At 27.8% G+C, this 65500-nt stretch overlaps 1 protein-coding gene across 3 annotated transcripts; it reads left to right on the forward strand.

The window, feature by feature from the left end:
• The first annotated feature begins 32138 nt into the window (after window positions 1–32138).
• On the forward strand, window positions 32139–60274 carry LOC145833909 (uncharacterized). 3 transcript variants are annotated; one of them, XM_082941166.1, is made up of 23 exons: window positions 32139–32258; window positions 33128–33253; window positions 33987–34115; window positions 34276–34455; window positions 34628–34762; window positions 34896–34958; window positions 36377–36556; window positions 36803–45001; window positions 45661–45837; window positions 46171–46371; window positions 51059–51235; window positions 52250–52426; window positions 52591–52767; window positions 53218–53403; window positions 53494–53697; window positions 53891–54154; window positions 54397–54636; window positions 54881–55057; window positions 55204–55395; window positions 55518–55706; window positions 58201–58374; window positions 58963–59172; window positions 59889–60274. In XM_082941166.1, the coding sequence occupies exons 1-23, from the start codon at window positions 32192–32194 to the stop codon at window positions 59894–59896; spliced, it is 11832 nt and encodes a 3943-aa protein (XP_082797292.1). In that variant the 5' UTR covers window positions 32139–32191; the 3' UTR covers window positions 59897–60274. The 3 variants fall into 3 exon arrangements, with proteins under 3 accessions (XP_082797292.1, XP_082797293.1, XP_082797294.1); XM_082941167.1 differs by having other exon boundaries at window positions 53497–53697; XM_082941168.1 differs by lacking the exons at window positions 51059–51235; window positions 52250–52426; window positions 52591–52767; ... (8 more) ...; window positions 58963–59172; window positions 59889–60274 and adding an exon at window positions 48199–48632.
• The last annotated feature ends 5226 nt before the right edge of the window (window positions 60275–65500 follow it).

The raw sequence follows: 65500 nt of genomic DNA on the forward strand, positions 1-65500 counted from the left end.
AATGGTGGATGGTAAGCTACACAGTTTTCTCACTGGTCTAGGAGGTGCCTTCTGTTGCCTTTGTAGTTATAGCAAGGAACAATGTAATACTTTAGATTATGTTAAAGCAGGATTTCCTGTTGATCGTTCTCTTGAACAAACAAAACAAATATGTGAAGGGAAATGGCACTTGCTTGAAAATCGAAAACCAGATGACTATAAGGTTAGACAGGGAGTAACTAAGGAACCAATTACAAATGAAGAGCACTTGACTTTACATCCGCTTCACAGTTACCTCAGAGTTTTCGGATGGATCTATAAAATATGCTATCATGCTGTGGCTGGACATTTTAATTGGTCAGAATCGAAGTTTGAAGGAATATCTAAAAGCCAAGGTGTAAATAATTTAATTGAGTCAAAAAGAAACATTCAGAAATGTGTAGAAGAAGAAATTAATGTTGCTCTTGAAAAACCGGATCCCACAGGCCATGGTGGAACTTCTACAACAGGTAACGTAGTCAAAACTTTGCTAAACACCAATAATAGGACTCTGCTGACGAAGCATATTTCTGATGTTAGTTTAAAAGAAAACATTGCCAAAGTTATTTTGTATGTTTCCATTATTTTATGCCTCAAAAATTCTAACAGAAAGATTAATATAGAGAAATACTCAGTTTTATGTCAAAAAAGGTCATGTCGGTTAAATGGATTCGCTTTACACCAACTGCGTATACTGTTCTTGCACATAGTGCTGAACTAATTGACCGAAACAACGGTAGAGGTTTGCTAAATTACACCGAAAGTGGATTGGAAGCTAACAACAAGTTTCTAAGACAGTACAGAATGAACTTTACAAGAAAAACTTCTCAGTATGAAAATTTAGCAGATTGTTTAAATCGATTATGGGACAAGAGTGACTACGATGTTAACAACACTTTAGACAGACTGAATTGCACTTATTGTAAAGAAGTTGGACATACTGCGCGAAGTTGTTTGCAGCTAGATGAAAAAATTTCATCATGTAGTTCAGAATGGGGAACGTTGTTACATATGCTTTGTGCTACTGAATAGAGTTTTTTATTTATTTTAGAAACTTAATTTCAAAGAAGTTTTAAGAACTTACTGTTTGACTTATATTTTCTAGTAAATTTAAAGTACTTTTTTTAATCACAGGCTAAATTATTTTGTTTTCTGCACTGTTTTGCAACTAATAAAAGTTTTTATTGTTCAAAATGTTTACGGTTTTTTTTTTCTTTTGATAAACTAGTACAAATGTAACGTTATTAATAATACAAACTTTGATATACACAGAACAGCCTTAAATTAAAAATAAACTGTATTTAGAGTATAGTTTTACCCGGCTTGATATTGAAAATTCATTCAAATTTAAATTAAAATAGGAGTAAATGTGACTCTCTTGAGGGAGCCAACTATTATTTTCTTTTTTCTTAAGTTTCTTTCTTTAAAGTTTTATTAGAAATTAAAATTTTAACTATTTTTTAATTAAAAACAAACATTATTCATATTGTAACACTAAGTGTAACTTTAAATTGTATTATACTGCTTTTTATGACAGTTTTATGTCAATGACCGCTTGATCCCCGTTTTCAGCCCACTGTGTAATACACTAAAACAGACTTTAACTAACTTTTTTTTAATAATACTTACCGATAAAAACTTCCAAAAAGATTTCTAAAGCTTTTCAAGCAATGCTAAACTTTTGTTATATAGATTATAATGATTATTGCAATATAAACCTGTCAGTGGGTTATTTCAAGTTAAACAGCATATTTTCTTTTTATTGTTTAACTAATGTTACAATTGAAATTTAAGTTAGCTACATGTATAAAGTAATTGTTAATCTTAATGAAGAGTTAAAAACTGATAAGACAAATTAGTGGGAACACATTTATAAAATTTTTACAACTTGTAAAAGACTAAAAAAAAAATATTTTAAAACTCTATTTTCAAATTCAAATTAATTTTATTACTACTGGTAACTAAACAATACATAAAGAAAATTAGAACTTACTAACTTTCTTGTTTAAATATAATGCTTAGTGTTAGATATTTTAAAACTTCCTGTTTTAAACGTCAAAGGTTACATGATTATTTGAACTTTATCCAACAACGTACCCTTAAAAATGTTGTCTATATTTTCAGTGTTTAGGCTACTTACATTATAAAATAACTAATAAAAGATGATTTTACGCTTTTATATTGACATAATGGCCTATTAAGCATAAATAAGCGTATAACTACAATTTAATTTTTTTTTCAATTCACGCAGCATTTCAACCTCTTCTTACTTTTGACTAAAGATTTCATGAACAACTTTTTTTTTACTTTTGTAGCATATAATTAGACCTTGTTAATCAAAAATTAAAAAAAAAAAACAATTAAAAAAGATATTACATTTTTTTTAAACAAAATACTTAAATAATCCACACTGACAAAAGATTTTTAAACTGCAGCAAAAACAAACACTTTTTTGTTATTGCAAAACCATGTTTCAACGATTAACTACATTCTTTTAAAGTGAATATTCTACAGTAGACTTAAGCAATATCAAATTACTGTAAACTTATATGTATTCAGACAGTAGTATAGATACAAACTGTAATAGGCTTTAAAGGATAATTGAAAGGTAAATGCCTGTTGAAATTACGTAACTGTAGTGCTTTAAGTATTAACTTTTTATTTTGCAAATCTACGAAACATTAGGTTTAAGTTGTTTTTATTTTATTGGTGGTAAGTAGCTATCACTATTTTTCCACTTTACACTGCTAAAATAAACTACAGTATTGATTATACTTTTTTTAAAAACATTAAGACTTCTATATATTTTTCAATGATTGTTGGTTAGTTAACAGTTTAAATAATCGGGTTATACTTTACGTTACGCCAATTTACTCGTAAATAAATTGTTGTACTTTACATATGTTTTCGTTTGTAAGATAAGTAGTTTTTGAATAAATGACATTTTTATTAAGTATCAAAAATTTGTAAAGAACAAGTTTTAACAAAAAACGTACCCCTATAAACTTTGAGTCTCTACTTGCAGTTTTTAGGCTATTTACATTAAAAATCAATATATAAATCTAGATAAGATTATTTTACACTTTTATATTGACATAATGGCTTATTAATCATAAAGAAGCGTATAACTATAATTTAAAAAAATATCAATTTATGTAACACTTCAACGTCTTCTTACTTTTAAATAAATTATTCTGATGTAAATATTTTTTAATTTTTTTAGCATTTTACTTGAGCTTGTCAATTAACAATTGAAACAATAAGTACAAAGGTATTAAATATTTTTTAGATAAAATACTTAAATTTACCACACTGACGAAAGACTTTTAAATTGCAGCAATAGTAAACCTTTTTTTTTTTGTTATTGCAAAGCCATGTTTCAACGAGAAACTAAATTACTTTTCAGTAAAGAATCTATAATAGGCCTAAGTGATACAAAATTACTGTACAAGTATATCTATTCAGACAGTAGTATAGATACAAACTTTAGATAGATAGACTTTAAAGGATAATTGAAAAGATAAAACGTGTGCTGAAATTATGTAAATGTAGTGCTTTTAGTATTTACATTTTTTACAAATATACTAACAAATAGGTTAAAGTTGTTTTTATTTTGGTGGTGGTAAGTAGCTATCACTTTTTTGCCACTTTACACTAATAAAAAAAAAAGATATTATATATATTTCTTTCTAACATTGAGAATTTCTACATATTTTAAAATGAATATTGGTTAATTAACAGTTTAAGTAATTGGATGATACTTTCAGTGTATAAACATTTTAAAAACAAGGTTAAAATTAAACTAATAAATATGATTTACACCAATTTACTTGTAAATAAATTGTTATTTTTTGTTATTATACTTTTTTTTTGTATGTAAGACAATAAATTTTTAAGTAAAAAGACATTTTCATTAATATTTAAAGTTTGTTAATAACCGAAGTAGTTTATATTTGAGAAGAAGAAAACAGAGAAATATATAACGCATATTTTATTGTTACAACTTAATAAAAAATTAACGATTGATCTACGTCTATATTTTCTTTGATATGTTTTACAAAACGTAGAATGACTTTCCACATTATTATTTAACCAACTAATAAAACAAACTTTAAAAATTATGCAATTTTAAGGTAATTTTTTCAGTCTGCAACTGCGTCACGTAAGCCAAATTTGGTCCGCGAAGAAATAATTTTTAGTCCGTAATGAGCTAACAAAATAAATAATACTTTAAAAGCAAGTTCAAGCTTTTTTCTGATAAAAGTTTGCTCGTGTGACTTTTTTTATTGTGAGTAAACCGCTGATTTTTGCTTATTTCAATACTGCTTTTATATACAAATATACTCTTTTAATGTAAACTTCTAACAACAATACTGTGGTTGTAAATAGAAACAAAATCTAGCCAATAAATAACTAATCATTATAAGATTATTTTCTTAGTATACAAATAAGATCAATACTATATGAAAATACTTTCTACATAAAATCTTATTAGACTATTGTCTTAGTACATTCATGAAGACAATTTTTTTACATATAATAAAATAACTTTATGTATGGAGCCTGCGTTTACTAAAATGAAAAAAAAAGCATAATTAGATATTAATAAATAAATTTTAATACCTATTTTAATAACTAATACTTATCAAAGTGTTTTAAAAAATACTTACTTTTAATAAATCAAGCTCATCTATTTTCATACTTTAGGTTGGTTTTAGTTAAAAGTAATGGATCCGGAATAAGAAAAATCTTATAAATAAGTTCATAATTTGATTATTAATGCACAACAAATCTTACTTGAATATTTATTCATTGCAATTTTACTTTGAAATAATTCTTTTAAACTTATTCAGTAATGTTTTTTAAAATTATGCTGTTTATTAAAATTATTTTTTTAAGCATGACCCACAAAACACTTTTTCTGGTAGACTGGCCCGCTGACAAGAAAAGTTGCCCATCCGTAGCTTAACAAGACAATTGACTACTTTGTCTCGATGTTTTTATCATACGTATAAAGTTTTAAAGCAATTTAAAGTAGTACTTCGCAATTCAGTTAGTGTTTATGTAAAAATGTTTCAAAACTAAAAACTTTCAAATTTAAGACTTATAACTTTTTTATTTTAACTCGTACTTATATCATAGAACTGCTAAACATTGTTTTTAAATGTTTATTTTGTAAATAAAATATAAACTAAAGTAACAAAAAATCTAAATGTTTATGAATAAAATAAAAACTTAAAAAAACTTAAAATACTGAACTTGAATCCTCGGACTTCAAATTAACAGAACTTAAACTGACAGAATTTTAGTTTTCGAGTTTAAATTTTCGGATATGAAGTGGTAGAATTTGAATTGTCGAAACTCAATTGTCGGAATTTGATTTTTCTTGTTCCTGAGCAAAGTTATTTACTCACCTGTTTTAAGGACAAAATTGTATTGAGCAAGTGAATGGTTTAAGTTTTTAGAGGAATGTTAGTCTTTTTAATTTTTTTTGATAGTTTAATACACCTCTAAATATTAACTTCTCCATTTAAAACACTATTTTTTTTTAAAAAATACAATATTTTTTTTCAACAAATTGCTTATTTTATACAAGAATAAATTGAATTTATTTTTTATAAACAAGACGACATAACTCACATAGGTAAACTTATTGGTACGCTATTTAATTCAAGGTCTTTTTTTGCTTCAACAATTTTAAATTTTAAGTTTGTTCTTTGCTTTTTTTAAAAACAGTCTATAAAAAATTGTGCACAAAGTTTAAGTTTATCAATTAACAAAAAGCTTGTTAATAAAAAAAAAATTCAAAAGTTATTAAGAACTTTATTAAAAAACTAGTTAAAACTAAATTAAACAAATTTTGTAAATTTTCGATAAAAAAAAGTTCTGTTGCTTAGAAGAAGTTTATTTTTAAATAAAATGAAGTCGAGACGAAAATTTTTGTTTGAATGGCTGTAGTATGTAGATTAACTGTTTACTAAATTTTTTTATTCCTAGATTTTTTAATTATGTTAGTTTTACACAAATTTAAGTTAATTGTCATAAAAAATAGTTAAATGTGTTGATAATTTAAAATATTAAAAGTAATGGTTGGTTTAGATTGGTAAAAAAGGCTAAATTGTTGGTGGGAAAGTTTACTAATACGTAGATAAAGTAAAATACAATTCTTTATGGATATGTTTCAAATTTACACGAGCAGACAAAATTGCACGAGGGGACTAAATTGCACGAAGATACTTTTGCATGAGGTGACTAAATTGCACGAAGACAAAATTACACGAAGACACTTTTGCACAAGGGGATATTTTTTCACGAGCAGACAATTTTGTACGGAGATATTTTTGCACGGGTTTAATTTTTATTTTTTTTTATTAATGTTTTGTTATTATTAATTTAGTATTTTATTTATTTTTATATTACTATCACTGTAATCCCTAACCCTTACCCTCGGTTAGTAAGTTATTTTTTATTTCATTTTCTTTTATTAATTAATTGTTATTATTTTTTTCTATTATTTTTTTTATATAGTTTTTACTAACACTGTTACACCTAACCCTTATCCTCGGTCAGTAGTTTTTTTTCTTTTTGATTAATTTTTTTTTATTTGTTCGTTTATTTTCGTTGTTTTAAATAATAACTTTTATTAATTTTTTTTTGCTATCACTGTTATCCCTAACCCTTACCCTCGGTCAGTAACTTTTTTCTGTTTTTTTTTTTACTCTTGTGCAAAAGTTACCCTCCGTGCAAAATTGACCCTTGGTGTAAAATTGTCTTCATGCAATTTTGTCCCCTCATGCAAATTTGGCTTCGTGCAAAGTTGAACATTTCCCATTAATTATAGTATAGTTAAGCTAGGTAACGATAAAGGCCTAAAAAAAAAATTCATGAACAATTCATCACGCTATAAGTAATTCTAAAAGTATTTAGATATTGCTAAACGTCAAAGAGAAACTTTTTGGGTTGTAAAATAGAATGGGAAAATACTTAAATAAATTTGCTTAATTGAAGTACTTATAACTAGTTTGAAAAATAAAACTAGTCTTGATTACAAATTTTGACGAACGGATTAGAATTTATTCGTGTGCCAGATAAGTCAGATTTTATCAGATGGCAAATAAACAGATTAAAGTTAATTTGTTTTTGAAGAACTTTTTTTAGGTAGGAATTGGTTCGGTCGGGAAATGATAGCGGATTGAAACTGAGCGTTACCTAATAAAAACAAACTAAAACTACTACAGTTTATTGAGCGACAAAAAAAGCGTCAAAATATTTAGTCCTAGGACCTGGTGCACCTTTCGGTTATCGAATACTAAACTTCATACGATATATTATATTTTATACGAATTACTAAACTATACACGATACCACATTTTCTGTAAACAGCAAAACTAATTTTGTGCACACTGTTTTGAAAAGTATAGACTTTTTATCAAAAAAATCTATTGAGAAAAAAAGGCTATACAGATCTTTAAAAAACAGTTTTAATATTTAAAAAACTACAAATATATTAGTTTTAATTTTTTTTAATAATAAAAGATTTTCAACAGCGTAATTATAGTGTTTTATTTATTTTAAAAGTATAGAAGTTTAATGGGTCTATTTTTTACAACAGCTCTACTACTTATTCAACTTCTGTTTTTTAAAACTAACATTTTTTGTTTATAGCAGCATCTTTTATAAGATACAAAACTTAACTATCTTATAGAAGATTAAAAATAATTAATAAGAACTGCATTGTTTCAAAAGTATTTTACATTACGTCTTTAAATAAACATAACAAATTATGATTCATAAATTTGATAAAAAAATTAAAAATCCTAAACTAGATTATTATTTGAAAAATTAGTTTGGTCCTTATGCAAGAAATTAACTTAATATTTCAGTTAGAATTATAATTAGAATAGTTTTGTTAGAATTGAAATAGTTATATTAATTCCATTTTTTTAACATTTAACTTAGACAGGTTACAAAAAAAAATCTTAAAAAAATTAAATATAAAATAACTATTAGTTCTTCACTTTTTAAAATTATGCAATGATTATTAAAACTGATGCTTTGTGAATCTGCATAAAAGATGTTTTTACTTTATTGATAATTTTGTAATATAATATAAATTAATGCGTGCATGAAAGATAATCGTTGAAATAAAATGTCTTGCAAAATCATATACTTTTCACATACATCATATTACACACTCTTAAAAACCTTATCTAAAAAAAAATAAACAAGACATAAATTCAAAGAGCTTATTGTTTTATAACCTAAATGCTATTTCGTAGTTTAACTTCAGGTTTACAAACTTATTGTATACTGAAAACGTTTACTAAATTTGATGTAAAACAGTTATTGGTACAAATTAATTTTGTTTGTTTAGTGTTTACACCACCTACCGTTATACTAAGTAATAAAAATAAACGAATTTAGTAAACTATATATAAAAGTTACAATAAAAACATGTCATTACAAGCTTTTTTCAATTGACAAACAGCAACACAGTATAGGTTGGGTAAACATAATCAATTTTGTTCATCAGCAACACTCTATGGACTGCTGAAAGTTGCATTACAACGGAAACCAAACTAATGATTAAAATTTAAACATGTTTTAACCTTTGCTAACATAAGAATCGAATATATTTCATTTTATAAAATATAGTCTAGCTTTTAAACCAAGTAAGCCTATTTTTTTAACAGATCTAGTAATTTCTTTTAAAACTTTAGTGTTTTTGCAAAAAAAAATATATTTTAGATCTATTAAAAGGTAATATACAAGTTTTTGTAGTATGTTTTTTGAATTTATTAGTTCTTTGTTTTTTTTAATTTACAAAAATTCGCAAAACATTATGTTTTACTTATACTTCTGCTAGTAAATTTTTTTGAAGAAAAAAGCTTTAGGTTGGTTATTGGTGTACTAACTATGTTTAAATTTTTTTTTCAAGAATAGTTTGTTAGTGTAAAAAGTAATTTAGAATATATCAATTTATTAAAAAAAATTTTTTGTAAATTATTGTATTAGCTAATTAGGAATTAAAGTTTTAACAAACGTTACAAAAATACACTTACATAAACTATTCTAGCATATAAACTACTAGCATATAAACTAGAATAAATATTAAAAACGTTTTCATACAAAACTATATTCAATAGAGTTTACATAAGATAAACAGGAACTTTTTTATTTATTTATTTATAAACAGTAGATTAGTATTCATTTTTCATCTGAGTAGGTTTTTATATTTTATTAAGTATATTAATTGGGTTTTTACAGCATTAGTCCAGTCTAGTTTGTAGAAAGTTGTAATGATTTTTTTTTTCTGTTTGTAGTTTGTTAGTGTATTAGTAAACAATTTCATTTAATAGTCTACATTTCATCTGTGTAAATAAAATTATTAATCTCTAAATATACTTTTGCCAGAAAACAAAGAAAGTTAAATATTTAAATCATAAGCTGAAATCACTGATAAAATTTAAAACTAGTGATAGATGACTTATTTTTATATTTATTTTTTTTTTTTTTAATTTAATTTTTTCGAATAAAAAACTTATTTACTATTTTTAGTGGTTTTTGTGGTTGTTTACAATATCTTTTTGGTTTAGTTCAACTCCTTTATTTAGAAATTTGTTCAAATTTGTAAAAAACTGATAGTTTTAGTTAAAAGGATATATTTATTTTATACTTTTTATTTAGTTTAAGCAAACTTTTTTTTCGTTTATTTTTTATTAGATACAGCTTTATATTACTATTTTTTTTGATTATTGCAGCTTTATTTTATTTAATTATAATTTTTTATATTATAGATTTATTCTATTATTACTTCTTTTTTTTTGTAAATTAAAAAAAGTTGATAGTAGAGTCTTAATTCTTAAAAAAACTTTAAACTTATTTTTATTTTTTATTTTTTTATCTCTTTTTTTCAAAATCATTTAAAACGTTAAATTATTTGCTAAATATATTGATAAACTTTAAAAATAAACACATTTAAGATTGAAATTTTACTTTGTAACGTAGATTTCGATACATATTTTATGTGTGTATAGTGTTAGATACTGTTATATAGTTTTTATTATTTTGGATAATTTTTTAGAAAGATATTTAATGTTGTAAAGTTTAATAGTTTCATTTTTCATAGAGTTTTTCGTTTTGGAATTTGAATTTTGAATGTAAAGCTTTTTTTCTTCTTTTTTAGCTCATTGTAATTTTGATTAAGTTGGGTATGCAACTCGATAAACAAGAGGTCTTTTTGCGTATCCAGGTCCTTGAACCAAAAAAGCTTGAGCAATTTTTCGTTTTTGTTCAATAATCACTTACTGTAACCTTATAGCGTATCATTCTTAGATCAGGTTCTTAGACCAAATTTTTTGAGTACTTTTCTTATATCGTGCAATAAACAATTTTTTCTAAAACTATTAAATGTAAGAATTTTTAATTATCTTCTTAAGAATCGTGGCTATTAGTATACTTATTGGTCTCTAAAAATTTCAAACAAAAGTGTTTCAAATCGTCATAATACTGTATATAAAATACTAAAATGATTATAACGGATCACCAGGATGTATTTATAATTTATATTTATAAGTTTAATAATGATGCACAAGTTTATAAAAAAAAAAAAACTAATGTAGAGCAGGGGTCGGCAGACTTTTATAACTCGCGCGCCACTTTTCGTAGAAAAAGTTGTTGCGGGCCGCAATATGTAAAAAAATAGTAATTGCGGACCGTAGTTAATCTACGATTATTGAATAATATATAAAAGTACTATCCTAAACTAAAACTACTATAAAGAACAGTAGTAAAAATATCATCAATCTAAGAGCCTAACTATAAGTTTTCACAAAAGAAAAACTTTTCAATTTATTGTGTTTAAAAAGTACGTTTTTAGCTAAAACATACCTCGCAAGCCGCATATTCTGGCTTTAAGGGGTAAATTTAGCCGGCAGGTCGCAGTTTGCCGACCCCTGATACAGAGCATGGATTGAATTTTGTACTTTTAAGTGCTTGAAAGTTCTTGGTTAAATATTTTAAACTATAGTTCATTACGACTTGCAACAAATAAAAAGTATTTGTTAAAATAATTTTTTTTAGAACAATCGTTTCCCAGTCTTGTATTCTACTTTAATAGAAATGTGTTTTCGAAAGAACAGTAACGTAGGTTGTAATTAAGGTCTCCTGAGACATAAGCAGATTATTATTAAGTTTTTCCGCATAGGAAAATCAGCAGATAACACCTGCCTGTAAAAAGATTATTTAACCAAGATATTTAATAGCTGTTAGATACAAATAATTTATATATTCATTGCGGAACACTTTCATCAAAAATAATAAAAACCGATTATTAAAAAAATAAATCTTTAATGGCGATGACAAAGTAAGATTTTTTTTTAATTACAGGTACAAAAATCTAATAAAAAGGTAGCTGCCTGTTTGCAAAAGTAAATAAAATTAAAAGTGCTTCGGATTTACAATATTTTTTTATTTCCTGTGCACTCTTTTTAAACACTAGACGCTAAAGTTGAAAATTTTTAACTGTATTTTTTGAATAAATTTGTATATTATCATAAACTAAGTTTATTTAGCCTTCCAAAATTAGTATATCAAACAACTTCTAGCTTAATTCCTTAAAAGAAATAGAAATGCGAATGTTTTCATAATACTATGTAGAAAAACTAATCAAAACTAATCCAAAAAAAGGCACAGTTTAGAAAATAAAGTTTATAGAAATGTTTAATAAAAAACTTAACTTCGAATTCGTAATAAATATTTTACTACTAATAATTTTATCAATATTTTTAGCTAAATCAAAATTTAAAAATCTAATTCAAGCTTTAAAAAAACTATCTATTAAAAAACAATCAGTTATATTTAAGAACTTTATTCTTATTTAACAGTTTAAGTAGGATGTAAAATTTATTTCAACAGTAATGATTCATATCAGCAACACTAACATTTTAGCTTCCCACAAAACAACGAAAGTAAAGTTGATTACTCGCCCTACCTTTTTTGATATATTGACTTGGTAATAGTTTATTAGTTCTATACAAATTTCATTAGACATTGGTTTCCTATCGATAGCTGTTTGTATGTTATTAATGAAAAAATTCTGATGGATAACCCTTCGTAATTAAGTACATTTAAATAAAATTAATTTAAAAGTTTAATAGATTTAAATAGGATTACAAACCTAGCTTAAACCAAAAAGAGTTACAATTTTTATTCAATATTAAATTTCAATTGATTTCCTTCGTATCAAACGGACCTCAAAACTCGGTACATATATGTGGTGTAACTATAAAACTTATTTACATATTGCAGTAGTGACCAAAGGGCAAATCAATATACAACAGCTTCAATGAAAAAACCAAAGTTAAATAGTATAAAACAAATATAAAACTATTACAATTAAGCTTGTCATTTAAAAATTACTATCTATTTTTTTACTGCTTTTTTTTACCACACCCAAAAAAAGGTTACAGAAACATAATTTTGTTTCAGTAATTACAAGTGAATATACAGTTTAGAATATAGAAAATACAAACTTCTTTTTTTACAGACAAAAATTTTTGTACTAAGTCATTTTTACCATCAAAATATTGGTTTACAAAAGTTAATGGAGATTTAATTTCATTTATGTTTCATTTCTATGAAAATGTCGTTACAAAAATATTTATTTGTGTTTTTATTGAAACTAAGTTTATAACTATTTAGATTATTGCTGTATTTTGTAACAAAAAAAGTCGCAAAGTATTTTTAGCTTGAAGAAAACTTTATTAGAAACAAATTTAAGATTTAAAATTAAAAAATGTGATTCTAATTCAATGCAAAATAAATATAAGCGTTTGTCTTATTACTTATTAAACTTTATTTTAAGATTTTTATTTTTATTTTAAAAATACGGCGACATGCAAAAATTTTTCTCCAAAATGTTTGGCCCGAAAGACTTTAATAAACCTGGCACGCGACTTATAAAAATATTTAGCCAAAGTTTTAAACTGTTCAAGTCCTTGTTAGTATGTACTTACTTATTAGTGTAAGTTTAAGTTTATATCTACAAGAACCGGGTGCACGACTGTTCAAATTCGGACAATTCAAATTCCGACAATTTAAATTTTTATGAAAAAATTGAAAGGGCCACAACTATTCAAATATAAAAAATACATCTGTAGATCTTATTAGTATCTACGAACCATTTTTTTCTTTTTGCAAATCATTAAATATTTTTTGAGAAATGGCTTGAATAAAGTAAAAAAACATAGTCATTTTTAGCAATTTAAAAAAAGCTTGAGAAATATTTAAGATTTAGCAAAAAAGAAAAAATTTTTATTAAGAATTTGAATTGTCGGAATTTGAGTTGTACGAATTTGAATTGTCATGTAACCCAAGAACCTATACTTCTAATTTTTTGTACACTTTTACGTGGAAAAGTTTGTGAAATTAACTGTTTCATTGTTCTTTATATGTTATTTTACTTTAGTGGTATTTGAAATTATTTGCACCACTAAATCTTTATTCATACTTTTATTTCTCAAAAGAAAAGTCATAAACTTCTTGATATATAACAAATATTCTATTCAAATATTTAAAACAAATATTTAAAACAAGTCTGAAACTAAATTATGAGAATACAATATTTACATTGAATTATTTCAGCTATGTTTAGTTTCGGAGAACTAACATTTCTTTTATTATCATTTGTTTTTATTTTTAACACAGCTACTGAGTATAATTACGCACAATTTGAATAATGTTTCTACTAATTGTTTTATATTTTTACTAAAAGTGCCAAAAATGAGCAATTAAAATTAAATGTCGAAAAATTCTTAACTACCATTCTTAGTCTTTTTTAATAAAAGTTTTTGATTAGAGGCAATATATAGAAAGTATAGTCTAAATATCTTCTTTGTGTTTTCATAGCTTCTAGTGTTCCTAAATAAAAACTCGTAAACTTATTTATAGATTTATTTTTAAAAAAATGAAAATACCACCTAAAAAACTTAAAAACTCCACCTACAAAATAAAAAGATCTAGTAGCACAAGTTTATTAAAAATCTCTCCCAAATTTTTCAAAACAAGATAGCGATTTTTATACAACTATAGTTTTTAATATAATTTCAACACATTTGTAAATATATCCTTTAAAAAACGTTTGTTAAAAAAGTTTGTTTTGATACATAATTGTAAATGCTTTTTTTACAAACTCCAAAAATTAACAAATTTTTTTAATTGCCAATAATAAAGAAAACATAAACTTTTAAGCCAAGGGTCGTCAGCTTTTTATAAATCAACTTTCCTAAAAAAATTGCTCACGGGCCGCGAAATTAATAAACATTAATAAACCGTGAGCAATTATTTTCTTAAATGAAAAGCTTACATAATTTGTTTTCACAAATTTTTTTTAGTTTTTAAAATTTGACTTTAGCTACAAAGTCAATCGCGAACAGTAGATTTTTTTTTGCGGGCCGCAGCTTGTCGACCCTTGATTCAAGCTAATGATTTTGTTACACAGAACTCCTTTTTTTGTTTTTGTTTATAAACTAAAAAAACTAAAGACTTTTAAGTTAACAAAGTAGTCATATTATAAAAAAAGTTTCAAAAGTACTTTAACACGTGAAAAATAATTTAAAACATACTAATACCAACTATAAGCAAAAGACAATTACTCAAATGATTATGAATACATGTATAAAATTAAAAGACGATTTTTTTTTAGGATTAAAAAGAATGCGCAAATAAAAATAAACATTTATAATCAAACAATTATATAAATATAAAACAAAATTGTTTAGGTTATTTAGAGCATACTTAAATCAAAAGTTTTTATAATTTTTTCTCAGCATGAATTTAGAAAATAACTTAAAACCTTTTTAAAGGTTTTTTTTTACATATTTTTGTTTTAAACAAGTATCTAAGTTTTTTATTAATTTTAAAATTACAATATTTTCTTTATCAAACATATATAACTATAAAATTATAAAAACTTTGTACTCAATGTGAAAGACTACCATAATACAACTCTTCTCATGTCATATTACTTTGGCAAGTTTCTTGTGATTTCGGCCGATAAAATATTTTCATCTTCTCCTTAAATTTCTTAAAAAGTTTTATATAACTATAAGAAAAATTTGTACTTCATGGTCTTATTACGTTTTTATTTAGCTGAGGATAAGAAGTTATTTTAAATCTAGATTGTATAATCTTTGTTTAGTTTGTAAATAGTCAGTTTTGAGTTGAGTTCTATCCGAATTTCTATCAAAAAAATTACGCATGACAGTAAAAAATGAAAACTTAGGTTATAAGTATAGAATTTCAAAACATACGTATTTGGTAGAGCTAAACGGTTATTTTTAAAATAACTGTTTAAGTACAACAAAAGAATATTGCTTATCGGTTAAATTATATTCTTTTTTTAATTAGGTACTTGTATGATTAAAATCCCTCATATACAAACTTTATTAAGAATATTCAAATTTATTACAAATTTAGAAAAAAAAAACATAAAGCGGAATACTAACCATACTCAAATTAATTAGAAGTGAAAAGTCTTTATTTTATCAACATATAGCAAAGTTATAAAAGTAATTTAATTTAATTAAAAAACTTATAAATAAGTAAGGTAAATGACTTTATTGCCATTTTTATTTGATAAACAAGCTAATTTTATACAAGCTGCCTTAAAAAAAATACGTTTCATTGATAGTTTCACACAAACGATTCAAATTTTGAGTTTCTTATAATTTTTTTTTTTTCGGTTTAAAAAAAAAATCTAAAAACTACCACATATATCTACACCGTTGTGTAGATAGTAACTATTTTAGTGTATTGAAAAAAAGAACATAATTAATTTTTTTATTAAGTCTCTTTTCTATTTTGTACTCCTCCTATTAGACTTATTTTTATCATTTCATGTTAAGTTTTTAGTAATTAAATATGTATACTTTATAGCAGGGTTGCTACAACTTTCCATGACTAGGTTTTTAATGTTTTAGCGGTTCTAACTAGTATGATTTTATACATTTAAACTTTTGTGCCCTCAGCCTTATAAAATTAAGTAAAACATAGATTTTTTACAACCCTTAGGTTTATCAAAAACTGTTTTATAAATATCTTATTTTAAAAATGATTTTATTTTGAGGCCATACGATCATCGCCACAACCACAAAGATACTCTAAATAAACAATGACATCGCTCTAAACTTTATCTGAGTATAATGCATAGAGAATTTTACTTTTTTCTACTTCAGATTAAGTTTAATTAGTTACTAAAACATCTTCTGAAGATTTTTCGAACGCTTACAGAATAGATACTAAAACTTTAAAACTAAACTCAATTATTCTCATTACTAGCGTAAAAAAGAAATCATTTTATCAAAATATATTTTAAGATACACAAATGTTTTTAGGTTTCGATTTTAGTATTATAAAATATTTTCTTTAAGCAAAAAAATACGGTTAATTCTCAAAAAACGAAACCAGAATGTTTTGTATTTTTAATATAGCTTTTTGTGTAATCTTTCATTATGTTTTCAATCAAACCATAAATAAAACTAGCTTGGTAAAATAAGTTTTGTATATCAAGTTTTTGAAGAATTTACCAACTGTTTTAACCACAATCGATAAACATACATATGTTTTTTTATTGTAAACATTTTATACTCTATTAATTAAAAGTTTATACTGTAGAGCGATGTTTCTCAAAATGTTCAAAAAAACCACTTACTGAGCAAAAAAGTAAAGAGGATGACGAAAGTTTTAAAAAACTGTAAGCAGTAAAATATATAGAAGTTTCTGTTAACAGTATTATATTAGTTTCTTATTTTTTATGACAAAACTACTCTTTTTAATTCAAATTTGGCTTTAATCTAAATCAAATGATTGTAAATTTCATAGTTTCTTTAACTTAGATCGTCAAAAATCTAGTCCCGAGTAACCAAGGTCAAAAAACTAAAAGTTGTAAAACAGCTTTATAACACAATAATTAAAATAAAGTTAGAGAAAGTGCTATAACAAAAGTTTTATAATACTTTCTGGAAACTATAATCAGAAATTTTAAACCAATAAAAATGTTTTTTAGTGTATTTCAAATAACTTAATCATTTCTTATTCAAATACTAAAGTTGTAATAATTAATTTTTCTTTTTACAACTAGAAAAACTTACAAAAGTTATTATTTTGGATGCAATATTTGTATATAAAAACCAAAAAACTCTAAATAATAAAAGTTTAGATAGATATATGTTTTCTATGCTTAAAACTTATGTTTTAATTAAGTATACAAACACTATTAGAACAAGTTATCTAAAAATAACAAAAGAGAAGCACAAAGTGGATAAAAATTTTTAAGTTTTGTTAAATATAAAAAGACTTTTTTTTATAAAAGAAAAATAAAAACATCAAAAATAAAAACAAATAAGGATAAATAAGAAAAAAAAAAAGATTAAGTACTTCTACAAAGTTTAAAATCTAAATGTAGTTGCTGCTGCAATATACGTTTCAAATTCAATACACGTTTCAAATAACTTTGTATACACCACACGGACCTCAAATGCGGTATATAAAGGTGGTGTAACTACAAAGATGTTATTTACATACTGCAGTAGTTACCAAGGGGCAAAGCATTGAAAGCCAAATTTAAAGGAAATTCTTATCTTAATATAGTAAAACAATTAAGCTATTCATTTAGCAACCATTTTCTACTTTTTTATACTTTTAGCTATCCCAAAAAAAAAGGTTTAGAAAAACAACATTGTATTTAAATGTTTACAATTAAAAGGGTAAAATCTAACAATTTTTACGTAAAATATAAGATTTATGCATTTTTTATCATTTCTTTTTATAAAACTATTCAGTCCTAGACAATACGTTAAAAGGTATTCGTTGTGTGCGACTCGATAACCGAAAGATTTTTTCGTGCACCAGGTCCTAGGACTGAATATTTTGAGCACATTTTCTTTTCGTTCAATAAACTATACAAAATTGGTTTGAAAAATTTAATTGAGATTCAATTTGTTGTATATTCCTATTCTACGAAAAGTTGTAAGGTTATTTTTATGAATTAATTAATAATACTAACCAAGCATTAAAATCATTATTATTGTAATTACATAAGTTCTTAACTATTTCGCAAGAATATATTAAAATTTATAAAACTTTTTAAAATAAGGGTTTTATCTGAACTCGCTTTAGAATTGTAACACAAAAGTGTTAAACTAGGCTGATTTTTTCAAATCAATTAAAACTTATTTAAAGTATTCCTTTTTTCAAAAATTGTTTTACTAACCTAAATATTTGACAACCCTTTCTAGTACAAAACTACTACAAAAATGTAGTAATATACTACACAATTAATAAACTTTACTAACCTAAATAGTGAGTAGAAACAAAACAACCTACCGCGCTCAAACATTTAAAAGAGTTGAAAGTGTGTTCTTATCAATACAATAACTAAATCTGAATAAGCCAGTAATCTTTCACGTTTTTAAACATCTAACGTTAAGCGTTATATTTAAATACAAACTGTTTTAATTTAAAAAAAATTTTGTTGTTTTTAATTATCGGTAGTGTTAAAGTTAGTTTTAAAATACAAAACAATTTTTGAAATGTACTTTTAAGTTGTTTTTAGTCTTTTAAAAGTTGTTTAAACTTTATAACTGTGTTTACTACTAATTTATAAGTTTTCTAACCTTTCTTAACTCCATAAAAAATACTTAACTTAGCATATCTAGTTAATTTTAATTTTAAATTTATTATTTTATTAATATAAAGGTGATATGCTACTAAAAACAGTACTGTTCTTTTTTAAATATCCCATTGGTAGTATTTTATTGCAATAATAGTTAAAAAGAAAACAGCAAAAACAAATATAGCATTACAGGGAAAGCTTTAAGTATCTCTTTAAAGATTTGATCGATAAACATTATTAGATAAAAATGTTAGCTGATATATAGTTTTTTAAGTTCAATTTAGTACAGTGATTACTCACTTATCCGGCCATGTTGGGCAAGTTTTTTTTATAATTTTTGTCGGATAACTACAAATATTGTGTTTTTATTCTAATAAACTACCTCTTTTTATTATGCAATGCATACAACAAAACAAACACTAAATTTTCTGTTGGTTATCATTATTTTCTACGAAACAAACCTTTAAAACTTTAAAAACAAATTCGCTTGAAAGCACATACTTGAGTATATTTCTAGATTGAGAAACGATTTCAAAAATTAAAGTAAATAAGAATTGACCTAATGAATACTTTTATTTTATTTCCCAAGACGTGTATGAATTTCAGTTTAAAAAATGTAATTAAAAATTTTTTAGCACTTAAGAGTACATAGTTTTTTATCGAGTTTTTCATTTAAATTAAATTTATAAATATAAATTATAAATACATCCTGGTGATCTGTTATAATCATATTAATACTTTAAATAAAAATTTTACCAATTAAAACATTTATTTTTTGAAACTTTTAAAGACGAATAAATGTACTAATAATTACCATTTTTTGAAAACAATTTTTTTTTACAACTAATATTTTTAGCCAATATAGTTTATTGCATACTTTATACTTTAAAGGTGGCAATCAAAGTTCTCAACATAAATAAAAGAGAATGATCAATTAAAAATTTTATTAACAATACAATGCTTCACTCGTTTGAAAACGAGATGTTCGGTTGTTTAAAACGTTATTTAAATATTCTTTTTGAATAAGATTTTAAACAACTGAAGATCTCGTTTTCAAACGAGTGAAACATTGTATTGTTATTAAATTCAAAATTGAATATAGTTTATTAAACGATAAAAGAAAAAAAAACGCTCAAAAATTTCGGTCTATAGATCCAATTTATACGGTATAAAAGTTGTAGTTTTGCATGAAAGTTTTTTTGATAACTTTTTACTACTTTATGTGTTAGAAGCAGCGTAGCGTTTTAAGTAGCTAAAACTTAACTTATTTTCAATTAGCGAAAAAAAATTATTAAGGAAAGTATTTAAATAATGTAAAGTAATTTCAATTACTTTATGCTTTAAGAAACTATTTTTTACAGAAAAGTTTAAACATAGTTTGTAAACCAGCATTTTTCATGATAGAAACTTACTGGCAAAAGTAAAACACATAACTGAATTTAAAAAAACTAAGTGCATTTATAAGAGTACTATAGAAATTTGTATACTACGTTTTAAAGCATTTAAAATATAACTATTTTTTCAAAAAACACTAATTTTTCAAAAAGTAATTACATAATTAATTATTCAAGATTTTTATTTGCTTAACTAAGTTTCACCATTTAAGGGATCTTCAGTTACAATTTAAATCTGAAAAATAAAAGTTAAACAAAACATGCAAGATACTATTAAGCAAAACAAAAAAAGTAAATTAAAAATTGTAAATTATGTTACTTAGAAAATTAATCAAGAATTTGAATAAAATATTAAATAAACACTATGGGTTTAAGCTTTTAAAAAACTAAATGTGAGACTGTAATATTAAAAAAAACATAAGTGGCTCAAAAATTAAAGGAATAAAACAAGCTACTTACATACTATAATGTACAGAGAAACTTTTGAGTCTTTAAGTTGAAACTTACTTATATTGAATGTAAAACTTCTAACTTTAAAATCATTACTAGTTTGAAGGGAAAAACTAAATAAAACTAAAACTATAACACACAAAGGATTGGAGTCTTTGATTTTTAAAAACTACTTATACTGAATAAGCTTTTAACCGGTAAAAAGGAAACTTTAAACTTTTAACTTTGTAAAAAACTTTAACTCTAAAATAAATATATAGTTGCATAGAATTAAAAAACAATGTAAATAGTTTAGATACTATAATAAAGAAAAAAGTTTTGAGCCTTAAACAAGAAAATTGTCTGTACTAGAATTACTAGATAAACTGAAAACTTTAACTTAGGTATTGAACATGAAACTACTAGATTTAAAAACACAATCAGCTTAAAGTGAATAAATAAATTAAATAACCTACATATTACCATACACAAAAGGATTAAAGTTTAATTTATAACTTGATAGGCTACTAGCTGACTGAAGTTAAATCGAACAAATTAAAAAGAGCATTGAATTTTGTTAATAATATTGCTTCTAATATCATGACGTAACTAATATATGGTTTGAACTTAGTTAATGCTAGTACAGTACACTACCGCTTAAGTACGCAAATTGAACCCGACCAAAAAGTGCGTACTTAGCACGGGTAGTGCGTACTTTTTGACGATATAGTATAATATGAAATTTAGTTGTTTGTTTTCTTTCTTACAACTAGCCATTAAATAATTAAGCAAAATAAACAAGTCATTTATTTTAAATAACATTTAAAACATAATTCTAATTTGCAAATTTTTTTAATAGATTTTAAAATCATTTATTTTTTCAATCAAAAGCTTCTACATAATTAATACATACATTTAATATAGAAAGTCAATGTCAGTCAATGGTTTATAAAAAAAAATATTAAGCTACATTTTGTTTTGTTAGAGGGAAAGTACCAAACTACTTTGTGTTTACCAAACATTTTCAAAACATCAATGTATGTACATTTAAATTAAATTATGACTTAACTATTTTGTATATGTAGGTTTTTTTAACTTTGTCATCTAGATTTTTTTATTTTATAGCATTACAGCTCAAGTATCATTTTTCTTTTTACTTTTCTGCAACCACTACATAAGTACTTAGTTTGTTAACATTTAATAACAGGACTGTCACAATCTCAGGCCACTTGGCCTACTCAGGATTACTCACCCTAGTTTAAAAGTTGTGAAACTATCAGGCTAACTCAGCAGGTTGGCCATTCTACCTGGATATATAAAATAATCTGGAAAAATATAATGATTGAAAATTTAGGCAAAAAAACTGGAATTTCTTGAAGTTCTAGTATAACATCCTTTACTTTGTCTTTCTGGATAAGTGCGTACTTAAGGCGTGATGCGTACCAAAAAAAGTGCGTACTTAAGCGGTAGTATACTGTAATTAGTTTTTATAGTTTAAAGCTGGAGTTTTATTAAGTTATTTAAGTAAAAAATTTTGTACTTATAAATGAAAATGAATTTAAGTTAATAAAATGACATGCAAAACTAGCTAGCAAGCGCTTAAGTCTTAAAGTGAAGTTTTTTTTTAATGTGGACGATTAGCAAAAAGTTCGTGTCTTTTGTTTAAGTTGTTTATTTTGTTGGCTCTGGCTGTTTCTAGCTTTTCTAGGCTGTAAGTGCTACATATACTGTGGATTTTTCTTACCTCCCCGATGTGGTGAATTATATTCTATTTAATATTTTACTTAATACTGTTGTTTTTTTAAAAACCAGATGTATTTAGCTAGTTCGGTGCTGTTTTCTTTGTATGTGTTAAAACTGTGGTTATGGTTGTACCATCTGCCTTTTAATTACCAGTGCTTTTAATGTATTTCTTTGTTTCCTTTTTTGATATTACAGTGGCTTTGTAAATAACATTTTTTATAAGGCATTTATTGTTCAAGGGACAGGAGTTTTTAGATTGACAATTACAAGTTGGGGTGTTATTGATTTAGTTTTTTTCTCTATTGGAAATTTATATAGGGTTTTTTTATTATTTTTTTGTATTATAACTTTGATACTACTAATACATCTGTATGAAATCTTGCAATTATTTTGTTTAAAATTTTGTTAAGTACTTCATTGTTTTTAAAACTTTTATCGGTGAGTTTGAAAAATATTTTCCCTAAATTTGTTTTAACTGAGTGGCAGCAGGGTGGGTTGAAGTAAATGATTTTTTTTGGTCGGTTTCTTTACTTTTTAGTTTAAGGGTTTTTATTATCTGAGTATTTTACCATATGTTTAAAATTTGAATCATTTAGAGCATTTTAGTATGTGGGTGCAGAGTTTTAAATATTTTTTCACTTTTGGAGAGTCTGTTAATCCTTGTTTCAATCATTTCTGGAAGATTTTTATTTAGTTATTGGGTGGTTTAATTTTTTTTTGATATATTTAACATCTGAGTTTACCTTACGGTATGGTTTGTATTCATCGTCATTTAGGTTTAGAGTTCTGTCTAGAAAGTTGCATGTGGTTGTGCCAATATCAATAGTTATTTTGAATCTGATTTCGTTAAATAGTTTGACTGTCTTCTTTATAGTATTTTCTAAAGTTTGTTTATTTTTTTGCTCGATGATAGGCCGTCGTCTCTATACAAACCGATTTCATTAATTTTATAGAGGAATTTAAGGTGGTTAAGAGCGTAAAGGCCTATATGGTCACAGATCTTTTAAACAAGTTGGCTTATTTAAGTTAAAAAATTAGACTGTGTTTAAAAAAAAATTTAAAGCTACTTCGATTAAATATTAGCAAAGCAAAAATTTATATTTTTAAAAGTTGAACATTTGTTTTTGTTGTAATGCAATTTAAAGAGTTTTACTGAGAAAAAAAAAATTGCTTATGTATATCTAACGTGTGCTGTGTTACTGTTAATAAATTAAAAAAACTATTTAAAATGATAAATTCTTACGGTAATTTTTATATATAGTTGACTAAATTTGTTTATTTTTTTATGTATAACGTATAACGATAGGTGGTGTAAACACGTAACAAATAAAGTTAGTTTGTACCCATAACTGTTTTAAAATAAACTTAGTAAAAGTTTTCTGTTTACAATCTGTTTGAAAACTTATAATTTGAAAAATGTTACGAAACAGCGTTGTTTTTAAAATAAGAAACACTGCACTTTTGATTAAAAATTTTCTTTATATTTTCATTTCAAATATTAAGGACAACTACAGACTGTAGTATGGTATATATGAAAAATACCTGAACTTGCCAGATATTTTATTCAAACGATTATCATTTATGCACGCATTAGTTGACGTTACATTATGTAATAGATTAATGACCATTACGTAATTTAAGACAGTGTAACAGAAAATTTCTCAATTTATACACTAATTAGTTTGTATTTAGTTATTAGAAAAAAACCTTTTGATAAAAAGTTTAGAAAACCCTGGTCTATACAAATAATTATATTTCATAAAATATATTTAGTTTAATTACAAATAGTAAAATGAATGTTTTGCAGTTCTTTCATAAAATCACGAATTTATACAAAAAGTGAGAAGTCTTAAATTTTAAAGTTTTAAGCTTTGAAACATTATTGAAGAAACACTAACTGAGAGGCGAAGTATTACTTTACATTGCTTTAAAACCTTCTACACATGATAAAAACACCGAGACAAAATAGTCAATTGTCTTGTTGAGGTACGGATAGGAAACTTTTTTTTGTCAGCAGGCCAGATTTACAATGAAATGTATTTCGTGAGCAAAACTTTAAAAAAATATTACTAAATAAAAAGTGTATTTCAAATAACTTTAACAATTTTTATTTAAGTACTAATTTTTTTTATTAAACTAAAACTTTTATTTAAGCGGGAAAGCTAAACTTCGTGATTTTCATTACTAATAGAATAAAAAATCATACTATGAAAACTAATTTTAAGACATTTTTAGTTTTCTATTTTATTTTTTAGATAAAATATTTAAAAAATAGTAGAAAAAATGTTTAATTCTTAGAAAACAAAGTCAGAATGTTTTGTAGTTTTTAATGTATATTTTTATGTAATGGTTACTAATATTTTTAATCAAACTATAACTTAAATTAGTTTCAAGTTATGTGTTAATGATCAATTTTTTGAAGAATTCACCCACTATTTTAACCATAATCAATAAGAATACATCATTATTCTTTTTTGTTACACTTCAAGACTCTATTAATTAAATGTTTAGAGCGATGTTTCTTAAAATGTTCAAAGAAACCACTACTGAGCAAAACAGTAAAGAGGATGACGAAAGTTGTAAAAAACAGTAAGCAGTAAAATATACAGAAGTTTCTGTTAACATTATTATATAAGTTTTCAATTTTTGATAAAAAAAAACTATACTTTTTAATTCAAACTTGGCTTTGGTATAAATTTTTAAAAAATTAAAAGTAGAAATTAAAATAATTAAAATCACCTTATTTTAATAAACGTTCTTCTTATGTTCAAAGGCAAAGTTGCAAGAATTGAGTATGGAGTAAATCTAGCGGTTGTAAATCCTACAGTTTTTTTAATTTAGTTAATCATCTAATATCGAGTTACCAAGGTCAAAAATTAAAACTTGGAAAACAGCTTTGTAGTATGGTACTAAAAATAAAGTTAGAGAAAAAAACTATAACGAATTGTTTTGAATGTTTTCTTGCAATTGTCCTTCTAAATTTTAAACCTACTAAAATGTTAGTTAGTGTATTTCAAATAAGTAATCATTTCTTAACAAGCACTAAAATTGTATATCTATTTTTTAATTCACTGCTAGAAAAACTTACAAAAAGTATCATTTTGGATGCAAAATTTGTATAAAAACACCAAAATAACTCTAACAAATAAAAGCTTAGATAAATATATATTTTTTATGTTTAAAACTTATGTTATATTAAGTATGCTAACATAATTAAATCTATTTGTTTAAAAATAACAAATGAGAAGCATTAAATGTTTAACAAACTTTTAAGGTTCTAAAAGTATGAAAGACTTTTTTTTTAAAGAAAATTCAAAAAAATAAAAACAATAAGGATAAAGTAAAAAAAAACTTAGACTAAGTATTTCTACAAATTTTAAAACCTAATTGCAGTTGCTGTTGCAATATACGTTTCAAATTCAATACACGTTTCAAATAACTTTGTATACACCACACGGACCTCAAATGCGGTATATAAAGGTGGTGTAACTACAAAGATGTTATTTACATACTGCAGTAGTTACCAGGGGGCAAAGCATTAAAAACCAGGTTCAAATGAAATTCTTATCTTAATTTGTTAAAACGATTTAGCAAATCAATTAGCAAGCATTTTATACTTTGTTCTACTTTTAACTACCCCAAAAAAGGTTTAGAAAAACAACATTTTGTTTAAATGTTTACAATTATTTATTTGTTTTATACTTAAAACGGCAAAATCTTATCTAAAACGTAAAAAATAAGACTTATGTAACCTTGACTACTTTTTTCTTATAAAATTATTCAGTATTTGTTGTATATTTCTATTCTACAAAAACTTGTAAAAAATACTTTTGTATATTTTGTATTTAATTCCGATTAATAAGTCAAGGTATTATGCGTATTTCTAACAAAATGAGTATTTACACAACACTTGAATATATGTTTTAAAGCAAAGGTTGGTAAACTGCAACAAGAATTTTTTTAGCTTTTAAACAGCTTGTTATAAGAAACAAAGTTTAAGATTCTATAAAAAAATTATTTACAAGTTTTATCGTATTTCTTTCGTAAATAAACAGTAAAGTGTTTTTATCGTTATTCATTACAATTTTCCTTTGATGAGCTTATTTAAAATGTTTATTATATTTTTAAAAGTACAACAGCTTCCAAAGACTTTTTTCTGACAAGTCTAACCTGCGAAAAACTTTTTGTAGTAAATATTAAATATGAGTTGTAACTTATGAAGGGCTACCGACCTCTGTTGTTAAGTTTCTAAGTCAATGTTAGTAAGAAGTTAGGTTATTATTTTATATATTCGATTTGAAGAAAATTAGCATAAGTCTTAATCTTTTATATTTACTTTCTACATTTTCAAACGAAACAGTTAATGGTTCAAAGTAGTTCATAATTGTTTTTTTTTGTTAAAATGCTTTACTTTAATTTTTAAGGAGGTGTTTACGTTACACAAACGAGCTAAAACTAAAAGTTTAGCTCTCTGTTAAGACAGTCAAAAAAAGTCTCCTGCAAATAATAAAGCTAGCATAAAACTAATTTAAGAATGAATTATAGAAATTTAAGCTAAAAAACATACTACATTATTTTAGTTTATTGTAAACGTTTCAGGGTGACTATTAATTACATACTGAGAAGTTTAGAGTTTTTTGTACTGTTTTTTTAATTATTTAGATATTTTACCCAAAAGTATAAATTAGAACTGTAATTGAAAAGTTCTTATGAAATAAATTGTTATCTGTTTTAAAAATAATTTTTCATAGTGTTAGTTCCACTTTTATCATAATTAAAAAAGTTTAAACTCATACAACATCAATTAAGAAACATCTTATACAGACTCGTTTAAAATAACTAAATAGACAGAAATTAATTACTGTTTACTGTTCATTTAATTTTGTATTGTTAATTAGTGAAGTAAATTTTTCTACTAAGTATGACACTTTTTTTTATAAATTTGTTTTTTGATTAGAATAACATTAAGCATAAAAAGTTAATATGTATAATTGATGCTATTCTTTGAAACTTTATAAATTTACTGTATTTTATTGTTTATATAAACATTAAAAACTTAGGCATCTTGCGTGAGTGTAACATTTGTATGTAATATAACACTTTAAATAATCTCTTGTATAAAATATTACTGAGAAAACCATCACTCAACAACGAAAATTAAGTTAAATTTCAGAAAAAAGATGTAAAATTTTCTTATATATTTCGATGATCAAAAATTACAAGATTAAGCTGAATATTTTTTAAGCTATATCTTAAACATATATCTCAGTAATGATGTTCTTACTTTAAAAAGTAAACGTACGTTAAGTAAATTTTACATGTTAAAAGCAATTAAATTAAGATTTTACCGTAATTATAGTAATCACTAGTAAAATTAGCTCGCATAACTGAGTTAACATCAATATTAACTTTTTAAAGTTATTAAAACTAAATTAATGATTTATCTGAGTTTATTTTTTAGAGTTCTCGTAATTAAACGTGCGTTTCTAAACTTCCTGTACTTCTAGTTTTTTACGCTTTGGCAACTTTATTGGTACATCTTTAGCTTAAGTATTGTATTCCTTAAAAATTATTATGTATTTATTCTATAAAAATACTACTTAAGGCCACAAATATATAAATTTAATGTCTCGTAAACCGTTTTTAAAAACTATATAATCTAAATAATAGAAAAGTATCTAATAACATAAAAAAAATACGTGGAAAAATGAGATAAATGTATTCATCTATAATCTATGAATAAAAGGTACAACTTAAATGAACAACCAATATATAGCATAACTGCTTACTAAATAAAAAGATAAAAAATAAGAAAAATTGATATACTTCTTATAGCGTCAAAAAGTTACATAAAAACTACAAAAACAAAACATTTATGTACATTGATACTTACAAAAAATCTCTTAACATGCTAAGTTTGTATACGTTGTAAAATTTGTAAATACTATTAATTAAACCTACAACTTTTTTTAAATTTTTGTTTGATAAATTATCTACATATTCTAAGGATAAAAATAGCATTTTTAAAACAAAAACTGGAATTATAAACAACTGTTTTATGAAAAGCTTTTTAAAGCAAATGACATGTAAATTTTTACAAATTTTTCAATCCAATAACTAAGCTCATTTTAAAGAATATAAATTTAAAGACCTTTTTTCGAGTTAAAAGTTATAAATAAAGCAACTAGAATGAGTTTTTCTTTTTATTTTATTTTTTTAGCTTTCGTTTATATTAACAAACGAACTAGTGCCTAAACTAGTATATTCTTAAAAATATTAAAATATCCTTAGTTTTTCTTAGATTATACATAAATGAAATAAGTTAGCTTATTTTTTTATTTCATTTACAAAAAACAAACAAATTAGCTGTGAGCACTGATCAGCAAACTTTCTTAATTTCAAAAACTTTATCAATTACATTCAAACTTAAACAAATCTGTTTGTTTATTTCTATGTATTGAAATTTTTTGAAACAAGAAACAAACTTTTTTTAAATATTATAAAATAATTCAAAAGTATTACACTTGTTCAGATGAAATTTTGCTTTTAGAAACTTTACCAGGAAATCATTGAAAATAGAATAAAAACCAGTGTACTAAACAGATAAAACTTTAGTTAGATTAGTAGCAAGTAAATAGTACATTTTCAAGTAACAGATAATATTGTAACAAAACAATTATTTTGCTGATTTTGAATATTTTGTAGTATAAAAATTCAAGGTATATATAACTTATACAATTAACTACGACAAAATCAACTGTAATGCAATTTATTGATAGAAATCGTATCGCCAAAAATATTAAAACAAGATTAATACGTTAAAATTCGTCTAAAAAACTTTAAACCTACTTATATCCATCATGAATAAATATGTCTAAGAGATTGTCTTAAAAAAAAGTTAGACAACTTATTAATCTTAACATAATTAGTTTAGTGCACTTTTAAAGATTATAACACGTTTAATTGTTTATTCAATTAAAAAACAGCTTAACTTGCTATGAACTTAAAACGTTTTAAAGTTTATACTTAAGGTAAGTCTTAGAAATTCTATTTAATTTCGTTTAATAACAACTTATAGTAACTATTTTACCAGATTTTTTCCGGTGCATAATCTACTCAAGAAATATAACGAAACACATTTCATTTTTCCTTAAATTTATTTGAGTACTTTCGTAGTAAGTCTTATCAAAAACTCTATCACACTGAATTAAATTGAATTGAAATTGAAATAAGATTATACTGTAGTTTAAAGTTTTAAAATATAAAATGACGTAATGATCGAATGTAAAAACTAACTAAATGCTTAAACTGTAGAACTTTACTGTATGTACTAATAAAACTCGTTAAATTAAAATCAAACTAAAATAAACCAGCGATAAAAATGTAAATAAAACTACACTTAAAAAAAATTATACGAATAACTAATTACTTTAAAATTACTTAATATAAGGATTTAAAAAGTTTAATTAACTAACTAATTTACCATATTTAAAGATAAGTTTAATTAGTTATATTTTATCAATTTTAACAATTTTGTTGTTTAAAATAAGTATGTAAAGTTTAGAATAGTTTGTATTAACCAAAATATCTAGGTAGAATATTTTTTACAAAATTCGCACGCTGTATAGGTGATACAGAAGCTAGACTATATGATATGCATCTAAAATTCAAGAAAAACCAGTTATTGTAAATTAAAACTGTTGAAGTACATTAATTGCAAAATTATGTTTGTAAAGTAATAAAATTAAGTAATTTTTAATCGTTTGATATAGTGCTGTAACAAACTCTGGTTTTAGCTTTAATATAGTTTTTTAATAACACACAACAGAATAATTTTTCTAATTAATTTATTAACATTATGGTAAATATAAGGTTCCAACATTGTTGATGTAATTCTTTTTAAAACTAATATAAGATAAGTCGTGTTTAAATGTTCAAAACTAATTTTTAACTTATTTTTCTAAGCTTCAAAGTAAAGTAGAAAATTAAAGTTTTATTTAATTTAACCTATCGTATTTCTCTACAAATTTTAATAAAAGTCGAATAAATAAGCCACTTTTTGTGATCTTCTCTGTAATTTGTCTGTTAAAATGTAGTTTAAACACGCAATACACAAAACAAATATTGTTATAAAAACCTCAATATACTATTATAATTTTTTAAAGTATTAAGTTTATAAAGATGGCAACAGAAGTTACTTATATTGTTACCTACATTATGGTTTCGTTAATATAATTGTTTTACAAAATAATCGATGTTTGATAAATTGTTTAATGCGTTATTTGTTTTATTAAAAATTGCAGTCTTTTTATTTTCTAGATCCCTACCGCTTCGCAACATTGTGCCTGACAAATCACAGCTACCTTTTTCACCGTGCTTTAATCTATGGCCTGTGGGCATTACTGTATAAGCTGCAATCTCTAAAAACAAATTAGTGAAGAAACCGCTAAAGTGCAGTCTTAGTATATAAGAGGTGTCATTTCTGGAAACACCAGACTCAATACACAGTTAAGTCTATGAGAAAGTGAAATGTTTAAGATAAGCCTTCTTAAAAGACTTAGTGTATGTTTTTTCAAAGTTAATATACACTGCTGTATATTAAATTCTTTGGATATGTATTTGGAAAGTTTTATGTGTTACTGCGCGATTGACTCTTTAAAATCAAGAACTATAAAACTAGACAAAAAGTGCATTTGATTTAGTGTGCTACTTAATATCATTACTGCTCGTTTCAATATATAAGTTTGTATGTTTTAATGGTTACCGAAGTTTTCGATAAAAACATATTTAGACTGTAAGTATTTATCTAAAAAACTATTTTAAACAAAAATTGTGGTTTGAAAATTTGCTTGGTTAATACTTTAAAATGTTTATTTTTTCTCTTACTTAACAACATCGAAGTTAGAAAAAGATTTAAACTAAATTTTAATTTCAAACACGTAGTAAGGTCATTTTACATTTGAGCAATCATTAAAATAGAAAACACATAAACAGTAGATATTTTACAACTTTTTGCAACTTCTCACACAGTGCAGTGTAATAGCCAGTGTTTTTTAGAATATTTATGGCCATTAAGAAAAATTAGAGTTGATCCGCTTAACAAGTGATATCTTTAAATGTTGCCCACCGTGCTAAACTAGCTTTAGGCAAGTTCACACTTAAATTGGTCATTATAACACAACAAATTGTGCTTAATACTTTTATTGACTGTACATTTGCATTATCAAATACCTTTTGAGACAAGTTTATAATACGTTTTAATATTTTGCGAAACTTGATTTAAATTGTGAGATAGTCAAAAAAAAATTCGTAACAAAATATGTTAATTGCTTTAGACATTTTCTCATTTTTTATTATCTCATGACAAGCTTTAAATTTTTGTTGATTTTTTTTAAGAATTCAGTTTCGACTTGAGCTGGCCAACTTGTATTAGTTTGAAAGTTGCTTGAGGTAGATTATATTTTTCTAAATCTAAGACAAAGAACGATAAGTTAAAAAGGTTAGAGTTAATAACTTCTTCAAGCAAATAAGTATTTTAACTATAAAATACTTTTTATATCTAATTACTGTTAACATTATTTAAGTTTATTCAAATATATTTTTCTAGTTTCAAAACTAACTAAATAGTTTTAGTGCGATTTTTTAATTCAGTGTTTAGTTATTAATAAAAGCTACTGTATGAGTTAATAGATAAAAAAATTGCTATGAACATAAATTTTAAAACTATAATAAAACAATCAAACAAAGCATTAAAGTTAACAAGAGCATTACTTAGACAGAAGTTAAAAATGTTTAAACATACTTTTCAAACTTAAGCATTGTTCTTGTGAGCTTTAATAATGAAAAAAAATAGTATTTTAGTTAATTTTTTTTTCTTGTTTAGATAGAATAAATATAAAACTTTGTTGAATCTCAGTCTAGCCCATCTAAAAAGATGAGTAGATGTTCAACATTAATTTCTTGCTTCGTTCTGGTAGCAGCCTTGGCATTACAATCGCAAGGTAAGAACTGTTATGACGTTTTAAGAGAAAAAACTTATTGTAAATTCTTGCACTAAATCCAGTAATTGTCACGTGGAAGTCTGAGATAAGACAAAGTCGTCGGCGCGGTGGTTTTTGTAATGACATAACGACAAATAAACAAACCAGAAAAATCCCGCACACTACGCACTGGTTTGAACAAATTGCTTCTGTTTAAATTTTTGGCAGAGAATGAATACATCGCAAAAAGCTGCAGAGTTACTAGATTATTTTTAAGTTTTTGTAGCCGCTTTTACTTGTATGTATTAGCAACAGTGGTAGCGACAATAGCCTGCGGACAAAAATTATGTTGATTTAGCTGCTATCTAGTTTCGCCGCTTTAAAACGGTAATGGTGTAGGGAGGGGAGGGGATCTAAAAGACTAATACGGAAATTATTGCGACCACGAGCAGTATGGATCGATTCAATTATATATTTGGCTGTCGACTTTTTTTTCATTTAACCTTGAATATAAACGTTAATCAGATTGTTAAAAAACCAATGAAGCTTAACTGCGACTCTAAAAACTAATTTTCGCTAGTTTTTTAACATACTTTTTAAGCTAACTTCAAACATATGTAGAGATAAAAATAATTAACAAAGTTTCTATTTAAAAGTGTGTAGCTGAGAAAATTCCTTTTAAACTCGATAAACTTTGTATATTTACATTACTAAAAAAAATTTAGTAACCAAAAAAAATTACTAGTATGTACTATGAAAAAATATGTCCTAAATATTTTATGGCACTTTCAGTTAGAATCCAATGTATGTTAACATTTTTCAATACTGAACTTCAAACTGTAAAAATTCCGTGTTTTAACCTATTTAGAATTCAATACTTTGTTTTTCAGCTATTTTGAACTGCTACCAAGAATGCTCAGTTGCACCGGCAGGCATGGCTTGCTATGTCAACTCTCCGAAAGGGTACAAGTGTGTCTGCCCAGACAGTGATTTTGAAATGAACGGAAACTGCGTTTGTGAGTATTGTTTTTTTTTTAACTTTGTAATACTTTTAAATCAGATGTTGTTCTTGAATACACAGAATTTTTTTTTATCAAAAAAAATATTTAATGACAACTACTAGGGTGAAATTATTTTAAAAACAAAATTTTTTACTGAATGTATGTTTCCAACACAACTGAGTAACACGTTCTATAACAACAAGTCTAAAGGGATAATCATAGTTACATCGCACCATGATACTACGAACTTAATGTTTCGCATTCATTATGATTTGTTGCACTAAAGCTAAAGTCGTGTTAAGTTACTAAACTTACTCGTCTAGTTTTACCAGACAAAAATTGTTTTTACACAATTTTTTATCTATTCTAACTGTTATGACCACAAAGTTATAAATTAGTTTTTACACTAACTTTATCTAAACCCCTTTATAAAACGCAATTTTCAAAGCCTTTGTTGAAGTATTGTCAAATGTGTTTTCGTCAAAAAGTTGTCAAATAAATTTTTAAAGTCTAAATAAGTTTATACATATGTTTAGAGTAATTACATAAACTTCGAGATAAAACGGTATACGAACATCAACAATTAAACAGCAATAAAAGCTAAATTGCTAACTAAACTTTATACTGTTAAAACTCTTTTAGTTTAAATATTTTGTTTATTCTTTTTGTTGTCTTTGCTTATTTTGTAATTAAACTACCAAGTTGTAAAACAATTTTTCTTAAATACGTTACTTGAAAAATATTTTAGCTCGTTCAAAACTTTCTCCGTCGACCAACTGTGGGATGTGCCCTGAAGGCGCAAGCTGTGTCAGAACCTCCAGTACGAGCATGTGTCTCTGTGACTCTGGTCTTTACGGATTAGACGGAGTCTGTTACAGTAAGTCGAACTTATTTTAAATCTTTACAAAAAACTAATATATGTTCAGAAAGATGTAAAACTGTTGTTGTTTACGTAAACTAGTTTTATTTCATATGGATTTAAGATTAAAAATTAAGATATGATTATCAAGGTTCATTTAAAAGCGTATCTTAAACAGGTGCAGCAACCAACCTACCTGTACAACCGAAGACCACCAGTTCTTTAGGGACTTGTGCCACTGCACCGCCATGCGATTCACCTTTTCCTGCGTCCAGATGCATTGCACGAGACCTGCAAGGGAACTCTGTTTGTCTTTGTCAATCTTCCCACATACTAACACCTACTGGCAGCTGTCAACGTTTGTTATTATTTCTTTGTTGAAACAAATAGCTGAACGAGTTTTTTAGGCATCCGCATTTAGAAAGCAATTTATCAAGTTAAGATTATTTTAGTTTTTTACACTCGTTGTAATTTTTAATAAAATAGTAAAACTTGCTAAAAAACGAATGTTTAATTTTTTCGCTTTGCAGCAAGAAGCGACTACGAAGCTTCTTTTAGTCGAAGATGTCCGAGATGTGTGGCCAACAGCCAGTGTCACCTTTACATGAGAAGATTCTGGTGTGTCTGTAAACCCGGATTTTTCGCAAGAAACGGAGTTTGCAACCGTAAGAAACTTTAGGCTCAGATACAATTTTTAAAAATCGTGTTACACAAATAAAAGCTTAATAGTTTAATTTTTTACTTGTTAAGTTTTTCAATTTTTTTTTTGTTAATTTTTAAAGCTAAATAATTATGCAGCAATAGTTCCTGTTATAAGAACGAAACCTATGACTACTCTGGCGCCTACAATCCAACCTAGAAGTAAGTTATCTAGTATAATTTATTTTTTGTTATAAAGATTGTAGTAATTCAAATTATTTTTAATGCAAAAAACTAATAAACTTTTAGATTATATAGTATACAATATACTTAAAACACAAAATCAAACTGTTATAGTAAAAATATTAAGTAGTGGAATTAAATTGATTAAATTTTTTTAATAACTAAGGTTATAAGTCTTTTTTAATGACTACTTAAGTTAAATTTAGTTGAAAAAACTACCTATACAACTATGAACATTTTTTTGAAACTAATTTAACAAAGATAAGTTACAAACAACTTTAAACTAGTTTGCATTTAATGTTAAATACTCGCAAAAATTATTATATTTTTTTCGAAGTAAATATAAAGTTTCATTATTTTTTGAAATTTGTTTATGTAATTTCTATGGATTTTGAAATCCAGCTGTGACATAATTAAAAAAAAAACCATAAAACGATAAAAAATTTAAAGTGTTGAATTAAACCAAACGGTATATATATTGTTTATTGAACGACAAAAAGAGCGCTAAAAATATACTGTTCTAAGACCTGGTGCACGAGAAACCTTTCGGTTATCGAGTCGCACTCCACGGATACCTTTTAACGTCTTTTCTAGGACTGTATAGGACACAAAAGTGAACTTGAGCTTTAGTTTATATTAAGTTGCTTAGCAATATTTAAACACATAAAAGTAAAACAGTGTATCGTTGAAACAATTCCATTACTAAATTTTTACAACTTTTTTCTTATTTGTTTACTGTTTAAACTGTCTCTAAACACTACATGGTACCATATTTCAGAAAAGCAAGCAGAATACCAAATTTTTTAAGATATATAAGTTAAATATTACAAAAACAATCTTGACACAAACAAACCCATAGATCATCAAAGCAAATTTTAATAAATTTGTGCACATTAAATGTTGAATAAGTGTTTTAAGATCCGAAAAACTAAAAACATCATAAACTAATTAAAAACTTGAAACTGATTTTTAATTATAAAACCAAAGTTATAACACTTAATGTAAACTAAAATATCAACTGTGTATGGTAAAAAGTTGGAGTAAGGTAACATTTTTTTACGGTTTACTTTAAATTAAGAAATATAATCAAAAATATTTTAGTTTTAATTAATTCTTTTGTTACAATAAAATTTCATGTGTAAATATTGATTATTTTTATTATTTAATAAGTTTGATATACCTTATAGAAGTATGAAAATATTTTTTAAATATGTTAATAATCTAGGTTTTCATTTGAGATATACCACTGCGCATTAAGCTTTTATAGAAACAGTTAAACTATTTAGATTTATTTATCGTGCTTAATTCTTAACTTTAGTATTAATTTTAATAACTGAAAAATTCTAGTTGATAAACATTTTATGCTAGTTTTATAACCAACTTAATTTTTGAAACAGTCACATGCACACTGCCAAGACAACTGCCCATGAACGTCATAGTACCTGCAGTGCAAACGTACGCTGTTGGAGACCAGGTTGCACTTCAGTGCCCACCTGAATTTGACCAATCAGGTGCCACATTTACCCGATGCGGAGCTAATGGACAGTTTAGCGTAATTGATACTGTATGCAAACAGAGTAAGTTGAGGCATTTTAACAATAAAAAGACTTTTAACTAGGTGAAAACTGAACTGTAGAATTGAAGTTTATTCGTTTAATAAGAAATTGTGTGCTTTATGTTCTACGAATTTAATCTTTATGTAAACTTACCTTTGAAAAAGATTCAAACTAAGATTTTTTTTAACAAAAAACCAACAAAGTTCCTAGAATTTGCTAACCAAGTTTTTATTAATGCTTATCGCTAAAAAAACCTTATTTTTACAGAAGTGATCTATGGTGACTGGGAAATTGGAGAGTGCAGTGTCACTTGCGGCATGGGAACAAGATACGATGTTAGACAGTGCTTGCAAGGAGTATGCCGCGAAGGTCTTATCAGAGCTGAGCTTTGTCGACTTCCTGCTTGTGTAGCTTACAGCGATTGGAAATTGGGAACTTGCAGTGTAACTTGCGGCAGTGGAGTGCAAGTAGACACAAGGACGTGTTTGCAAGGAACCTGCACTGGAGAGCTTATGAGATCAACTCCCTGTGTTAGGGAAGTTTGCGCAGAGTACGGAGACTGGGAAATTGGAACTTGCAGTGCTGAATGCGGAATAGGAATGCGAAGAGATGTAAGAGCTTGTATTCAAGGGACATGCACTGACAGCCTTGTAAGATCGGTTCCTTGTGAAGGATACGATTGTGAAGTGTACAGTGACTGGGTAGCAGGAGAATGCAGTGTCACTTGTGGAAGCGGAGTCAGCACTCATACCAGAACTTGTGTGCAAGGTAAATGCACGGAGAGCCTTATGAAAACAGTTCCATGTGAGCGAGAAGTTTGTGTAATGTACGGAAATTGGGTAATGGGAACTTGCAGTGTTGCTTGTGGTACAGGTGTTAGAGTTGATACAAGAGCTTGTATACAGGGTGCATGTGAAAATCTTGTAAGAACAGTCACATGTGAACAAGAAGCATGTGTCGTTTATGGTGATTGGGAAACAGGATCGTGTAGTGTTACTTGTGGTCAAGGAGTAAGAGTCGAAACAAGGTTATGTTTACAAGGGGTATGCACTGAGGCTCTTTCAAGATCGTTTCCATGTGAAAGACAAGCTTGCATCGAGTATGGTGACTGGCAAATAGGAACTTGTAATGTTGCATGTGGAAAAGGAGTTAGAATTGACGTTAGAGAGTGTGTACAGGGAAATTGTGATGAAGATCTTGTAAGAACGATCCCATGTGAAAAGGAAGCTTGCGTTATCTATGGTGAATGGGAAATAGGAACTTGTAATGTTGCTTGTGGTACAGGAGTAAGAGTTGATAGAAGAGCGTGCGTACAAGGCGTATGTACTGAAAGCTTAATTAGATCTGTTCCTTGTGAAAAAGAAGCTTGTGTTATCTACAGTGACTGGGAAGCAGGATCATGCAGTGCTACTTGTGGCTCGGGAGTACAAGTTTACAGAAGAACTTGCTTGCAAGGTGATTGCACCGAAGACCTTGTACGAAGAGTTCCTTGCGAAGGACCTGTATGCGTAGTTTATAGCGAGTGGTTTATAGGATCATGCAGTGCTACTTGCGGTTCAGGTGTAAGAGTTGACACTAGAGAATGTTTGCAAGGTGTTTGTACTGCAGATCTTCGAAGAACACTTCCGTGTGAGGAAAGCGTCTGTGTTGTATACAGCAACTGGGAAATAGGAACATGCAGTGTTGACTGCGGTACAGGAGTAAGAGTCGACACAAGAACTTGTGTTCAAGGTAATTGTCAAGAAGACTTAGTACGTTCAGTCACTTGTGAAATGCCCGTTTGTGTAGTTTACAGCGACTGGCAAATAGGAGCATGCAGTGTTAGCTGCGGTATGGGTGAGCAAATTGATACAAGAATATGTGTACAAGGCGTTTGCACTGAAGATCTTACAAGAACAGTTCCCTGTGTCAGAGAAGTTTGTATTGTTTACAGTGAATGGGAGATAGGAACTTGCAGTTCAACCTGTGGTTCTGGAGTAAGAATTGACAGAAGGACTTGTTTACAAGGTAACTGCAAAGAAGATCTTATAAGGTCTCAACCGTGCGCTACAGGAGTTTGTATTGAGTATGGTGACTGGAAGATAGGCTCGTGTAGTGCTACTTGCGGTGTTGGTGTACAAGTTGATAGGAGATCTTGCACCATAACTTGTTATGGCGAATCTTCCTTAACAGACGAGTGTTCGCAAGCTTCATGCACAGAAGACCTAGAAAGAAGAACTACGTGCGAGGAAGATGCATGCACTGGGGTGTACGGTGCTTGGCAAATTGGAATGTGCAGTGTTACATGCGGTAGTGGAGTACGTACTGATAGAAGAAGATGCATGAACAACTACTGCGAAAATGATCTTCTAGTGAGAAGTGTAAGTTGTGTGCAAGAAACTTGTGTTATTTACAGCGATTGGGAAATAGGTATGTGCAACGCTGCTTGCGGTACTGGAGTGCGATACGACACAAGAACATGCCTTCAAGGTAATTGCACTCAAGATCTTGTGAGATCCGTTCCTTGCGAGGGACCAGTCTGCGTAGTTTACAGCGATTGGATGATTGGATCTTGCAGTGTTACTTGTGGATCAGGATTAAGAGTAGATAGAAGAACATGCATACAAGGCTTTTGTACTGAAAGTCTTGAAAGAACCACGCCTTGCGACGCACCTGCTTGCGTAGTTTATAGCGACTGGATGATCGGGTCTTGCAGTGCAACTTGTGGTTCTGGAGTGAGAGTCGACAGAAGAATTTGTGTTAGCGGTGCTTGCACAGAAAATCTTATGAGATCAACTCCATGCGAAAGAGAAGTCTGCACTGTTTATAGCGAATGGATGCTTGGCACATGCAGTGCTACATGCGGCTCAGGCGTGAGAGTAGATCGAAGACTTTGCTTACAAGGTTCGTGCACTGAAGATCTAGAACGATCAGTTTCTTGTGACACACCTGCTTGCGTAATATACAGTGATTGGATGATCGGAACTTGCAGTGCTGCTTGTGGATCTGGAATAAGAACCGACACAAGAATTTGCATACAAGGGCTGTGCACAGAAGAACTTTATAGGTCTATTCCTTGTGAGAGAGAAGCTTGCGTTGTTTATAGTGACTGGTCTATTGGAACTTGTAGTGTCACTTGCGGTTCAGGAGAAAGAATTGATAGAAGAACTTGTATTCAAGGTAAATGTACCGAAAGTCTTATGAGATCAACACCTTGCGAAGCACCTACTTGTGTAATTTATGACGAATGGGTTTTAGGAGAGTGTAGTGTTACGTGTGGTTCTGGATTCAGAGTCGACCAAAGGGCATGTATTCAAGGACTTTGTACTGAAGATCTTATGAGGTTCACACCTTGTGAAAGAGAGGTCTGTGTTGTTTACAGCGAATGGACTATAGGATCCTGCAGTACTACGTGTGGCTCAGGAGTAAGAGTGGACGAGAGAGCTTGCATTCAAGGTAGATGTACTGAAGACTTGTTCCGTTCAATTCCTTGTGAAAATGCTGTTTGTGTTGTTTATGGCGACTGGCAAGTAGGATCATGTAGTGTTACATGTGGTTCTGGAATTCGAGTTGACCAAAGAACTTGTGTTCAAGGTATTTGCACTGAAGATCTTGTAAGGTCTGTACCATGTGAACAAGAAGTTTGTGTGATTTACAGCGAGTGGGCTGTTGGATCTTGTAGTGCTACTTGTGGTTCAGGTGTGAGAGTCGACACTAGAGAATGTTTACAAGGATTTTGCTCTGAAGATCTTTCAAGATCAGCTCCTTGTGAAGGACCTGTATGCGTTATTTACGGCGAATGGAATATTGGAGAATGCAGTGCCACCTGCGGATCAGGAGTAAGAACTGATACAAGATTGTGTGTTCAAGGTTACTGTACTGAAGATCTTGTTAGATCAACACCTTGTGAAAACGAAGTCTGTCAAGTTTACAGTAGATGGACTGTAGGAGCCTGTAGTGTCACTTGTGGCTCAGGAGTAAGAGTTGATACAAGGGCATGTATTCAAGGTAGATGTACCGACGCCCTTGAAAGAACTGTTTCGTGTGGAGGAAGGGTTTGTGAAATCTACAGCGACTGGGTTGTCGGAGCTTGTAGTACTACTTGCGGTCCTGGTGTAAGAGTTGATACAAGAAAATGTGTACAAGGATTTTGTACAGAAGACCTCAGAAGATCGATTCCTTGTGAAACGAGAGTTTGTGAAGTTTATAGCGATTGGTCCATTGGTGCTTGTAGTGTTACATGCGGTTCAGGATACAGAGTCGATACAAGAAATTGCATCCAGGGATTTTGTACTGAAGACTTAAGGAGATCAACTCCATGTGAAAGGGAAGTTTGTGTCGTCTACGGAGATTGGACAGTTGGGTCATGCAGTGTAACTTGCGGTTCTGGAACGAGAGTTGACACTAGAGAATGTATACAAGGAAGATGCGATGAGGACCTTATGAGGTTAACTCCTTGTAGTCAAGAAGTATGTGTACATTACAGTCAGTGGAGGATTGGAACATGCAGTGCTACTTGTGGTAAAGGTGTTAGAGTGGACAGAAGAAGTTGTATACAAGGTGACTGTACTGAAAATCTAGTAAGAACAACTGATTGTGACGGACCAGCCTGTGTAGTTTACAGTGATTGGGAGATAGGAACTTGTAGTGTAACTTGCGGCTCTGGAATGAGAGTTGATAGAAGGACTTGTATACAAGGAACTTGCACTGAAAACCTCTTTAGATCAGTTCCTTGCGAAAGAGAAGTTTGTGTTGTCTACAGCGATTGGACAATAGGATCTTGCAGCGCTACTTGCGGTTCTGGAGTAAGAGTTGATAAAAGAGCTTGTATACAAGGTAGATGCATTGAAGATTTACAAAGAACAGTTCCCTGTGAAAGCGCAGTATGTGTTATCTATAGCGAATGGTCAATTGGAACTTGCAGTGCTACTTGCGGTAGTGGAGTAAGAGTTGATGAAAGACAATGCATTCAAGGTGATTGTACAGAAAACTTATTCAGGTCAACTCCATGTGAAAGTGCAGTTTGTGTAGTTTACAGTGATTGGGTAATGGGAGAATGCAGTGTAACTTGTGGATCTGGAGTAAGAGTCGAATCAAGAAATTGTTTACAAGGTTTCTGTACTGAAGATTTAATGAGAATGATTCCCTGTGAGAGGGAAGAATGTGTAGTTTATGGTAATTGGGAAATAGGATCTTGCAGTGCCACTTGTGGGTCGGGCACAAGACTTGACACAAGAAACTGCTTACAGGGTACTTGCACGGAAGATCTTATGAGAACAGTTCCTTGTGAAAGCGAGATTTGTGTTGTCTACAGTGACTGGATGATAGGTACATGTAGTCATACTTGCGGATCAGGTTTAAGAGTTGATACAAGGACTTGTATCCAAGGTAGATGCACAGAAAGTCTCGAAAGGACGACTGCTTGTAAGGAAGAAGTTTGCATAGTCTATAGTGACTGGGTAATTGGAACCTGTAGTACTACATGTGGCTCAGGAATTAGAGTCGATACAAGGCAGTGCATTCAAGGATATTGCACTGAAGATCTATCAAGATCAGTTCCATGCGAGAACGAAGTCTGTGTGGTTTATAGCGAGTGGATGCTAGGTTCATGCAGCGTAACTTGTGGTTCTGGTGTTAGAGTTGATCAGAGGTCTTGCTTGCAAGGAACTTGTACAGAAGATCTCTACAGGTCAACTCCATGCCAAAGAGAAGTTTGTGTAGTTTACAGTGAATGGATGATGGGAAGCTGCAGTGTTACTTGTGGCTCTGGAATAAGAACAGACAGAAGAAGATGTTTACAAGGTACTTGTACAGAAGATCTCGAAAGATCAACGCCCTGTGAAAGAGATGTTTGTACAGTTTATGGCAACTGGGAGATTGGCGTTTGCAGTGTTACTTGTGGCTCTGGATTTAGAGTTGACACAAGAGATTGCTTACAAGGAAAATGTACAGAAGATCTCATGCGATCAGTTCCGTGTGAGGCACCAGTTTGTGTTGTTTACAGTGAATGGACAATCGGATCTTGCAGCGTTACTTGTGGTTCAGGAATAAGAGTTGACCAAAGACGTTGTGTGCAAGGAAGGTGTACTGAAGATCTCTCCCGAACAGTCAACTGTGAACAGGAAGCTTGCGTTGTATACAGCGAATGGATGATAGGACGCTGCAGTGCAACTTGTGGCTCTGGAACAAGAGTCGATACAAGAGATTGTGTCCAAGGAAGATGTACTGGACTTCTCATCAGGTCTAGTCCCTGTGAAGCAATTGAATGTGATGTATACACTCAATGGACCATAGGCGAATGCAGTGCGACCTGCGGTTCTGGAGTAAGAGTTGATTTCAGAAAATGTTTACAAGGTCGTTGCACTGAAAACGTTGTAAGGTCGACTCCTTGTGAAAGAGAAGCTTGTGTAGTGTATGGAGATTGGATGATCGGAACCTGCAGTGTAACATGCGGTTCAGGTGTTAGAGTTGACAGAAGAAATTGTGTTCAAGGTAAATGCACAGAAGACTTAATGAGATCAGTTCCTTGTGAAAGAGAAGTCTGTGTGGTTTATGGAAACTGGATGATCGGAGAGTGCAGTGCTACTTGCGGCTCAGGTGTAAGAGTTGATAGAAGACAATGCATTCAAGGCGTTTGTACGGAAGACTTAATGAGATCAATTCCGTGTGAAAGTGAGGTATGTGTGGTTTATGGCGAATGGGAAATAGGACAATGCAGTGTTACATGCGGTTCTGGAATGAGAGTTGACACTAGAAAATGTATACAAGGCATTTGTACTGAAGATCGCGTACGTTCAGTTCCATGTGAAAGAGAACTCTGCGTAATTTACGGAGAATGGAAAATCGGAACATGCAGTGTTACATGCGGCTCTGGATTGAGAGTTGACAGAAGAAACTGTGTTCAAGGAAGATGCACTGAAGCCCTTGAAAGATCAGTTTCTTGTGACGGCGAAGCTTGTGTGGTATATAGTGACTGGACAATCGGAACTTGCAGTGCAACTTGTGGTTCAGGAATGAGAGTTGATATGAGAACTTGTGTACAAGGAACTTGCACTGAAGACCTTTACAGATCAGTTCCTTGCGAAAGGGAAGTCTGTGTTGTATATAGCGATTGGACAATAGGATCTTGTAGTGCTACTTGCGGTTCTGGGGTAAGACGGGATAGAAGAACGTGTGTACAAGGCAGGTGCACTGAAAGCCTTGATAGGACCGTTCCATGTGAGAGGGAAGTTTGTGTTGTATACAGCGATTGGACAATAGGATCTTGTAGTGCTACTTGCGGTTCAGGTGTACGAGTTGACAGAAGAAGATGTGTGCAAGGCAGGTGCACTGAAAGCCTTGATAGGACTGTTCCATGTGAGACAGAAGCCTGTGTCGTCTACAGTGAGTGGGTCATGGGTCAATGCAGCGCCTCTTGCGGAGCTGGAGTAAAAGTGGATAGAAGATCATGCATACAAGGTCCCTGTTCTGAAGACCTCATAAGATCGTCTCCTTGTCAACGAAGTGTGTGCGTTGTGTATGGTGAATGGACAGCAGGATCCTGTAGTGTTACTTGTGGTTCAGGGCTGCAGATAGAAAGAAGAGAATGCTTACAAGGTACATGCACTGAAAGTCTTCGAAGAACAATTACTTGCGAAAGAGAAGCCTGTGTCGTCTACGGAAACTGGGAAATGGGAACATGCAGTGTTACTTGTGGTTCAGGAATAAGAACAGACAGAAGAGAATGCTTACAAGGCACTTGTACTGAAAGTCTTCGAAGATCAGTTTCTTGTGAAAGAGAAGACTGCGTCGTCTACGGAAATTGGCAAATGGGAACATGCAGTGTTACTTGCGGTTCAGGAGTAAGAACAGACAGAAGAGAATGCTTACAAGGCACTTGTACTGAAGACCTCGTAAGATCAGTTTCTTGTGAAAGAGAAGCCTGTGTCGTCTACGGAAATTGGCAAATGGGAACATGCAGTGTTACTTGCGGTTCAGGAATAAGAACAGACAGAAGAGAATGCTTACAAGGCACTTGTACTGAAAGTCTTCAAAGATCAGTTTCTTGTGAAAGAGAAGCCTGTGTCGTCTACGGAAACTGGCAAATGGGAACATGCAGTGTTACTTGCGGTTCAGGAATAAGAACAGACAGAAGAGAATGCTTACAAGGCACTTGTACTGAAAGTCTTCAAAGATCAGTTTCTTGTGAAAAAGAAGCCTGTGTCGTCTACGGAAACTGGCAAATGGGAACATGCAGTGTTACTTGCGGTTCAGGAATAAGAACAGACAGAAGAGCTTGCGTGCAAGGAGATTGTACTGAAGACCTCGTAAGATCAGTTTCTTGTGAGGTTAGCGACTGCCAGGTTTATAGTGAATGGAGAGTAGGAGCTTGCAGTGTTACTTGCGGAAGAGGGTTAAGAGTCGACAGAAGAACTTGTGTCCAAGGAGATTGTACTGAAGATCTTGTTCGAGCCACTCCATGTGTACTCGCCGATTGCAGCCGTCAGGGTTAATTGTTTTTTAAGTTACTTTGAGCTTATAGTTTAAAAAATTAAATAAATTTTGAATTAGTTTTTTACAATAAACAACTAAATTTTACATTTTTATGAAAAAACACTCATGGTTATTATAAAACATACAACATATTTTATTATTTTAAATTTTTAGTTATTTAAATTTTGTTTTTGGGTAATATGGAAAAAATAAGTAAAAAACTTAGTAAGAAACTTAAATTTCGGTTGCACGACTATTCAAATTTGGACAATTCAAATTGCGACAATTCAAATTCTTAATTAAAATTTGAAAGAGTCACAACTATAAAAGTAATGTATATTTGTCAAATATAAAAAATATATATGTAGGTTCTATTGATATCAACAAGCCATTTTTTTCTTTATGTAAAATATTAAGTATTTTTCGAGATATGGCTTAAATAAAACTCTTAAAAAACTAGATAAGAAATGTTAACGTTTTAATTTTAGCATTTGCTTTTTATTTTTTGTAATAAATCGCTCGAAAACTCACTTGAAATAAAATAGACGTTGTAAAAATTTTAAAGTAACACTTCTACAACTTAATGTTAAAATTATTATTTGCTTTATTTGCAAAACTATAAAACAGTTATACAAGTGTTATGACATAAAAACTTAATTCTTTACTATTTTCAGTTCTTTGTGATTTACCCGACCTTGGTCCAAATATGGTGAAACCTTTTATTACAAGCTTTGTTGTTGGTGACTCATGGAATTTGAGATGTATGTACGGATATGAACTGTCAGGAAATACTAAAATAACGTGTGGGGCAAATGGACAGTTTTCAAGCGTCAGTGCTGCTTGCACAAAAAGTAAGCATTATTTTTATTACGTAACATTAATTAATATATTGTGCAAACTTTGACAAGGTCGAACTTTTGTCTACTAAATAAAACATGTTGTGTAAAATTTGAATTAAGTGTGTCTTGTCTCTATTATGACTTTAACACAAAACTTTTCTTAGCTTAAAACACTTTATCGATGTAAAACATAATCAGAGCTGTAAAAAAATCATCTGACTAAAACTTTAGAGATAAAAACAACTATAATCCCTTAAAGACAAAGATGGTTTTTCAAACCTTAGTTTTTAACACAAAAATAAATGACACTACTTGTCAACTAAAATTAAAAATAAAACCATCTAGTACCAGTCATGCCAACCACTTGTGAAATACCTGTTATTCCGCCTTACGCTCTGCGAGTGAACGACCAGCAATCTTACAAAGTTGGAGACACCATGGAGCTTGCGTGCAGATCCGGATACACCATGGACGAATCCAGCTCAAGCACGTCACTTTGCCAACCGGACGGAACCTTTTCTGAAATCCGTCTCGTTTGCAATGCGGGTAACTTTTAAACATCGTTTGTACATTTGTTTTACATAACCGACGCTGTAGAAACATAGACAATCTGCAGCAATTGGATGTTTAAGCTAACAGAACGCTGTGTCGCTCGATTTTGTTTAGACTGTAACAGCTTATTTTTTACTAATTTAGATTTAACTTTCAGGACTTAAAGGTTTATATTGACTTTGATAAAGACAAAGAGTATAATAAAAGTAAGGATTTTGTAAACATTGTAATACAAGCAAACTCTGTAAAAACCGTTTAAACTTTGGTTTGTATGGTTAATTCATACTATATTTATCAAACAAGACTAATTTAAACTTTAAATAATATGTTTAAGTATCTATTGAAAAGTTAAATAAAGGCGTATATATAACCTTTTTCAAGTTAAGTGTAACGTTAAATAACGAACTCGTAGGATTTTTTTATGTTAAAGCGTTTACATTTTTAGATTCAAAATTATAACTTTTACCTTTTAAGTGATATAATAGACAAGAAAATTTAATTACCATAAAAATGACCACAAATCTTCAATTCAAAGTTTGTATCACAACAGTTAATTTCACGTTATCAAATCTTGGTGAAAACATGTTCTTACGCTTCGTAAACTCTTTTGCATTTGGATATTATTTCAATGTTGTGTGCGAGTCGGGATACAGTTTAGCCGGAAAGTTTCAGATTACTTGTGGCATTAAGAGAAATTTCAGCGCTACCAAGGCCGCCCGCACCATAGGTACCCAGTGTGAACTAACGTTTTAAAATATTAGTTTTTCCTGCAGAACAACTAGAGATTAGTTAAATTTAACTAACAGTCACTTTCACCACTACCAAAAACCTTCATGTCATAATTAATTCGGATGTAAAAAGCTTTAATAAAAAACCCGAGGAGTCTTACAGGGATGTATAGTAAGTATTTGTCGATAAAACAGACTAAATTCGTTTAATAACGGATTGTACCAATAGTTTTTCAAACTTGTATTTTGAAAGTTTAAGTTTTTTGTCTAGTTTTTCTTTGCTGAATTAACTTATTGGGTTATATATAGTGTTAAGATTCTTAATAAAAAATAAACAATAATCTTCTTTAAAACTATAACAAGTCAAACGGATTTAAATACACACTTTTAGTTAAACTTACGCTGTTAATATTTGATTGTAATTATAAGCCCTTTTTATTTTATTTGTAAGCTTGCCTTACTTTTAGGTATTGTCAAATCGCCCTTTACTAAGATTTAGCCAATTTCCAGATTTACAGTCATTTAAAAAAGTCAATACTTTAAGTAGATAAAAATGTTAAGTATTGCTTCGTTTAAAAAAATTAACTTTAGCTCCAACAAAATTTAAGCTAAGTGTGATAGCATTTTACAAAAAGTAGTTAATCATTTAAATTTTTTAACTTACCGGTCAAACGAAAAAGTAATTGCAGATACGGGATAGCGGTAACAGTCGGTGTAATTTTAATGCTAATATAAGATCAAAGTGCAGATCATATCAAGCGCGATACAGTAAAACGATTACCCTGCAGCCACGAATACACATAAGCGACTACCGTGTTGCAATTTACTCATACACCGTGTGATAATATCCAGTGATTAGATCAGTAACTAGAGGCCATAAAAACACAATTTACAGCAGGCGTAAAAAGTTGTGTTGAAAAATATTTTGTTTCAGTGAGCGGACCGTTTAACTAATCTTAATGTAGTTTTAAAGTGCTTTGTACGTGCTCAGTTTGTTTTCAGTTATAATATTTTATCTTTAGTTTAGTTCAAAAAGTTACAAATAGTAGCACAAAATCACATTATGTCAAACATCATCAAGTTTTTTAATCAGATGGAGGCTTCTTCATGGGAATATTAAGATCGAATACTAATTAATAAAAAATTAACTCGACTTCAAGTCTACAAAAAGAAGCCTTTGCACTCAACACTCAATTGCATGCTACTCAACACACGTTGTGCAAGGACTAAAATTTACAAAGCGCATATGGTGCTTTAGTTTTTATAAAATTCAAACAAACTTTTTATGTTAAAATGCTTTAACTTTTTTTTTGATATACTCATTTATTTTCTCAACTAGAACTGAAGGTTTTATGCACTGCATATGCTTTGTAATTTTTGCCAATTTTTTACTCGTTTGCACAAAAAGACATCATCAGTTCAAATTTTCAGCTGACATACAGTCTTTTTTTTTTGTCATTTGCATATTTTATCGCTCATTTTATGTTTTAACTAATTTGCTCGTGAATAAACCATCACATAAATTTATACATTAGCATGATACTTTGTTTTTCTAACATTATGTAACTCGATAAACACACTTTCAAGTTTTATAAAGTTTTATAGTTGTTTTAAATGTTTTTGTTTTCTAAGACTTTTCGAAACTTAAAGTTATAAACACTTGTTTAGACCAACCTTAAACTATTATTAGTCTACAAGTTAGATAATTGTTAAAATATCTGAAGCAAATTAGTTTATCATCTAAAATTTATATTTGGTTTCAACCATATTTTAAGTATTATTAACATCATTTATCAGTTTCTTTGTGCCTGTATTTTTAACAACCTATATAGCTTCATTGAAGGTTTAAATTGTAACTTATTTTATGGAGGGCAAAGTATTTTACACTACTAAAAAACTTCTAAAAGATTTTTTTTTATCGTTTTAGTTTTTTCAAGTCTATCATTTATGATAAGCTAAAAGAACGTTAACAAAAAGTATACATTGAGTTAAGTTGTTTTATTTAAAAAGTATTTCAGAAACGAACTTAACAATGATCAAACAAGTAAAAGTTTTCTTAACCTTTTATAAAAACTTGGCTGATAAAATATTTGTTTGACAAGTTATCTCTAACTAACAAACAAAACAACATATGTAAACTATAAAATGTTTGACATATTTAAAACTGTTTCATGTTTTAAGATTTTTAAAAGTTTTAATTTGAAAAAAATATTCAGTATTAGTTTATTAAAAACAATGATGGGTTATAATCATCGGAAAGAAGTTTAGTGTTATATTTATAAACTCATTATCGTGAATATCAAAAAAATTTAAAAGTTAAAACAACAAATGGAATACTTTGGACAATATTTAACAGCTGAAGTTTTTAGATTTTTTCATTAAAAAAACAACTTATCAATTTATACTTTAGCGTACTTTCTATTTAGATATAGTTATGTTGTATAAGTAAACGAAAAAGGTTGCTTGCTAAGTTTTTAAACTAATTTTTTCATAAAAATACTTTTGTTTAGTTTGTGTGGTATGCAATGCAATATTATAGCATGAACTTTCTTTAGCTAAAATTAACTTGTTTGTGTGTTTTCTAACTAACTGTGTTAAATATTCTATATACATATTAATGGTGATAATTATTAAGTAAATTAAGGAGTTAACTATCTTTAAAAATAGTGTCAAGGTTTTTATCAAATATTCTGCCTTTAAAGCCTTTTAAAAAATAACTAGATTTTTTTTTATTGCAAAAGCAAATAAATAAACTTTAAAAATTTACTTTAAATTTTGTAAGAGCACAATTCTATTTAGATCAACTACATCAATAGTATAGTGTCAGTTGACTCATTTTTTCTTGCGTCTAGTCAAGTAAAAAGAAATTAATTTAAAAGCTTTTTTTAATTTTATTTTTTAAATCATAAAACAATTTTTCAAGTTTTTTTTGATTATAAAACTAAATACTTTATATAACAATTTTTTTTAAAGAACTTTTTCATTCAATACAACTTTATTTATTATGTACACAAAATATTTTAAATACTGCTTTCATGTTAAAAATTAAGGTAAAAATTTTTTTAAATTAATGTACTAATTTAGAATGTTAAAAATATTACATTTCTAACTAAATTCAATAAAATTCAATAAATACGTATTAAACTTAACTTTTATTTGGTTTATGTTATTGAACTGTCATTTAAATGAAAAAAAAACAAACAAACTAGAACTTTCATCCAAATTCAACTTTGATTATCTATAAAAGCAGCTTTAAGCAAAATTAGTGAGTTTTTTGATTTTAACTTAATATTTTTTTACTTCATAATTTGCAAAATTATAACATATTTATTTTTAAAGAATAGCAATAAAAATGTACAAATATTATCTAGTATTGTGAAGTATTATGAACTTCAAAAGAAGTATTTCAAGTTCAACTAGACGAATAAAACTGATTAAGTTATGACCAAATTTCAATACTCCTAGTTTGCTAAAAGTAACTTAAAAATAGCTTATACAGTTGAAACAATGGTAAAAATGTTTTAGAAATTTCACTGTTCTCGAAATGTAAAGTATTTTTTTCATAACTAAACAAATTTAGAATATCTATTTATTATAAAAAAGTTTAAGAAATTAAAGAACATATTACGATAGTTAACATTTACACTGTTTTGTAAAACGAATTTCAGTACAAAATAAGTTTTTGTTTTTTCTAAACTCACATCAACTCTAATGACCTTTGGCTGTTATACTGACTCCCTCGGGTTATTTAATTTTTTTAACGTGAGCTTTAGCTACAACCACGTGCGTTGAATTTCTTCAATAAAAGTTTAGATTATAAAACATTCAAGTTTTACAACAAATCTTTAGATTCTTTTAGGTTTATAAGTAGATACTACATAGAAAATCTAAAACCACTTTTAAACGTTTAAAAGATTTTTATTGTTTGTGTAAATGATTTCTATTTTTAACAGTTACTTGTGTTGCACCACTGTTGCCTGATGGTGCTTCAGCTTTTGAAAAAGAAACGTACACGTTTGGAGAAAATGTAACAGTACAATGTGAAAATGGGTACATTCCAATTGGTGATATGATAACGACTTGTAATGAGAACGGTACATTTACTGATCTCTTTGGCTATTGCAACTCAAGTAAGTTTTAAAACAAGTTGTAACTAAAGTTAATTGTAGTTAAAAGTAAATAGTTGAAAACGATTCCGATCATCTACATTCCACAGTACACAGCACAAAAATAATATCTTAAAATAAAAAAACAATGATGTTTTTCAATTTAGAGTTAAACTTTTTTTTCTAAACTACAGTTCGCGTGTAAACAATTTTTATTTAATCAAAATGTATCTTGTTAAAGTATAAAACGTTTTAGTCTTATTTTTGTGTTTACTTTTTATATCTAGATATAGCTCTAAATCGTTTTTTAAGCTTTTTGCTACGGTTATTTTGAAATAGTTAAACATTAGAATTACAATTAAATTTGAGTACTTTAAAATATTTCGTTTAAGCTGTTTTTTTAGTTTTTTAACTACTATTTTTTAATAAAATATTTGTTTATTTTCAGACAGTTTTAATTAATTTTATTATTTTTTTTTAATGTTGATAAGTAGTCGCTGCTAAAAACTTTGTTATTATAAATATTTTATGAATCACTTCACTAATACATACATAAGGTAAAAATCTTTTAACTTTTTATAAATTTTTTAATCATTACTTAATAAATTAACACTAGAACAACGTAATGATTTTTCGCATGACTTTTATTTATATTTTTGAATGCTTTTTAGATGAACTTAAATCTTTTTAGTCTAAACCTTTGATAAATTAAAGCCTGTTAAAACGTTAATTTGTTAACATGTCTTTATAACCATTTGTTTATAGAAAATATTAGATTTTCTAACCTTGTCTCTAGTAAACTTGATGTTTTTTTTAATGATACCGTCATTTTGTATTTTATTTTGTTATCGTAGCTTTGAATACTAGCAACTTTGTAGACTTTACAGCTTAAACTGTTACCTTTACTCTTTTAATAACATTTATTCTTGCAAAAGCATAAACTTTTTTTTGTACTTTTTGCTTTGTTTTAAACGTAAGTAACCTTGAAAATTTGTAACTACTAGTTTTGAACTTAAGTAATTTATTATTTTTCAACAGTTAGATGCGACGCTCCCTCTGTACCTGTAAATGGAATTCCATTCGAAGTAACTTCATTTGGATATGGAGAGTCAATTTTCATCAAATGCAAACCTGGATACCAGAACGTTGGTGATGATGGCGCTGTTTGCATTGAAAAAGACTCTTTTGTATACCTTGAACCGTTCTGCTCCCCAAGTAGACAAATTGAAATAAATTCTTAGTATTTTTGTTTTATCTATCTTTTTTTATCCATTGGTTTGAAAACAGGTGTTTTTCTTTAAGATTTCAGATATCGCTTATTTTGAAAACTTAAAAACTAAGTGTTATGTGATAAACAAACAGTACCTCGACTTTTTTAGTTCAATGCATCCCGCCAAACCCACCTGCTAACGGCAAGAAACAGCAACTTAGATTTTACGAGTTTGGAGACATAATAGCTTTCCAATGTATTGAAGGGTACTTACCTGTGGGCGACTTGACATCAGTTTGTGGAGAAGATGGCACATTTGAGTACTCTGACATTAGTTGTGCACCAGGTAAAAAAAAAACTTGTACTTTAATGACTAACCTAATAAAGTAAGTCTATTATTTAGAGTTTTACTTCATATTTGTTTAAATATCATTTAAACAACTTAATAATTTTAAGCAAACTTTTTGGTTTCTTTCTACAAGCAAATAAAATTATAAAAACTTAAAAGTTTTCTGAAACCACATTTGTTGTTAAGCTAAAAGTTTTTAATCAATAACTGGAAATTTTATACAAAAAGTAATGTTTTAAAAAACTTTTTAATGCTAGAATAGATAGGTAAATAAAAACTAGTAAGCTTACTTAAAAGTATTTGTATACAGACTTTATACTTATCTAAAATTTTCATTATACCTTATTGAATTATCAAAAACTGTGAATATTTTTTTTTATTAAAATTAACTTTTATTACAATTATCTTTTATTATCATATTTATTACTAAAATAGTTTTTTTTGTAGTTAAGTGTCCTTTACCTTTCATACCACCATTTGCAATGCAAATTGGAAGTCAGACTTCTTTTAACTTTGGAGATGTGCTTGAAGTAAGTTGTAAAGAAGAATACGTTAAAGATGACAAAAGCTTTACACGATCAGTCTGTCAAGCTGACGGCACGTTTGATAAACTGCTTATTGTTTGTAATAAAGGTAAGTTTAAGTTATTTAGGGTATTTCAATCTATTTATTCTTGTCAAATTTTATTTTTTTACAACAAAACATACTTTTTATGCTTCTTAGAAGAAACTTCAGGAGAATCTGGATTGGTAAAGTGCAAAGATTACGACATGCCAACAAACTCAGCTACTGCAGTTAAAACTACTTACAATGTAGGCGAAGTTCTAGAGGTCAAATGTCGGGATGGCTACATTTTATTGCAAAATGAACAAATTGTTTGTGGGCCAAATGGAAAATTCAACAACGTTTTTGTTGTGTGCTTACCAGGTATACAAAATATTGAAGATAATACATTCAAAAAATTATTTAGTTATAAAGATATTCTCAACAAAGCTGCTACCAAAAAAAACTTAAATTGAACTTACACATGAATTTTTTTATCTATTTTAGTTGGCAAAACGTTCTACTTTTTATGCAAAGTGTAACTCAAAATAACAAGTGTTAACGTTTACACAAAAAGGTGGATTCGGCACAACAGCTAGAACAACTACAACGACGATGGCCCCAACTACAACCACAACAGCGTTCGTAACTCCTGTTGTATCAACGAAGTGTGTGGTACCCACTTTGCCACTGAACACAATTCAGCTGACAAAGGTGGAATATGAAGTGGGAGAGGTGATCGCTCTCGAGTGCAAACCAAACTATGTCTTAGTCGGCGTCAACTTAGCCATTTGTCAGGTCAACGGTCGATTCAGCAGTATTGACTTTGAATGTCAACAAAGTGAGTACCGTTTATCAAAATTTATTTTTCTACCAGTAAACTACCCTTTCAAGTACAATGAATATTATAATGAGTTTTAGTATTTTTTATAAAGAGAACGAATCATACTTATTATTTTACTTTATCGACCAGTTTCCTTAATACCTTGATATTTTATATCGTGTTGATATTTGCTTAAAACAACATAGTTTTAACTTATGTCAGAAAGTCATTCGTATTGTTTATGATCTAATTTTTTGCAGTTGCTGGCCCAGTAATAACCACTGTTGCCCCAGTAACAACTACAACCGTCCAACAACGCGTTGTCACTTGTAAAACTCCTGAATTACCTCTGAACTCTATAGAAATAACAGATAATGAGTTTAAAGTCGGAGACTCTATCATAATAAAATGTCAGGTCGGATTTGAATTAATCGGTACAAAAACTAGAACCTGCTCGGACACAGGTCTTTTCTCAATCTCTAATGCCCTGTGTGCGCCAGGTTAGTGTTGTTGCATTTTTTTTGAACAAAAATTTACAAAAAAACAACTAATTTTTAATTTAGCAAACAACGTATATTATTACTAACTGCTAAATACTCAAAATATTGATTAAAACCTACACAATAATTACTTGATCTAATTAAAAAAAGAATCTCTAATTTTTTAAATTCTGTTTTGTTTATTTTACTTCAAGACTTGTTGTGATTTTTATAACCATAATTTTTAACAACCATGCAACCACAGTTATCTGTGTTTTGTCCGGAAATTTGGAGAACGGACAAATTTTGCCAATTGGTCAGCAATTGTGGGACGTTGGTGAAAAAGCAAGTTTTGAATGTGGTGAGGGATACATAGTTCAGGGTGCCGACTCGATTACATGCCAAGCTGACGGTGGTTTTTCTGACAGAGTTCCTACTTGCGGTAAGTTTAACTTTTATTTATTATACACACAACCGCAACGGAAAAACTATAACTTTGTGTCATATTTTTACATGTTTAGTAGTTTTTAGTTAAACTTTTACTATGAAAACTTCAAGTGTTTTCCGACATTTCTTCAACCTCAACAGTGAAAGTAAACTCTTACTGTACAAATCCACCAAAAGTAGACAACGGCAGTATTGAGCCAGTACAAGCTTTATACCAAGTAGACGACATAATCAACGTCGTTTGTGACGAAGGTTTTACGTTGGTAGGTGAAGCTACTCTTTCTTGCAATGCAGATGGAAGCTTTGGTTCAATCGCACCTAAGTGCATTATCAGTAAGCTTTCAAGTTTTTTATTTTTCAAAGTCAGACTGTAAGCGCACCTATTGTTTTACTTACCACTGCTTAAAAATATACAGTATTTTTTATGTAAGCTAACTTGAAATACTTATCAAAAGCAACCGGTTCTTGTGATACCGTCTACATCGGTGGAGGGTTTTCAGTTTCTGAAAAAACAAGGTTCAACGTCGGAGAAATAGTCTTGTTCGAGTGTTTTCCCGGTTACAAAATAAAAGGATCGGGGGCAAGCGTTTGTCAAGATGACGGAAGCCTGAGCGAAATTCCTACTTGTGTTTTAGATGAGTCTGGTTAGTAGTATTTTTTTTATTTTAAATTACTTGCGTAGATTGAGATTATTTAAATTGTAACTTCCTACGAAGTTTTATTAAACTTTAATCCATAAATGTTTGTTTATGTTAACTTGTTAAGTCTAATTTTATAAACTTAGATTTTAGTACAAATACAATTGTATTTACTATAGTATTTTTGTATGTTTAAAAATAACTAACGGAAAGATGAAACAACGTACAAAATAAAGTTTTCTCTTCTCTGTTTGTGTTTAAACAGGTTTTTGAAAAAAAAATACAAAATCAAACAGTTTTATATTTTTTAATACTTTGTAATCAATCATAGCTTAAAAGTTTTCTTATTTTTTTAACTTAACTACTCTAAAATTATTTTGTAGAAACATTGAGTAAAGTATACACTTCTAATAATGATTTAGAAATTTATATTAAAAATAAAAATATTTGTTTTAGTACTGCAGTTTTTTTTCTCTTAACTGTTAAGAAAAATTTTGAAAATATTAACATAAAAAACAATCTAAGATATTTGAGTAATTCAGTTTCTATACTCAGTACTCAGTGGCACAATTTCTTTGTTAGTATATTTATATCACTTGTTTTAGTTGATAATACCTTATTGGTTAAAACAATGTAGTGTTATATAAAAATTTAAATATTTTAAAATATTTAAAAAATTAGAAACACAAATAAATAAAATAAAATAGAAAACAACTAATGATGTTTAGGAATTTGTTTTCAAATAAAAATATAAAAATATTACTAATTATCCAGTCAAAGAAATATAGCCATTAATGTTTGATTTAAAAACTGATTATCGTAGACCTATGCTGTTAATAAGTAGTAACTGAGTTTGTAATAACAACATAAATATAAATTATGTTAAAGTGTTAAAACAATCTGTAAACTTTGTATGTATTCAATATTATTTGACCTTAGAGCGGTAATTTACTTTATAACGATGTATAATGACCTTTACTCAATTTTTTTGTTAAATTCAAGTTTGCTGTGTAAAAAACTATTAAGCTAAACATTTCAAATTATCACTAGGACGTAACAAAACATTTTATAAAAACATTATTTATGTGAAAAAGGAACTTTTTTTAAGTGCCTAGTATATTTTATCCCGATTTAATTAGTTTCGAACTTTTGAACTAATACTTATATCGTATTTTTTAATTTTTCATTAAATTAAGCTATTTAGTATAAGAAAATTAAAAAGTAGTTAAGATAAGATTCAGTTTTAAAAACAAATCTGATTTGATAGTTATATAAGTTTTTTTTTACCACAAAGAGTCATAATTTTTATGAGTTATTATGAGAAATTTTAAATGAGTTTAAATTAGTAGTTAAATTTTAATTTAGTAGTTAAATTTAAGGTCTTAATTATAAAAATATTGAACAATGTGCAAAGATTATTTTTCAATATTTATGAATGTAAAACCATAAATGCAGAAGTGTTATACTAAGACAGTTTCAACTTCGTTTTACTAAAATTATTTATACATATTGTTGAAAATGTTTATCAAAGTCTGGATTTTCATGTGCCGAGAGACAACATCAAAACTCATTAACAATATTTTTGATTATATCACTTCGATCATCGTACTAAAGCATTGAGACATAACTTTCGTTTTCATTGTCTCATGGCTCATGAGAGTCCAGACATTGGCTGGTATGTCTTTTTCCTATGTTTTTTGATCTTATCACTAACGAGTGTTTTCTTGCTAGTGAATAATGTATTTTACGTTGCACGGCAATTAGACAGCCTGACATCAAAGACCACTAAACGGTAACTTTGTGGTAAAACAATATGACGACTGTTGTAAGGGTTAATAGTTACATTTTTTTTTTGGTTATGACTTACTGACAAGTTTAATGAGAACGAAACCCGGGTCTCAGTCTACCAAGATCTTGTAATGTGATCGAAAACTTTTTTGTCCTGGACAAGACGTTAAAAGGTATCCGTTGTGTGTATCTCAATAACCGAAAAGTTCTTCGTGCACCAGGTCCTAGGACCAAATGTTTTGAGCGTTATTCTTTGTCGTTCAATAAAATAATAAGTATAAAACTGTTATTTTACAATGTTTTTGAGTTTTAAGTAAAATGTTGTATAATAAAACATACTTTAAAAATTTTTAATTGACAAAATGTAAACTTTTACGCAAAATAGTGAGAATATGATCTTAGAATCAGATTTTTTTAATGTTTTTTAGTTCTCATCTTCAGTACAAGTATATAAAGCTAATAGTATTTTTCATCTCGTTATTTAACAAAAAACAGTTGTTCCGAAAAAAATATTTTTAGTAAATCTGTTAAAAACATTTTTATTTAATAGTTAAGAAAAAGGTTGATACATTGTAGATTGTGTACTGTTTTAGGAACAACACAGTTTTGTTAAAACCTATCTTCAAATGTTATTCTTTACCAAAGGTGAATTTAAAACACCGCTAAAAATACATAGAAATTTTAAAACCTTATTCTCATAAATTTTGATTAGGTTCAGCTTTGTGTGATCCTACATCGCCAGACAATGGAGAAGTTCTACCAGGTGTCTACGGAGTGGGATCAATTATATCTTATAAGTGCAACGACGGTTACCGCATGGTCGGTCTCAACGAATCCATTTGCCTCATGGGAGGACTCATTATACCTGGAACTCCAGATTGTATAGGTAAAGTATAACATGATATCAGAAGATTTTCAATACATTAACTTTATATTTAAAGTAATTATAAAAATTTTGTAATATTTTTTATAAAATCCTCATACTGATAGCGTTAAAAAAACTATTTACTTTTGAAATATAACTACTAAAATAATAGGAGATTGATGCTTAACTTTATCTTAGCACCTCAAATGTATAGGTTTTGAACGATTCAAACATTTTAACAAAAGCTCTACCAAACCAAGTGTTTATCTGTTTTTACATAAAAATATTTAATTATGAATTTACTATTACTATATAAGTTGAAATTTGTCTTTATATTTATTACAATGCAACTTCTGATGAAAATAGCTGAAATATATTTACTTTTACAGTATGGAATATGTTTTTATAAAATTATAAATTATTCAATTTAACTTTAAATGTTTGTATTGTTTCTTTAAGCCAAAGTCAAAACAAACGGAACATGCTAAATTTATAAAACCTACTTTATCATATACTTAAAAACGCTTATGTTGATTTTGAGTAGGCACCTTAATAAATATCTAAACGCAGAACTTTAAAACAAAAATGCATTTGAAATATTTTTATTAGCAAACGAGGAAAGTTTTAACAAAGCTACATTTACTTGTAAACCTGCTCAACCGAAGAACGGATACATAATACCGCAAGGGCAAAATGTATTCCCGGTCTTATCACCTTTTGAGTATGCTTGCAAACCCGGTTACAGGCTGTCCTCCGAGCTAAAGACTGGACTATGTGCCATCGATGGTTCCATAGTTGGAACTCCGCCTACGTGCATTCGTTTGTTTATTTTTCATAGATTAAAAAGTTTTACAACGTGTTGTTGTACAAGTCATAAAAACTAGTGATTGGATTACTTTAAATTTTACTTTAAACTTTTTTGAGCAAAAAATATTATTAATTTTTAGAATGTCAAAACTTTAATCTGTTAAATGTTTTAATTTATTTGTTTAAAACTTTTTTTTTTTGATTAATTCTTTTAAATAAACGAAAATGTTTTACTTTGTTTTTATGCATAAGAATATTTGTTTTCAATAGCATACACTTTGAAACCTTTAATACATTTAATGTATTCAATCTAAAAAAATTAATGTTTAACTGTCTAAATTTTGAAGCATAATATTCTAAATTTTTTTTTTCATTATATTATTTAATTTAAATTTAAAACTTTTATTAAAGATTATAAAACTTTTTTTTAATTAGTTTTATAATTTAAATGGTTCCGCATTTTAAACTCTAAGCTTTCACGTTTTAATCTAGCTTGAAGTATAGCTTTTTTTAAAGCTAAACTTCAAGTACTACATTTTTATAGTATAGCTTTTTTTAAGCTACACTTAAAGTACTACTTTTTTTAAAGCTTACAAAAGTAAGTTCACTTTAATAAGAGCACTATAAAGTTTGTTTGAACAACTCACATTATATTAGATTTTACATTTTGAAACTTATACATTTTTTAGATTAACAACAACATTTTTAAAACTATGACTTTATTACAGTGGAGTAGGCAAGTTGTGATGAAATCCTCACCCTAGACAATTGATTCTAGCAGCTATCATCTGAGCTTCAACTAAAAAGACTGTAACTACTTATTACATTCTAGTTTTATAAAAATATCCATTCATATATTTATTATACAGCTAATTAAAAGATCTATCGTTTTTTGTTTTGCTTTTTCTCAAAAAATATTTCTCACGTTTTTATTTAAAGTATTTTTTTGTTTTATTTTTGCATAGTGATACGTTTTTCAAACCTGAAAGTTTGTTTGTTTTTATTTTCAATATTTATCTGCTACATATATTTAAAACTTTAAAGTATAGTTTTATTTTCTCCGATACTCTAGAATTTTTGTGCTTTTTTATTTATTTTCAACTTAATAAAATATTCTGCCTGTCTGTATTGTGTTTTTTAATATTTTTATTTACAAAATTAGTTATGACATTACACACCCTGTGGGTAAATTTTACTTCTGAAAATGTACTTTTAAATGCATGTATTAAGTGAAAGTTTTTTTTTACAAATTTCTGTTTACTACAATAACTAACTGAAATCAATTAATGGTTCAACTAGTTTATCACACCAAACACTTATATATTTGAATATTCTAGAGTCCAGACCCCTTAAAAACCCCTTAACTGCTTAAAGCAGGGTCGGATTTAAACTAACTTCTTCAAGCCTGTGAAACCGCTGAAAAATAAATTATACATTTAAAACGTTTTTTAATTTTGATTATGTTAATAAATTTTTTATAACTCTTTAACTATTTTTTTAATAATCAAAATTAAAATTCAAAGTCTAAAACAACATGTAAACATTAGAGATAACATCAACTTAGTTCTGTGCAGTGCATAGCTCGGAAACAGCTGAAACTAGTTTCGAATTTAAAAGCATATATGATGTCATTATAAAGTAGAATTATTTTGCATAAAAACTTGAATTCTAAATATACTTGTATAAGTAAAAAACAAAGTTATAAACTATTTTGAACTACAATTTTACTTTGAGTTACATAGTTATAAAAGTAGCAATACAATTATTTACTTGTAGAAAATAAGTATATGTGAAGCAATTTTTTTTTAAGTCTACAGTATTTGAAAATAAAGTTGTTTAAAAACAGTTTTCAGCCTGTTTTTTAGGATTTTTATTTATTACTGAAGCTTTTATTTGTAGTTTACTAAAACCTGACCATTTTACTTCAATCAGTTGTCCAAAACACTAGTTTAGTGAAATTTTAACATATTTTTAATTAAAGATGCTTTTATAACAATAATACAAAAATTAGTATTATTTTCATCGTTACTTTTAAAACTATAATAAGTAAGTTTAGTTAATTTATACAAAACAATTTTAGTTTTCAAGTTTTACATAATAGTTATTGTCTAATAACTTATAGTAATTTATTGTTTTTTGGTTACTGTTTTAAAATTTTTTTCCAATTATTAATATTTACTAACACTTTCAACTAATTCAACAAACATTAGTATTTTATTATTTTTAATTCTTACCACTAACTTATAATTTCTTTTTTCTTAAATTTTTACCAATAATAAATACCTTACCTACTAACAGTTTTAAATTTAAAATAAATAGTTAATTTAGAGTTTTTTAGTACATTTATCAAACTTATAAACTATTTAGCGAAACATAAACGTTGTCTAGCGAGCAGGAGAAGAAAATCAACAACTTCCGCCTACAATGCCTCCGTCGCACCCTTGGAAATTGCGTGGCAGCAAGATATCACCAACGAGTAAGCCTTGAGACATACTAGTCTTAGCACCATGTACTTTTATTTCAGTCTACGCAAGCTTTTCAGGCTCGGTAATGTTCTAAGGATGGTTGAACAGCGAATCCCAAAGTCTCTGTTTTTTAGCGAGTTGGTCGTTGGCAAACCCAACCGTGGTCGTCCGAAATTACGTTTTGAGGACGTGTGAAAGCGCGATTTAAAAAGCTTGAATATATGAGTTGATGAGTGGGATTTGCTTACAAACGACCACGTCAAATGGTGATCTACTATACACAAAAGACTGAAAGAAAGAGAAAACAATACTTTAAGAAACAGAAACCGAAGCAGACGAAGAAATGAAAAGCAAAATGACTTTTCTCTATTTGTATTTATTATTTTTTGTTTTTTTTTTAAATATCTGTGTTTATATTTTTTTTTCTATGCACAAAACGCATGGCCAACTTCGGTTGATAGCGGGCCTATTATTATTTTAAACTTAAGTTTTAGCTGATAGTTAATTTCTGCCAACACTATCCTCTATATCATTTTTTCAGATTAATTTATACTGATTAACTAATTGAGCAAGGAGCTGTTTGTATTTGTATGTTTTTAGGATATTAAAGTACAAAAAACGGACTAAAAATATAAATAATTATCATTTGTGTATATGTAGACCCTTATATAAGTTTATTAAGTCTTTTATAAAAGTTTGAAATTACATATTCTCCATAATTAAAAGAGTAAAATATGTGCTACCTAACTTTAAAAAGCCAAGAACTTTCCGCCCCTGGCTTTAAAATATGTAACAACAACAAAACAGTTGTCAAGTTAATACTGTTTGGTATTAAAATACTGAACTAAAGTCTTAAACTTAGTACGTTTAAATGTTATTATTCTAGGTAACGTTTTTGAAATTTTTTTTATAAACGTTTAGACCTAATTTAAAACTTTAAAATTAATTCGTTTAATAAGGTTGTAAGTTATTAAGTATTCAATTAACATTAAAACAATAGTTTTCTTTTATAAAAACTTTTCATCAAAAAAAAATCTTAGAAACAAAATTGATTTAAATAGAGAGTCATAACCTTATGTATATAAAATATAAAAATGAAATTAACTCTATTTCGAAAGCTTACGAGGTTATGTTTTGTGTTTGCTTTTAATTTCTTTCTATTTTTGTACTAAGTAAATTTAAAAATTTTACTACATAAAGGTAAGAAAAATGGCTTGCTTAACATTGAAAAATAACTTTTAATTAATTATAAATCAAAAAATTAGAAAGGCAGAGCTTATAGCTAAATTAACCAATAATTTTCGTTTTATTTGTTAAAATCAATTTTTAAACGTAATAGATTTTTTAACAGTTTAATAGTCTATAAAAAGTTTAATATTAAAAACCCATCAGATTTTAATTGTAAAAATCAATAGATTATGAATATTTTTGTTTAAGTTTTTATCTTTAGTAGTTTTTTATTTTCAAAACAACTTTTTTTTTCTTTTATTAAAAACTTATTTAGTAAAATCGCTTATATTAAGCTCAAATTTGTTTTAATTCACTCTTTTTAAAAAATATGCCTTCATCTAAAAACACTACAAAACAAATACTCAAACCACTTTTAAAGCATATTGTTTTGAACAATTGAATTATAAAGTTGATACTATTTGTACATGGTTATTATTTGAGGTCAACTGTTTCCGTTGGTTTATATAGTATTTTTAAGTTGTATTTTAATTTCTCAGTCAAGTTTTTTTTTCAACATGACAAATAATTAGGTAAATGAGATTGATTTATTTTTCTCCTTTTGCTATGCATACATTGGACTATAAAGTTGGTAGGAAAAAAAGCATTTAAACAAACATTTTTTTGTAACTAAGTTAGCAAACAAGTCTTTCTTTTTTAGATATATAAGGGTTTATCTAAACGAAGAAACATAATTTCTATAAGATCTAATATCAAAAGATCATTTCTACTGTTTTCAATTATTATTTTACAGCTTTTACTGCTTAATATTTTCTTTTGTATAGTTCTTTAGTAGTACGCTGCTGTATAGAAAAAAATTATTTGAATAAATGTCAATAGATACATCGTTTCAATTTTTTTAAAGATATAAATATTTACTGTCGATAGTGTTTCACGCAGTTAGGATAGGCAGTTTAAAAGTTTAAGTAAAAACACTGTTGTATGCTGGCCAACGTCCTTTATTTAAATATTTAATAAATCTCAAAATGTAAGTCAAACAAAATAAAAACTTAACAGAAAAAATAAACAAACTTAAGAATCAAAAAAAAAAATTAAATAAAATTGTACTTCTTTTAGATTTAGGGTTAACATATAAGATAGTTAGTGTTATTTAAACCTCACAGTCTTGATTTAGTATTATTTAATTTTTTATGTTAGTACATTTTAAAGATACGAGTTACTTAAAATTATAAAAGTTTTTAAACAAAACTAAAATTACATACTTCTATTAGTTTTAATTTGATAACTTATCTTTAAAACAATGCAATTGAATATGGCAGTGGAAAGTCAATTAAATTTTGATGACAGGATGTCTGGTTAGAATTAAAATTAAGTTTTAAAAAATTTATAATACTTTTTTTGTTTACTTTTAGCCTCTTCTGCTAGTACTTTGAAAACAGTTAACCTTCATTGCAAAGATAGTGATACTGACTTAAGGTAAGCTTTAAGAGCTTTATAAGTATTTTAGTCTAAATAATTTATTTATAGCTTAATTGATAGATATTTATATAGTATGTACATTAATTAATCGCAAGTGTATATTACTAATTAATTTCCATTAAAAAATATTCACAAAAATAAAGAAGTCTTCAGAAAAACACAATTCCATGGATGAATACTATAATTCAACCTCTATCGTATTATAGAATTGAAAACAAATCAAAGGGTCAATTTATCATTTTTAACAACGAGGTATGTATATCTAATAAGTTTAACCTTTTTAAGTGCTTAGTAATTTAGTTCTATTTTACGGAGCTTAGAATATGCATATCTAACATAAGCATATATGTATCAATAAAGGTTCAAAAAAATTGTTTTGAAAATTAAAATTTTGTAGGTATATCTGAAGTTTAGAACAATGTAAACATAAAACCTAACGAATTTTTTTAATTGTTAAAGAATATTTTAACACTAAAACTAACTGTTTTCAGAATTTTATTCATGACAAACTTCGATTAGGTACAAAACGTGACCAAATTAGTCTTATTCGAGTTTCAAAAAAGTTTGGTTTTACAAAGACATCTGTATATCCCGATTACACTACTAACCAAGTAAAACAACAGCTTAAAACTTGTTAGTTTACTTTAATTAAAAAGAATGTGTTTTATAGTATTTTTTAACGCATAACGTCTAACAACATAGGTTTTATATAATAACTTTCTATAAAAAATTTGAAACAACCAAATGCTTAAACTAAAGAGTTGCTAACTTAAGAGAATTTTAGTTTTATGTACTGTAAGCACAGATTCAAGTAAAGATTTTACAAACGAAGACTGCTTAGTTTGCGCTATACTATCACACGGAGATAACAATGGTTTTATATCGACCTATGATGGAAAAATTCATCTACAAACATTTTTTGACGCCTTTTCTGACAAGGCTTGTCCAAGTTTAAAAGGAAAACCAAAAATTTTTGTAGTACAAGTAATTATTTTTTTTAACATTGAAACGGTTTTTTAATTTATAAACACATTTAAAAACCTAAAATTTAAAATTTTTGCGTTTTTATTTTTAGTAATAACCAAGTAACAAAATTTTAACTTTATATTTTTTATTAGGCTTGCAGAGGTAATATAAAAGAGAGTTATTGTCATACACCTATTAATAATGATTATTGGGATAGATTAAACCTTAATCATGGCTACAAG

The sequence above is a fragment of the Thalia democratica genome, chromosome 4, assembly GCF_965202585.1.
Source record: "Thalia democratica chromosome 4, ktThaDemo2.hap1.1, whole genome shotgun sequence".
Taxonomy (NCBI): Eukaryota; Metazoa; Chordata; class Thaliacea; order Salpida; family Salpidae; genus Thalia; species Thalia democratica.

What these genes read in the sequence shown, in the direction of transcription:
- LOC145833909 (XM_082941166.1), top strand. Translation starts at nt 32,192, where the DNA reads ATGAGTAGATGTTCAACATTAATTTCTTGCTTCGTTCTGGTAGCAGCC. An exon ending in CCGTCTCGTTTGCAATGCGG is followed by an intron (nt 46,372 to 51,058) that starts GTAACTTTTAAA and finishes TATTTTTAACAG; the next exon opens with TTACTTGTGTTGCACCACTG. An exon ending in TTGTGTTTTAGATGAGTCTG is followed by an intron (nt 55,707 to 58,200) that starts GTTAGTAGTATT and finishes AATTTTGATTAG; the next exon opens with GTTCAGCTTTGTGTGATCCT.